Consider the following 72,089-nt stretch of genomic DNA (forward strand, 5'->3'; position numbering starts at 1 on the left):
ACATCTATGTTCATCCATATTCAGGTTGTACACCAGCAAAGGAGGGCAGTCCTCCGTGAAAGGCATTATGTGCCAAGTTAAATCTGGGAAATAGAGGAATTCACTCCAGGCAGTAGGGCAAGCGTTTTCCTTTTTGCAACAAAATAACACAGGCAAACTTTTCACAAGAAGCTTTCTCTCTCTGCTTATGTCAGTTTCAAAGAACCCTTGTGTTGAACAGATTCCTGTGTATTAGAAATTGACTAGGGCTATGGAAATGTTCAGAATAAAAATATGAGGAAGAACTGCATTTGTAAAGGGACATCCAAGAAAAATTAACCCACGTGTAAAATGGTGCTGTTGCCAAGCACGAAAATGTCATTTTAAAGTGAACTGTTAAAATGATGCCCTGTGCTTGCACAGAAACTTCAGCTGCATCTGCCACAATGAAAGGTTGCTATGTTAGCCCTACTGCCCAGACCCGTCACAGTGGGGGTAGGCTGACTGGGGAAATGTTAATAACCTAAAGAAACAGTAATGTGAAATTATGACAGTTTAAATGCCATTTTTGCACCATTAAAATAAGACATTGTAGTTTCTTCTGACATGTTGTGGACGCAAACGCCAGTAGAATGTCATTTCTGGGGAGAGCGTACATGGTACGGTTTTGAAAATTAATTATAATATGTATATCTGTAGACCATTGTAGAATTTTAGGTGAAATGTTTTCCATGGAAATGACGAAAGATTTCCAGAATGACTAAACAATATCGCACAAACTTGGCGTTTGGACAGAAATGTCCCTTGTGAAATATGGAATCTGCCCATCTAATTTTCTGATGATGATTATTTGTAAATATAAGTACTTTGTGCCATAACTGGTTTTGGCAAAAGTAACTTTGGTAGAACAAAGCACATTGTAAAAAACACACTAAAATTGGGTCACTCCCTTCGGTCCAATCTGCCGACAGGGCGGTGGCACCATCCACAGGTGGACCCATCCGATTCTTAGAGGTAGGTCTAGCTTAGTTCTGCCCACATCGTAAAAATCCTCTGATGTCATCTGGCCTTTATAAGGAGGAAGTTTAGGGGGAGTCAGGACATTCACAAATCCAAGATTCAAGAAAATCCAGCATTCATAAATCAACATTCAGTGATCCAGACATTCCACATTCACCCTGCCAGATTCCAGTGCCAGGCCAGGGGAGAGCAGCTCCAGGCAGAACCTCTTACCCAGGCAGAACCTCTAATCCAGGATTAACCCCTACAAAAATCCCAATAATTCAGGGAGAAAGGGGGGGAAAGGCGGTGGCACCCTTTTGGGATTATCCAGTGACCAGACTGGCTTTTGCCCCACTACAATGTTTTACCCAACTGTGCACTTCGCTGTCTACAGTGACCAGACTAGGCTCAGCTGTCCCCTCCAGGAGATCCCGCTGCTCTGCAGGACCAGATCTTGCCTCCCTGTCCAGAAACCCAGTTTGTTGCCCTAACTACCCCATTCAAGGCTCTTTGTAAGTATTTCCCTTCCCAGTAACCAAAAGATGCATCCCTTGCTCTGCTACCTTGCCATTTGTCAAACCCTATACAAAACCCTATAAGAAATCCCATAAATACTTAAATTGTCAGAATCCTCTGTGTTTCCTTCCAAAGTGTTTCCTGAGATGATAACATTCGACAATCCCTTTGACAAAAACGGATACTGGGCGAAATGGGTATGGTGCAACGCGTAAGGGGACTGCAGTTATATGACATGGAGTTTTGATGACCATGCAAATTACTATGGAAATCTTGGAAGAGTAACAAAGATATGGCTACCAAAAGCAACAGTGATGAGGTATGGTGGTTTGGTCAACAAGTTGAGCAGAGGGGGGACTGAAGAGAGGGTCCCTGGAATGCCCTTCTTCACCCCCATGAACATGACAACCAGAAAAGTTAAGAACGTACAAAGCAACTCACTATTTGGACAGCCCCCCAGGAGGTCCAGTGACATCCACATATGTGGACAGATACCCACTTAGGCAACCATTCAATCCTTATCCAGTGAATGCGTTTGTGGACACGGGTTTGTTTGTTTATTACATTTATAAGGTGCACCAGACCCAAAAGTAGCAGGGCGCAGAAGTATATGCGAGGCTTACAAATGTTACAATAAATGAAAAGTCACATGTCCCGGGAGGATAGGTCAGCGGCAGCGTGCGCGTCTTGGAAGCAAGACGACACGAAGCAACAACAGGTTCGATCCCCGGGTACGCGCTTAGAAACCTCTGGGTGTTTAAGCGCGTTATAAATACCTAACTAAGAAAAACAAACAATTCCTGTAACATCGCCTCGATGCCTGCAGGCTGTGTGAGCGCTTTATAAATGTAAAATAAATAAATTACACAAGAAATAGTACAATATACAGTTACGCAGACGGGCAAAGTTATTTACATCTTGGTGGCTAAGGATGTACACAATTTACAATCTAACAACAGGTCGAACTAACGTACCACAGTTTCGGAGCAGAGCTAATTCTCAGTCAAGTTGAGGTGAGTGATGAGGTTCTTTCTGAAGAAAGAGTAGGGGAGGTCGGTTCTCAACTGGTGTGGCAGGGAATTCCAAAGTTTGGCGGCCTTCACAGGGAAGCTGTTGCCACCAATCTTGGAGGATTTGAATCTGGGTACTACCAGATAGTTAGTGTTAATGGTTCTAGAGGGTCTGTTGGAAGTTCTCCTAGATATTCTGTCAATTATGTAGCTCGGTGCCCCATTGTGTAGTGCTTTATGTGTCAAGGAGGCAATTTTTAGTTGTATTTTGTTATGGGTAGATAACCATTTGTGATGACGTCTGATAGCAGAGATGTGCACTCTTTTGTTAATGCCTAATGCAGCTCCAATGGCATTGTTTCGTAGTATTTGGAGTTTTTGGATAATGGTTTTGTTAGCACTGCTGTAGAGGGAGTGCCTCAACACTGGTCATGGACCCAAATGCCTAGATGGATGACTGCCGGGAAACTATTGTGCCGACGTCATTAGTAACACCACAACATAGCCACGTTAGTCACAAAGTAAACTTGCAGTCATGCACAAGGTTACACAGACAGGCATGTACACACACATGAAGAACATGCTTACACAGTTCTGTAGATGGAGGACAGATATATATACATACTGTCAAAAGCTTTAATTACTTTACTCATTACCCAAGTGCAGAAATGCTGAATGCAAGGCAACAAAGAGATGCAGACGCTTATTACAACTAACCATATGGGACTACAGAATCATGTACGGAACCTGGAAAGGCCACATATTACTAACCTATAAGAACCATAGCACAATATAGATATTTAAGGAAACCATAGACTACCTGTAGTGAAGCCACGGGCCTCAAGGAGAAATGAGGGAAAGCAGAATGAGGCTGCACGAATCCAAGGCCCACAGCCAGGGTCAGAGACAGCAAAAAGAATTTTCAGGACCCAATTGGGTTGTAGCTATAACATTGCTTTAGTGGGGGTGCGGGACCACCTGCTGCCTATGCTAGCGGGTTTGAGGGAGCATCATGGTGTTCCAGCAGCAATACTTCTGCATGCAGGGGAGAACTATCTAGCTAAGGATACAGGGGTGTAATTGCTAAAAACAAAAATGAAAAGGGATGGTTGGAGAGAGAGAGAGATATGGCCCAGGGTGGGGCAGGTCTGGACCAGGTTATTGTCCAGAAGAGTATGGCGGAGGGCAGTGTACGAAGGTGCAGTAGAAAGAACAAGGACAAAGATTAACAGGGAGATGGTGAAGTTTTGTGTATCCTAGGGGTGCAAATGCTGGCACACCAGGAAATAATTTACAAGTATTTGTCATGGTTTTGAGAGAATGGGTGCATTTGTCGTTATTGGGGAACATGCATTACCTGGAGGATGTTAGATCGGCGGTGGAGGAGATCGTAAGGAGTTGGAGGTAGAGAAGTTGGGTAAGGAGGGGCTGGGGCAGAAAGAACAGCTCAGGGGAGGGTTTTTCTGGTGCCGGGGACATGGCCCTTTGGAGGAAGGGTGGGGGGGACGCACAATGGGATACTAGCACGGTAAAGGAGGGGGTGGTGCTGTTTGCACAAACAGACTACCCCAGGGGTACAAAGAGAGGGAAAGAGGTATTGAAGGAGGGGCGTGGCCTCGGTGAGAAGATGGGAGCAAGCAGGATGAAGCTCAAGAGGAATCTGAGGGGAGGGAGCAAGGGAGGAATTTAAATTATTTGTTTGGCAGTTGTTAAAAGGATGTTCGTCTGTAAGGTCAGGGAGCCAGGTTATTGGTTTTTGTGAGCTTTGACAGGTCATATTAAAGCAACCTTTTCCACTTAAAAGCGAGTCTGGGTAATTTTGTGAAGTAAGCCCAAAGGGGTGTTTTGGACACTGGCCTGCGCAAAGAGCGCCCTACAGTGGTATATAAGGGGGGGGGGCAGGGAAGGTTCGGGAGCGTCCCTACCCTTCCACCCCTTTTTGTTGATCATAAGGGCTTGGGTTATTTCTTTATGTTCCCCCAATTTTTGGTTTTAGAGGGTGATGGTGGTTGTGTGACAAGCTGGGGCAGTAAAAGGGGTGATATTATGCACGGTGTTCATTGTTGCTGAGGTGACAGGTCAGCCTGAGTGCAGGACATAGAATAGGTGAGGTGATAGTGTGGAGGGGAGTTTTGTGGCGGAAAATAGGCTTTACAGTAGTGCGGGGGACATGGCCAATTGGAGGAGGGGTAGGGGGGGGGGGGTTTCAGCACAGTGCGGTACTAGCACGGTAAAGGAGGGGCAGTGGGGGTGCCGTTTGCAAAAACCTGCTACCCCAGGGGTACAAAGCAGGGGAAGAGGTAGTGAAGGAGGGGCGTGGCCTCAGGGAGAAGATGGGAGAACGCAGGATGAAGGTTGAGAGGAATTTAATGGGAGGGGGAATGGAGCAAAGGACAAGAAGGGAGGAATTTAAATTGTTTAATCATTTGTTGGGGAATTGTTAAAATGGATATGTTAGTCTGTAAGGCCAAGGAGCCAGGTTAGCAATTTATGTGAGCTGTGGCCCGTCAAGTAATTTTGTGCATTAAGCCCAAAAGGCTTTCTTCAGTATATGCGTGTCTCATGTGGAAATGGTTATACCATGGACAGGGCAGTGTAACTCCTGATGCACGTTCCAGGATCCGAAGGCTAAAAGGCATGACGAAACATTACAGAATATTCCTAATGACCATCCATTGGTGGAAAGCACAACGGATCTGGTAGTAGCACTACAAAAGCTAGGCATTCATTTCAATACAAAAACCAGCACAATTCTTAAAAGATATCATTTTGCAATGAATACCCAGGAGAATGCAGACAGTCTGTACAACTATGTCAGTATTACAACATTTGGCCCTCACATGTAAATTCAGAAATAATTGTTATGAGCACATCCAAATGAGATCGTCCGAAGCGGTGAAGGCGCTAGGCTCTGTGTATTCAGGCAAATGTAGTACAGAAATTGTGGCATCAATAGTTGACCTCAGGGCCAAGGTCAAATTCACGCAGGCAGTGACTACAGAGGTCATCATGGAGGAGGTTGTTGGACATGAAGGCTATTACTGTGCTCACAGACCGCCCCTACCTGTTTGAATGGTGCAGGTCCTTACTATTGAATTTAAGGGGGAAGCGATGTTCTTCTGCCATCTCTCAGATCAACCATGAGAACTCAACACTGAAGGAACTTTGAAGTCCTACCCGCAATGAGACCTGAACCAAGTGCATTCTTTCCCCTAGACTGGTGGGCGCCTACAGTCTGAAATCCTGCTCGTGGTCCTTTCTGTCCCACAGCTCCGAAGAGTCACAGTGCTGCATTTGTGCATTTATTATTTTTTAACATGTATTACAACGCCCAAGGGTGTCACGGCTTTGTTACTCATGTTTGTCAGTCAGGTTTGGTATGTTTTTCACCCACAACCTCTTGGAGGACCAGTCTCGTTGCATGTGTGCCATCTAGACATGCGATTGGAAACTTTGTGGGCATTTTCTTCGCAATGCAAGGCCACCTCTCCTTGCTGCCATCATTCACCATCATGGATAAGGACCTGCCTGGGACAGAAATCCAACCGCCTTGCTGCCCTGCTCCAGTTCACCTGAGGCAAGCCTGCTGTTGCTCTAGTCTACTGCTTTGCAGGATTTGAAGTTGCATAGTTTTGTCCCCATTCACGGGTACCTGCTGCTCACTGAGCTGACCATTGGAAGGAACCTCAAACCCACAACCAGGTGGTCACTAATGCACGGTTTCCATCAGCTTGACCCTTCCAGGATGTTGGTTCTGCTGCAGACTACATGGTCCCCGAGTTCAAATGTGTTTAAGGCCCCAGCCCCAAAGAAAAAGCATTAGGCCCCAAATCTACATGTAGCTTTACTTGCCTACTATAGAGGTACCCGATTTTAGGGGTCCTGTCTGGGGTTCCCAGAGACACTAACCGTAGACATCAATTTTCCTTTACATTGCTTTTGAATTCTTACATTAGAACCTAAATTGTGCGGGACCGTGGCAGACAGACTACGAGCCGACTATTGGTATAGGTTTGAACTGCACTTCATACCCATCCAACTAGGACTACTTACCTGCAAGACCTGGCCACGGGATAGAGTACAATATTGCTGCACGGGCCTTTAAAGTTAGCAGACTTTTAGTTAGTGTGTAAAACTCTTTGCCCCACGTTTAGTTACTGTAACAGTGTTCATTTAACAGACTGAAGTGGTGTGCAATTTATTTTGCATTACCAAACTGTTGGCATAGATGTAGGTTTTGATTAGATTCTAGTGGTAATGCAACTGTGCTCTAAATAGTATATGTCTTACGATTGTGGGGGAAATTTCAAATGCTTGCCATTCTCGGTACATGCCAAATCCCACCCCATCTCCTAAAACCAGGCCTGACCGCTCAGCCCAGTTACCAAATGAGCTACTAAGGTGACCTTTCGTGCGCAGGTGCATTGGCTTGGCTGTGAAAAGCATTACTGGCTCTGAAACGCCTCCTAACAAAAGGTAAAGCTCAAACACTGCAGCCTGGTCTTGCACTCATCAACCGACTAGACCGCAGATACAAATTGCAAATTCTTCATCAGTAGAATGATACGATGGTAGATTCCTGTACTTCTCACCTTAGGTTTTCCAGTTTTTGGGAGAATTTTTGGCCTGTACCCCATCAAGTTTTATTGATGCCAGTTCAGCCACAACTTCATACATGCAAGGCTCATCTCAAGGCTATATTGAGGCATTAAAAGCATTTTTGAACCGGGAGGTTGATTTTGAAGTTGTGGATGGAAATATGGAATTATAATCCAGTAGATGTACATAAAATGTGCGTTTTAGGGGGGACTACAGCACAAAAGGCACTGCAATTGTATGTTCCAGATTATATGGGGCTATGCACTCTTCAAAATGTTGATGCATTCTTAAAAACATCTTAATCTCGAATAACTTCAGACCTTGCCCTCTAATATGGCCATTATGGACCTGTACCGTTTTCGAATGTAACTACTTGTTACAGTGCCAGCTAGTTTTTTTTTTTTGATGGAAGATTGCGATTGTAGAAAGTTTAGTAGCCAGTATGTCCATTGCTACTAAGGCTAATGTGAGACCAAACGTCTTTCAAATCCTGGTTAGGGTCAGCTCACATTTAAACCTGTCCACACATTGAATACAGCTAATGTGATGTTCATTGCAATCACTTGCGATGAGCCCATTCATACAGGAGGGAAATGCAAATCAGGCCTCCCTCCTGGTAAGGGAGGGCTACAAAAAGGTGCGAGCAACCCATCTTCCTCAACCTCGACAGGGAACCCACCTTCACCAAAAGAACCTTCTGGCTCCATGTTTGCTCAAGCACAGCAGTTGGCAAAGGCAGCAAGCCAACTGGAGACGAGAGCACCATCCTGTGGTGCAGCATGGCTGCAGAGGGCTCGCGGGACAGCCCAATTAACAGCCCTCAGGCAATTTAGATATGTTTGAGCACGAGACCCTCACAGTGTGGAAGCAACCGAAGGGAGAAGGACTGCGATAGGTGCGTGCCCACCTACTCCGTCTGGTCAAAGACGAGGCGACGCAGACAACATACTTGCATGCTCATGGCATGCAAGTAAGTAACCAACCAAGGAACCTGAATACAATGAAAGGTTGCATTGTGGGAACCTTTGCATGCTGGTTCATGGTGTTGGCAGCGTGGAAACTGAAGTCTTAAGCAGCAACGGAGACTGCTGAATTCAGGAAAGACCAAAACATCTCAAATACTGCAGGTTTGCAAAGGAAGTGCTGGCAAACTCAAGATCTACTTTCAGATGGTTGTCCACTTTATGAAAGGGCACTGTGGGCAACATAAATGTTAAGTGGGTTTGATTAATTCCAAACTTGCCATCAACCACATTTAGTGTTTTCATCTTTAAACCTTCACCTACACGCTCATGTTGTCCCAAAGCAGATGTAGGATGTCAGATTAATAAGGTGTTTTTTTTGTACCCCATCACCTGCCAATCTTGTGCTTTATTTATAAATAAAATTACCAAAAGGCCCAATGACAAGTCAAAAAGCAAAGAATCATCTTACTCAGGTTCGACATTATGTATAGTTCCTTCAAAACAGTCATGCCACTTTATGACCAGCGTACATGTGGCAAACACATGGACTCAAGTGCTTCCTAAACCACACCACGGATGTGTGTGTTTGACAAAGGGGGAGGGGGACAGCAGAAAGAAGAAAAAAAAATAATAAACCCACACACTTTACTATAAACTTTATTTTTTACAAAGTTGGCAACAAATGGACCTGTTCAGAGAAGTGTGTGCACAAGCTGATAACATGGTTCAGGAAAAGCATAGAAGTGGAAACACTGGAATGTGGTTCTGCTACTCTGGCAAAAGTCTAGCGGCAGGCCGGTCTGCTCTTTGACATCGCCTCATGGCAGGCAATCATCATACCCCCAATCAGGCTAAGAAACTCCTGGAAGTCAATCTGGCCATCTTTTTTTCCATCGATACCACCGTCCAGGGAAGCCATCATTTTCTTCAGTGTTTCTTGTGGATTTTTCTGGCTCTGTGAATCAGGAATAAAGTAATTAATATGCCTCAAATGTTAACAGGATCATATTTCAGTAGTTTCACCATCACCGTGCTGGCCCACTAGTAGCCATTTTCCAAAGCTCCAAGGTTTTTCTTATTTCACTCCGACTGTAGATGTTCTGTGCAGCTCCTGTTACGTATTTAGGGGGCTAGGGAAAATGGCTTATTCTACTGCAAAAATGTGTACATCACATCATTTCCAGGTGGTCCCACCCCCCCCCCCATACCACTAGATGGTCTAACACCCCCACCAACCACAAAGTCATTCACCCCCTTAGCCTCCTCACAACCTCCAGCAGATACCCACAACAACCCCCTCGACCCATCCTAGTCTCACCTTCTTGCCACAGCCTCCTCCCACAGAAATTACAGTGGGCAAGACCTCCGAAGAGGCCTACGCAGTAAAGGCTTCCAGAGCGGTGAAAGCCAATACTCAAACATGCACACAGGTGAACCGTCGTTGTTTAGGTCAGACATCACTATGAAGCAGGCGTTGCCGCACGGCTTTGAAATATATAATGTCTAGGGTGCGAAATAAGCAACACCACCATGGAAATACAGGGAAGGAATCCCATCTCTAGATTTCCACCAGCCTTCATGGTGGGGGCAGAGAGGTAAGAGATGGGATGGTCCGTCCGTTGCTCGGATTAGAGTTCAGAATGCGGGCCACAACCAATGGTTAATGCCAGCCTTCAGAAACCTCCAATACATTCAGTCACCAACAGAAATAAATATTTGATGATTTCAGGTGGCTGTGGGGGCTTTTCAGAGTAAACTAATGCATATCACGAATTGTTCTTCTCAAAACGGAACCAGCGACACTGCACACACTCAAAGCTAGTTGTTCACTTCTTACAAGCATCGCCTCATAAATGTGGCTGGTTATTTTGAAATATACAGGTGTCCACCATCTAAACATTGGGGTGACAGAGTATTCTCTGCATCTTAAATTGGGAGACCATGCCCCTGAGCCCTGGGGTTAAGCATTAGATCAAAATATGCAGTCAGTTATTTTAAAATGCCTAGAGAAGAAAGTTTAGCAGAGAAATGGGAGTTACTTTTGTCATTTGGTAGTGAAAATAATGTTCATGCCTATAACTTATTTAATTTTATCTTTACAATGTACTTGTAGCTCGGGGTAAAGGAAGGCACTCTGGCATATAGGCTAGCTTCCAGGCTCGGGGTAAAGGAAGGCATTCTGGCATATAGGCTAGCTTCCAGGCTCGGGGTAAAGGAAGGCATTCTGGCATATAGGCTAGCTTTCAGCCTCGGGGTAAAGGAAGGCATTCTGGCATATAGGCTAGCTTCCAGGCTCGGGGTAAAGGAAGGCATTCTGGCATATAGGCTAGCTTCCAGGCTCGGGGTAAAGGAAGGCATTCTGGCATATAGGCTAGCTTTCAGGCTCGGGGTAAAGGAAGGCATTCTGGCATATAGGCTAGCTTCCAGGCTCGGGGTAAAGGAAGGCATTCTGGCATATAGGCTAGCTTCCAGGCTCGGGGTAAAGGAAGGCATTCTGGCATATAGGCTAGCTTTCAGGCTCGGGGTAAAGGAAGGCATTCTGGCATATAGGCTAGCTTCCAGGCTCGGGGTAAAGGAAGGCATTCTAGCATGTAGGCTAGCTTCCAGGCTCAGGGTAAAGTAAGGCATTCTAGCATGTAGGCTAGCTTCCAGGCTCAGGGTAAAGTAAGGCATTCTAGCATGTAGGCTAGCTTCCAGGCTCAGAGTAAAGGAAGGCATTCTAACATGTAGGCTAGCTTCCAGGCTCAGGGTAAAGGAAGGCATTCTAGCATGTAGGCTAGCTTCCAGGCTCGGCCGCAGCTCGGGGTAAAGGAAGGCATTCTAGCATATAGACTAGCTTCCAGGCTCGGGGTAAAGAACGGGACGTTGCTCGGGGTATAAAGGACGGGACGTCGCTCGGGGTATAAAGGACGGGAGGACAGCATTTAGCATATAGGCAAGGAAGGGCCGGAGCTCGGGGGTAAAGGACGGCATTCTAGCATATAGGCTGGCTTCCAGGCAATCTGCTACAACGCTACAGCTCTGCGCAGCGGAGGACATTTGTCACACCAGCAGAGCTAAAGAAGGTTCCCAATTAGTTTGACAACTTCTTAAATACATGGAATGGAATAGCCATGAGAGTTACTGGTAGAAACAAGTGTGTAGCCGGGCTGTGCTGTGGCGTGCTTGCATCAGAGCTAGTCTACACACCTGCATCAAGCTACCAGCTAATGGGTAGAATGGAAAAGATCTATGAAAATGTTTTGCTTGCACTTTATGACAATTGGTCATTGTTAATTTGACGTTTAGGTCACGTTCGTCCTGGAACTTGCATTAACCAAAAAAGTGATGAGGTTTTAAATTGATCTGAACCACTGGCACTACTCTGGGCAACCTTGGACACCACAATTTTTTTGCCAGTCTGCATCATTGCAAAAGGGGGGGGGGTCCCAGTCATATCAGTCAGGTACTGCCACCAATGGGAGCAGCGAAGCCCGCTCTGCACAGAAACTCAAGCAAGACCTTGTTGGGCCTCATCAGTGATCTGCAGCTTGGTTCTCCCTATGGCACAGCAAGCAAGGTACCCATGTCTGCCCAAACTATAAACCAGACGTGGGTCCCTTGCTCACTATAGGGAACCAAGCTTCACCTCACTGATGAGGCCCAACAAGGTCGAAACATGCCTGGGGTTGCTTTGTTTCCGAGGGGACCTGGCCTAGCAGTTTGGGCTTGGCTGCTCCCGTTGGTGGCAGGATATGGCTGTTACCCTTTGGCAATGGCACAGACGGGCTAAAACGGTGGAGTGGAAGGTCCCAGAGCAGTGTTAGTGGTTCAGAGGTGTTGCCTTCCACCCATCACGTTACACAGGAACTTGCAGCCTGGGGGGTGCTCTGAGCAATCCAAGTAGAGGCGATCTGTCACCCGAGTGTTCTTTTTGGACACCAGTGCAGAGAAGCGTCACACACTTGCTATGCCACAGCCCGCAAGTTACCAAGTATGAATGTGGGGGACTTGGGCAGCTCGAGAAATGCAGGAAATGCAGATTGACCTTAACCGGGCATACAAACCTTGGTGAAGCTTTTAAGTTCGACATTCATGAAACTTTCAAACTCCTTGAATGACATTTTGCTGTTGTCCCCTTCTTTGCCCGCATAGCGCTGGAAAATGGTGATCAAGGATTCCATGCAGCGCTCCATGTCAGTGGGCGGGTCTTGGATTTTCTGGGCCTAGGCAAAAACAAACATGAATAAGGAAAATTAATATTGCATACAGTTGATCTTTCGCCAACAAGCAGTGAGACTGGGGAAAGATAGTCCTAGTGGACCTCACTTCTATTCCATCCCTCTGGTGTGTGCATCACTCGGGGGTGACGGAAAAGCTTCCTGTGCTCAGCTGGGTCCATTGGGAAAACGTGCACATTGCAGGGGGCAGAATCAGGTATGAAACAGAAGTACAATTACACAGTACACTTAATGGCCAGTGAGGTTTGTAGACTTGAATTCCCTATAGAATTATCAACAATACTCTAGAATGGTGAATCGAAAACATATGCTCAGACCCGAGAGGTCCTAAAGGTATGCAAGATAAATGCTGGACCACCCATGGCCAAATGAAATGGGGGTCCAAGATTCACCACCAATCCAAAATTCAAATGTGAGTGCAGCAGTGGTTCTCCAGCTGGCAGGTGGGGCAAGGATTGATGTTCACCTTGAGTAAACACCACAGAAATGCAGCCAACGCCTCAGCAGGGCTTCAGATGGTACAAGCGGTAACACTCAGAGCAACCTGGCAGACCTCTGGGTCACCAGAAGACAACCCGACTTCCAGGAAGTATGGTCCAATTATCAAATTACGCTATTGGCCAACAGTAAACGGGCGTAGCAAACTGGGATGCATCTGAAAATGTTGTCCAATTCCAGATATTGCACTCAAAAATCTTTACAAGGAGGTGTGGCGAGAAGACAGATACTTGGTGTGAACCATCGTCTGTCTTCAGAGGGAATATGGCGTGAAGGGGCTAAACTTCCCCATATGCCCTGGCTCTTGGGAGGTTATCAGATTTCTTGTGTTGGGTGAGGGTTAGTGGGAGAATGCACTTGCATGCTGGATGGCGGAGGGTTAGTGGGAGAATTCGCTTGCATGCTGGATGGCGGAGGGTTAGTGGGACAATGCACTTGCTTGCTGGATGGTGGAGGGTTATTGGGAGAATGCGCTTGCATGCTGGATGGTGGAGGGTTAGTGGGACAATGCACTTGCTTGCTGGATGGTGGAGGGTTATTGGGAGAATGCAGGGTGGAAACCTAAAGCAAGGCTTGGTGGCGATTATGCAGGCAGGCAAACAATGTTGAAGATTTACTAGTCATTGAACACACGGGGAAAGTGTTTTAAAAGGGTTTACTCCTCAGCTCATCTGAAACCAAGTAATCGCTCTAAAGAGGACACATTCTCTCCTAGTAGTCATGGAGCCAGAGCTCTCGAGTTAGAGGCTGAGGCCCTTTCTCTGCCACTACAGGTAGCTTGCGAGGGGACTTGGAACACATCGACCCTCCCTAACCTTGCCAGCTACCATTCTTCCCACCGGCTCCTCCCACAAAAGCACTCAAACAAAACCTTAGAACGACCAAGGCGGCAGAAGACAATATAGGAATACACCGTCAAGGCTTCCAAAGCAGTACAAGCGCCAACACTGCTCCAAATGCACACACGGGCGAACCATGTAACATCCTCACAATACTGGCAAGTTCTTTTATTTCTTCTATCAGAAAACAAGTCCTTCAATCCGGAACAACCCTACAAAGCAGAGTGCTTTAATGTGACAGGGAGGGGTAAGGGGGGCGGGGGGGTACTGATTCGAAATCCATACTGTGTAGGGTGCCAGAGGGGCGGGGGATTAGTTCAGAGTCCTAGATTACAAAACAAGTACGCCCAGCTAGAGGAGCTAATCTATTTACCACCGGCCCATTTTACTAACCACCAGGCACTAACAGGTGCAGGTACATGATGCTGCTTGGTTGCACATTAGAGCAGAGCCAGCATCAGAACAGAAACCGGACAACTTCATTATGCATTGTATAAGCCATAAAAGATGCCCTCCACGGTTTGCATCACACGGTGTGTTGGGAGATCCCACAGAACACCCTTCCACGTCTCGAGGGAACGCTTTTAAACACGAACCAGTACATCTTGGGAGCCTTATGCCCCTTTACGAGACAGGGCCATAGGCAACTGGCCGGGCTCACAAGAGGCCCTGTGCCCACCTAACATCCACAAAGCCAGAGCACAGCACCAAGGACTGGCCTATGCCTTCAAATCACTTCTACACCCATCCATATAATGTGGCACATTTCATATACTGCACCCTCTCCAATCCTGCCTGTGCAGCAACTCGCCCAACATCAGGATTGCGTGGACACCACCAACATCACGCACGAGAGAAGGATTTAGGTGCCATAATAAACCTCTCTCATGCAAGTGTCCTGTACTCATTGAGGCCACTACAACGGCCATTCTGCTTAACTGTCTGGAGCGGAAGGATGCAGGATTTGAGACCTTGACTGTAGTTCCTGTTGGTGATGGGCAAGGAGATGCCACAGATATTTACCAGGCGCTACTGCCCAATTTGGTCCCTGTATCAATATTATGAGAGACCTGTTTTTTCCTGCCCGCAACAACCTGGTGAGAAAGTAGGAGTGTTTGTTGCAGCTCTTTGCGGGTTGATAATAAAATGGCGAATTTGGTACCCTCGCTGACAGTCTTCTGTGTGACCAAATTGGCACAGGAAAGGCGATAGTACCTCTCCCTCGACCAGGCTGAAGAGAGGGTCCCTGGGATGCCCCTCTTGACCCCAATCAACATGACAGCCTGAAGAGCCTGCAATGCAAGATGCCAGTCACTGTTTGGACAGCCCCAAGGAGGGCAAGTGACAAATACATATGCAAACAGATATTCTCTCAGACAATGGTTCAAACCTTATCCAGCTATCATTATCATGGATACAGGGGCACAGTCACTGATCATGGATCCAGACACCTCAATGGACATGGTCGACTGATGACAAATATGATCTTTAGAGACACCGCGACATAGTAACATTACCCATGTAGCACACTTGCATCCATGCTCAAAGTTACATGGACACACACGAAGAACATGCTTACACAGTTCTGCGCATAGAGAACAGATACATATAAAGACTGTCGCACCTTTTTTTATTACTAGCCAAACGCAGAAACCGCAAGGCAACAAGAGATACAGAGCCAGCTTGCAGCAGCTTATCACAACCAGCCATATGGAGTTACAGGATCATAAGGAACCTGGAAGAGACTACATGCAACTAAGCTATAAGAATAGCACAGTATAAATATAGAAATTATAGCATAACCATAGTAGAATTACATGAAGCCACAGGCCTCAGGACAAGAGGCGAACAGAAGCAGAATTAGGCTGCACAAAGCACCAGGCCAGGGCTTGCAGCCAAAGAGATGAGCAACACATTCCTAACCTCAGAGACAAGGGGCCACCTGTAAAACAGCAGAAGGGTAAATGTTGCGGTCTTCACCCACGTGGTGCAGCCAAGCTGAACAATGGCTATTTACTAGTGTTAAGAGCAGTTCCCAGCAAAACAGACAAAGATACATATACTCTTCCACAACATTGCGACCCTGCAGGCACACTCAATGGCAGTGATAATACTGAAGGACACATTGGGAACATAATCTCATCACCTTGAGGAGGTGCACGGAGCGCCAACAGAGCTGGGTGGTCAGCTCCAGCTAATCAGGGAACACAAATCCAGGGGTGGATGGCAGAGGGCAAGGGCCAATGGTAATCCTGCGACCCTGCAACAATGTAATATATAGTTTCTCTCAGGCGAACCCACCCGACATTAGAGCCAGCTATAAGGGATACCACCTCAACCACCCAATCATTTGAGGAAGGGACCTAGTTTGTGATGTAACATAACACAAGCCTTCAACACAGGCTCAGGAGCTGCGATTGCTGGAGAATTATTTTCTGTATGATCCCGGTCTGTTATTGAAAATAAAGGACAGTTCTAACTTTGCCTTGGCTGAGTCCTCCATTTGTATGCCATGGTGATCAGAATGGTGAATATGTAGTGTGAACCCCAGTCCTTTCTGGCATACCTATACACGGCCATCACCATGGCCAAGCTAGCAGAGCAGTCCTCAACCTACTCAGCAGTCCTGAACACTTCCAAGGGTGACGTGAACTCTCAGCAACAGGCCATCAAGGTACAGCCTTCCCTCCCTGCAACGAGGGCTCAGAACGCGTCTGGTTCACCACAAGGACCTCGCATGCAGGGGCGAGGGTAAAAACTGTATGCCATGCGCGCGGAGAAGACGACCACTTCTCTACCAGCCCACGCTGTCCTGCTAGAAATAATGTGTGCAGGAATTGCAAGAAGAAAGGGCACGTGGCCAAAGTATGCAGGGCGGCGGTGATGGAGTGACTTACTGCTAGCATTAATGGGGTGACGCAGATACCCCATTATGTGAAGTGCAAGTCGATGTTCATGTACTGAGGATGATGGCAGATTCTGGCCCCAAATACACTGTTGTAGGTGTGGACACCCTAGAAAACTCAGGCAGTGGAGGATTTAGATGCCCACGACATATGCGCCAGGGGATATGGAGGTGCCCTGATCCAAAATTGTTGGTTCAAAACATGGCATTCAAAAAGAGGGCAATCAGGTGTGTTGTACGTGACAGATAAGGGAGTGTCATTGCTTAGCTGGAGGCACCTGAAAGATATCCAGATCATTTTTAACCCAAATGATCCAGAATCAGCGATATTCTTAAGGCAGGATGTGTGCCAACAGTTTCCAAATGTGTTCAGGGTGCTTAAAATGTATTTGCCACATAATTATTTTGAAGAGGGGAGCTAAACCTGTAGTGCATAAGGCTTGGGCTATACTCTCGCTGCTAAGAAAGAAGGTCAAAGTTGAACTTGACAAGCTCTGCAAGAATGATGTGATTGAGCCCATAGAAGCGGCATGGCACGAAAGAGGGACAGCAACATAAGAATGTGTTTAGATGGGTTGACAGACGCCGCCTTCCCAAGGTGCAAGAAATTATCTCAATGTTTCATGGTGCCAAATAATTGTCAATTGATCTTTCCAGTGCTCACCATCAAATTGTTCGCACCCGGATGCGAGGGCTCTAGCTTCTTTTGTCACACCTTTTGGCACGTACCGAGAAGATGCCCTTTGGGGCTTGCCTCAGCGGCCGCTGTGTTTCAGCTTGTAATGGAGAAGCTCTTTAATGGATTATAATTTGTTAAAATGCTTTCGATATCCTTGTGTTTGCACCCGATTCTGGGCGTCATATAAGGTTTGTGAAGTGCTGAGCATTTTACATTGGGTTGGATTACCTGCAAAAAAAAAAAAAGAAAAGAAAAGGTGCAAATTTGGATTAACAGAGATGTCTTATTTAGGGCATGTCGTGGACAAGAGGGATCAGCCTCAAAATGAGCGTAGTGGGTGCTGTGTTGTGGGCCCCAGAGGAAGGATGAGTTGCTGGCATGCCTGGGGCTGGCGGAGTACTGCTGCAAGTCCAAGGATTCACTTCGGTGTGTGCTCCTTTAAGGCTGTTGCTTAAAAAAAAAAAAAAAAAAAAAAAAAAAAAAAAAGGTGTCCAATGTGCCTGGGGTGAGGAGTGTCAGAGGGCATTCACCTCAAAAAAAGGAGAGTATTGTGGGCGCTCCCATACGTTGCATGTTTAACCCATGTTGCAAGCCATTTCTCATGACTGGTGCTAGCATTGTAGGGTTGGGGCTGCCTTGATTTGGCTACAGGAGGGCAAGCAATGTGTGCCGATACCGTCAAGAGAAGTGTTAACTTGTTTCTGGGCCATCAAAAATGTTGGGTGTGCCTTTCACTGTCAGGACGGACCACAAACCACTGGTCCATGCTTTTGAGTGGGAAAAGTATGGGAGGTTCTTCCAGGGTCAATAAATGGGTTCTAGCCCTGCCAATTATACCCTGGTTGAGTGTCCAGGAGAGGAGGCAGAGTTATGATTGCACAAGTGGGCCACGAGGGAATTTTGGACATGGCAAGATGGTCTGAAGAATGTGTGGCAGAGGCTGAGTTGGCTAGGGTTCGTCAGCTATTGGAGCATGGCTGGCCCAGAGGAGTGTCAGGGCCCAATATGATCAAGGAAGAATTGTGGATGGATGGGGATATCCTGTGCAGGGGAGAGCATTTTACCCCTGAAGGGGGTGAGGGCTAGCATTTTGGAAAGTGCTCATAGGGGCAGGTAGGGAGGAACGCCAGCAAAATGAGGGAAGAGAATTGGTGGCCAGGTATAGATAATTAGGGGGAGCACTTGGTGAGAAATTGCTTACCGTGTGTTTCCAGTGATAAGTCTCATGTGTCGACCAAGCCTCCCTCCCAGCCCTCCCATCTCGAGTAAAGTTTCCCACAAGAGCTTGGGAGAAGGTTGCTTTGGACATTATTGGCCCATTATCAAAATGTTACCAAGGAAGAAGGTAGGTGTTTGTCATGATGGACTACTACTCCAAATGGCCGTCTATTGGATGGCCGGAGGAGACGACCGCCAGGTCTGTAATAGATTTTCTGACAGAATCTTTAGGGTGGAAGATTTCCCACTGTTCACTGACAAAGGAGTATTGTTCGGGTCTAACTTGGTGGTCGAAGTTCAAGGGAGCAGCTGTGCAGCATGAGACGACAGCTTTGTATTGTCCTCGCCAAAATGGCAAGGTGGAAAGGTTTAACAGTGGTGAAGGGAATGCTGCAACTGGCAAAAATGTCCAACCTGAACATTGAAGGGATGATTAGGGACATGCTTTGGGCATTTAGGACCACCCCCACCCGACTATGGAAGGAATCCCTTTTGTGGCACTCAAGAGTGGAAGACAGTTGAGGAGCTAACTCCAGAAGGGCTTGGAAACTTGATCCAGTTAAAGTGGATAGAGAGCCAGGCAGAGAAGTGCCAAGAGAAATCCAAGAAGTGGTTGACAGTATGAAGTGTGTACAGGGGTGTTGCTAGGTCTAGGAAAGATCTGGGGCTACACTAATGTTGGGACTCCGGGCTAGCTAGCCTTTTGGTTGTAGGCCCTGATATTCTAGCCGGGGCTACAACCAAAAGACCCGGGGCTATAGTCCCCTAAGCCCCCACCTAGCAATGCCTCGAGTGTGTAGATAGGAATCGATGTGTGGACACATTCAGGATAAAAAAACCGAGAGTGAGGGGTGGAGGTGATGCATGTTGCTCTCCTCCAAAGAAGGTGCTGAAAGTCATGGGCACTGTTGTGTTGTTGGACGATGGCGCCAAAGGAAGCATGAAACAACTGGCAAGGGTCATGATGTAGGGTACAAGGGAAGAAAAGAGAAAGAAGTGGGGCGATGCTCCAAGAATGGCCTTTTGATTGTGTTCCAGTTTGCGCTTGGAGTGGGACAAAGAATCTGGGGTGTGCGAGGACGGAAACATGTGGTAGTGCAGCGGTGAAGGAGCACGTGGCCTGGTAGGGGTACCACAAGGAAATGTCAGCAGTGATTTGCGTGTGAATGAGGTTGTTACGTTTGACGAACAAATTCAAGGACTTTGTGCTACGGATATTTGGTTAAGGGAGGCTGCACATGTAGAGACGTCTCTTGGTTGCTGTCCTCCATGCCGTGAGGGATTAGGAGCATCCTTTGAATGCTTGTGTGACACGCTGCGTGCAAGATGGCATCCAGCAGTTGTCCAGGGACAGGAGCAGCAGATGGTGCAGCACCCTTGCAGGGAGCTTCTTTCTTGAAAATAAAACTACCCTGGAACCTCTTCTCATCCCAACGGTCGCCTGTTCTCTGCAGGGAGGGTGGGCGGGCATCACATCACAGGATCATCTTAAACCAATTTTGTGACCCTATTGTCGAGAAGAGAATTGGTTATTGCCAAAAAGGTATAGTTGTGTTAAATTTCTTCTAGGCACCCAGTTCTTCCATTAGCAAGTCCTGTTCACATTGTACTTGGTTGGGGTTTAACGGGACACAAGTTATTGTAAATGGCTGAACCTTTCATTTCAGAGCTAAAGTTTTTCAACTTTGAAGTTGGTCTTAGACAGAAAGAAAAGTCCCATCAAACGATTAAAAAAGCATTGCAAGTCCAGCCATACTGCTGGCGTCCAAGCAAAACCCACATTCCGTTTTACTAGTCGAGAAAAAAAAAAGAAACGAAGAAAAAAAAAAAAAAGTTGGAATGCTGTTCAAAGCAAAGTAGACTTTTGAAGGCTAGCCAGGCATGAAGAGGCTTGATAACAGAATTCCACACTGGGGTGGATCTCCAGCAAATAGGAAGTTTCAAAAGGGGTTTCGCGCACTACCATTCGGAAGAGGTCTCAAGATCTCTGCTCCACCCAACTGGCAACTAGGGCCATACAAGTTAATAGGCTATCCCAGTTCTCACTCCAAAATTTACAACAAAGACTTGCCCCATGCCTTCAACCATTCTTGTGTATTTTAGCCAACATTGCATGCTGGGAATTGCAGACACAAACTAATAAAGAATGACAAGTTCTCGAATACACAGTAGGATTGACCGAACGAATAAAACTAGTTTCACGATGATCTACCCAGCAAGCAAATGTGGCAGCCAGTGTAATGTGCACTGGTAAAGTCACTGCCCTCACAGTCCATAAAGCAAAGAGCCCCTTCTGCTTGAACGTTAGGAACCCTACCCTTGTCTGCAGCAGGTTGCAGGGGAAGGGTGTGCCATGACTGCCCAGTTTCTAGCCTTAGCGATTCTAAGCAGAAGCTTGGCACAACTCCAGATAGTGCCACTACCTCCATCGCAAATTCTGCCAAAGATAGACCACTCTGAAAGGATCTTGGACAACCCGTATTAACGGGCGACAGTGGCATAGAGGCCAGCTGCCCAATGACAAGTCGGGGGAGGATGTAATCAAGCCATTCTTGTACATGCTGCCCAACACGCGCAGTAAAGTGGAACTACACATCCCAGCATGCACGGTACTAGTAACTGCACAGCCACATAGATGCCAACATTCAGACGCACCTGGCCACAGGGAAATCGGGAGACATGCAAATCACCATAGGGATACATTGGAGCTACAGTTATTTTAGGCGAGAGACCGTGAAACAGCTATATTTTTCACCATAAAATCGGGAGGGTTGGCATGTATGCAGCCAGGAGTGGAAAACCGTAAAACTCGCACTATGTCCGTCAGATGGGATATCCATAGGCACATTATAGGCAAGCGGCGCAATACAATGGGTTTCCTCCTGGTCTTTGTAGGGGGTTTAAAAATGTTCTCTCGGGAAATGTTAAGGTCTTCCGATGGCAGGCTGTACTACCCTGGGATCGGTTAAGCCAGACAGGAAGCAGGAACAACGCAGGACCCAGGTAAGTACTAAAAAGAAACTCTTTAATAAATTGCAGGTTAAGTGGGTAAGCAGGAGTGTGAGTTTTAGCTTCCACCAGGTGGCAGCTCCCATCCTGCAGCGCCTGGGCCCGTGCCCGCTTCCATGTCTTAACTTGCCTTTGAGTGCACAGCCGCCACGCCCTTTTCGAGACCTGCCAAATCTGAGTCACTGAAATGCCGCTCCCCGGCCGGCTCTTCCAGAAGGTTCCACGATGCAGATTCTCTTTTGTGGTGGTTTACGAAGTCTACGTGCAGTGCCAAACCGGTCACATGCCGGCTACTTTCAAAGCAGATGCGTTATCGGGTACACGGTTCTCAGTTTTGCGGTCAAAATTGGTTATCCGTTGCCCATGGGGTGGGCACGGGTGAATAGCAGCTTTGACAAGATGGACCTTGCCGTTTACACATGGGCCCACAAGTCCCCATACAATTAGGCGCATATGTTATGGCTTGCTCCATGCCCATGTTATAATTTGTTAATTTCTTTCTCTTTTACATTGTGAAGAACTAAATGGAACATTTAATAGACCGCGTAAAGGATGAAAGACGGGAGGTTCACAAAAAAATCCGCAAAATACCATTTTTTTTCTGGGTGATAAAATCACTGTACTGGGTAAATAATTTAACTGATCTATATAGAACATTTTTAATCTTCTGAAGCTCGATTTGACGACCTTAAGTAAAAATAGGCTGAAAAGGAGCCATGGTATTGTTTGTCATTTTGCTTTCCGTTACCTATTCTAATAGAACTACAAGTACCACAATGCAGTATAAAGGACTGGTAGGATTTAGTCCCAAAATGGACAACTTCAGATCATGCCCTATTGGTTGGACTACTTAAAACCGTAGCCGAATCCCAGAAACCGTTCCTATAGGCCACCCGCTTATGGTAATAGTTTGACAGGCATGCAGCTTGTGAATGAGTTGCTACTTGCTTTTTAATCTTTTTCCTTGACCTCACTGCTGAAAACACTCAAAACCACGCGCATACACTCAAAAGGCGCGTTAAATATGCGTTGAAGGCACCCTCCTCAGCAGTCAGGAAATCTGAACACACATGAAGCTGTAGCCAAAATGGCAGGTTGGGGAATGGGAGTGGGTCGTGCCCCTCCCTCTACACCAGTGTACACCAATTGGGGGGGGGGTATACCCGAGCACAACAAAATAAACACCTGCCCATACGTCAACAGTACCGCGCTACTATTAAAAAACGCCATTCCCAACTCTGGCTTCCACAGTCTGTAAAGCGCTACGCTACTCTGAAACAAAGTTTACGCTATACTAGAATCAAAAGACAGTAAGGAACACATAGCCATAGCACCTGAATCACTTTCTTCAATATTAACAATATATACGGTTCCATCATTTTCTTCATTCCATTAAGAGGTACCATGAGTTACAGTAAACTAGCTTTTTTTTCCTATATGGTGAGCGGTCTCCGTTCTAATACGGGCCATAATTCACCCCCCCTCCCCCCACTCGCTTCGAAAATGGGGAGTGTACTGTTGGCCGAGCATGTAGTCGTGGGGCTCCTCCCTGCATGGTCTGTTACCCTAACCGCTGCCACGCCCACTAAATCGTATGGTCTTCACAAACAAAACCTACCTAGGATGACGCTGGACGCTTACAACATTCTCTTGTCTGTTACACCTTTATTCATCAAATTCTGTAGCTCTTTTTCCAGCTTGTTGTGTTGCCAGGCAGGAAGTAAATAAGCAACAACCCGTACATTTTCCACAGAGCGGGGTTGAATAAGAGACCCCCCCCCAGGGCGATGTGGGCCTTGATGCAGTGGAAATGGGGGGTTGGGAAGGAGAGTCCGCCATCCATATACCAGTTCCCCATGTCCCTCCCCTGTTCACGACTGGCAGTGCCACGTCTCAAACGGCTGCTTCCTAACGCCGGAAAGCAGCACAGCGCTGCGAATCAACACCGAGCGGTTGCAACACACCTGGCTCAACGCTTAGTGTAGCATTAAAAGCACAAACCCGTAATGCAGTGCTACGATAGTTCTTAGTATGACAACCTTGGAGTGGGGGAGGTGGCAAAACAGGTATAGCCAGCAAAACACGTTGTATTCTCTCCGGCCAGCCCCCTTCTAGCCACCCACACCAACATTATTGCCCACTTGATGGAACCACGTCTCCCCATCTCAAAGCGCACTGACGCGTCAGACGTTGGCACTACACCACAACCCATCCGGATATTTGTAGTCGGACACCTGAAACATATTTTAAGAAAGATGAACAATGCTGCGTTGACAATAGTGGCGGTCAGCCAAACGCCACTGCCCACTTTACTTTCTCTCCACTTCCGGCCCGAAACATCGCAGGTTTAGTGTTCATACAAAACTACCCGCCCCCAGCCCCTTTTACAGGCTGAATTTGGGCAGGCGTAGGGTTTCATCGACTTAGGGTAGAATGCAACATCATTAATTGCGTTGCACAATACGTTCCCGCTGACAGCCCATTAACTCAAACCGTAGGCATACCACCCATAGAAGGACACGCCCTAAAATAAACCCAATGAAAAAAAAATCTTTTTAAACATTACATTTTGATGCACTTCAATGTAATGAGCCGAGATTCAAACGGGTATACTTTGCATTTCGTGTGAAAATTGTCACATGGTTCACTGAAAATGTAGCAAAATTTCCATATCGCTTTTGATTCAAGTCCATCAAATCTCGCTCACTGCGCTCGCGGAAACTCCGACCGGTTGCCTCCCAGCAAGTGAGCACTGGGTAAAGTTAGTTTTCAGTCTCTGCTTTCGGCCGCTGCGCGGTGTGTCGCAGTGGGGAAAACAATGGCAGACTTACCATGGTGACAGTTCTGGTAACCAAACGGTCGCTGCTTGCGTCGAAGAGGGGTCTGGAGCAATAGGCGGAAAAGAAGCTGCAGGCAGCAGATTTTATAGAGCCAACGCCCCAAACAGTTTTTTTTTTTACATTCTTCACTTCTCGGAACGGCCCACTAATGACTTCCTGACTCTGCCTTCAAACATGGCGGTGTGCTGAAGCACAGCTCGGGTTTCTCCACAATGCAGTACGCTCAAAACGGCTCATTCTAGTCTCTAGATAAAGCCCAAAATTGTCATTTGTGTGACATTTTGCTACTTTGTCTCTCATAACTTAACAAAAATGTTACTCCATGATCCATAAAATGAAATGTTTTTTAATATCGTTTTTATTATTACCTTTTATCAATTCCCTAGTCAAAAAGGAAGATCATCCTGGAATCATTCTGGAGTCATCCGATGACTCCATTCTAGAGTCATCCATGGAGAGTTTAGGAAGATCATCCCAAGTCTGCGTACAAGCCAAAATATTTAATGAGATGATGACTCTAGAGTTATCACAGAAACTACTCCAGGATGAGTTCGGATTACTTCCAGTGATGATCTTGGATTACTCCAGGATGACTCCATGACAACTTCAGGATGAGTGGGGGATTACTCCAGGATGACTCCATGACAACTTCAGGATGAGTGGGGGATTACTCTAGGATGACTCTGACAACTTCAGGATGACTCCATGACAACTTCAGGATGAGTGGGGGATTACTCTAGGATGACTCTGACAACTTCAGGATGACTCCACGACAACTTCGGGATGAGTTGGGAGAACTCCAGGATGACTTCAGGATGAGTTGGGATTACTCGAGGATGACTTCGGAATACTCCAAGACAACTCCAGGATGACTTCATGACAACTTCAGGATGACTCCACGACAATTTAAGGATGAGTTTGTATTACTCCCGGATGACTTCGTATTACGCTAGGATGGCTCCATGACAACTCTAGGATGGGTGGGGATTACTACAGGATGGTTCCATGATAACTTTAGGATGGGTTCTGAATTGTAAATGATTAATGCAGACTACTCCAGGATGAGTTTTAATGATTTCAAGATGCTTCCAAAAGATTTAGGAAAAGTGGTTGGATTACCCCAGGATGTATCCCTTTTGAGTAACGTTGGTGGCATTACTTTACAATGACTCTAGTTAGACTTCTAGATAGTTTACAGGGAAAAAAAAATTATATGGAATTTTGCAGGTGTCACTTCATCTTTGCTAGAGCACCCGTTAACTAAGTTCCCTCGATTTAGTGCACACAACTACAAACACCCCCACTTCCCAGGTCACAAACCAACCTGTAAGCTCCCTCATTTCAATTCTCACCTCTAGCCAGCATGGCCTCACCCCCAATAAACTCCCACAATTGCAAAGCACTGCACTAAAATACACTCTTCCAGCAGCCTACGCAGAATCTGTTATAGGTCTACCCGCATGACAGACTGCCGCCAGTCACTTCACCCAATATCAATAAGAGCAGCTAACAATTACCCAGTTCATATTATGATTGTAGCAGCTATAAATTGTTGATATTTTAATATAGTATTGCTCTTGTTATAAGATATCTTCAATCAAACATAGGCTCAGAAAGTGTTCAGCATTTTTTTATTCAACAAATTCGGTTTAACAGCATAGCTGTATTCCATAAGAATGAAAAGGTTTGAAAAAATACCAACAAATATCATCGATCCTGCATTTCAAAATGCAGAGTCTTCCTTAGGCCTCTTCTGGCATTGCAAATTTTGGTGGCGAGCTTCCTTATCACCCAGCCGTCCATAGTAGGCCAACTGTTAGCCTTGCAGACAGATCTCAAAGATTCTACAAAAAAAGAAAGGATATATGAACCTAAATGGACATCTGAATAGGCATTGTTAAATTCCTTATTGCAGAATACATACCAGATTAATGTTAAAATGTCAATTTACAAATGCATCACTACATTTAAATGCATTTGTACACAAAGGATGGAACTGAAAATGAATTATGGTTTTCTGTGGCTGCATTCAGAATTTTATGGTCTTTAGTGTAGCTATATTGATTTATATCAGTTAGAAATAGAAGGCATAAGTGAAAATGGGGAAATAGTCTTTCAAACCCTTTGCTAATTAACTACCTCCCCTTTTGCCCATACCATTCTTACACCCCGATACATATCTACCAACAACGCGCACATATCTTGTACCCACACTCACACTCCCATCTGCACAACCTCTGCCACCCACCCGGCTACTCGATAACTTCCTCTATGCAGTTGAAGGGGCCAAAAAGTATTAAAAAAAACCAAGAAAAAAAAACATGTTAAAAGAAATACAAATTTGAGATACTCTTCTTAAAAAAGGTAGCATATTTGCATTGGAGTAACAGACTACTTCCTCCCAAGAGTTCACTCTTGTTTTCTTTATCCATCCTACTTTCTTTGCAAATGATATATGGCATTTATAACGCGTCTATACACAAGTGTTCGAAATGCGACGAGGCAGGGGAGGGGGAACAGAGGGAAGACAGACAACGATCTTACTAGGCCAGGTGTCATTCAGATCGCACAAGTGCATGGGAAGGGGAAAAGTGCGAGGGGAAGGGAGAGGGGAAAAGTGCAGTACATGGGAGAGGGGGAAAAAGTGCAGTACATGGGATAATAGAATAAATAAGAAAAATAAAGGCGGGATGATGGCAAGTGCAGGGTAAGAGCAGACATAAGTGCTGGTGGGGGACTGTAGGGATACAGAATACAGTTCCCAGGTGCGGGGGTTGCCAGTGCAGGTGTGTAAATGGCAGGGCCTAGGCCCAAGGTCACAAAGGGTGGCCAGGTAGCCAGTGCAGTTTCAGCCAGGAATTCAGCAGGGGATGGGGGGGGGAGGTTTTGAGGTGCTTCCGGAACTGGAGATGGTTCTCCTCAAGTTTCAGGGAAGCAGGAAGGCTGTTTCAGAAGGAGGCCCCTGCCGAGGAGAGAGATCTACCACCAACTCGTTGCTTGGAGAAGCGACAGACCCTGAGGGAGTTGGAGGCGGATGATCGAAGAGCTCGAGAAGGAAGATTTTTGGGAAGAGAAAGTTGAAGGTATTGCGGCCCCAGGCCCAAGAAGGCCTTGTGGACAATGCAGAGGGTGTTCAACTTAATCCTTGCACCTCGAGCCAGTGCAGAGATTTCAGTCCTGGAGAGATACGATCCCTGGGCTTGAGGCCAAGGACAAGTCTCACAGTCCTTCTGGATAAATTGCAGAGGGCGGAGAGTAGAGGCAGGCAGATGTGACTCTCAACCTGTTTGACGGATACCTGCAGCAGGTGCATTAACCCACTACACCATGAAAGGAACCCTAAACTGCGGAAAGGAAAAGACGTCTAGCTGTTTGTGAGCCATTTTTCTTGTTTGGCTCATTTATCTCATACAGAATCACAGCTGCTGATACAGTGGCAGGGCTTTTAATGGGATGAGTTTGGGGGCTGCGTCGCCCCTGAAGTTCCCTTCAGGTCAAGCCGAGCACTATGTCAAGAATTGATGTGTTCACGGGCGCCGCATGAGGTTGCTTGCTCCACTCTGGAACAAAGCCCTGACTCGGCTAATGCGTATTATTGGCCAGCAGACTCCATGATTTGACAGACACAGTGAATAGCTCAGTTGGTTGAGCACCTGTGAAAAGAGATTTACGTTCAAACAACTGGCTTGAGCTCCGTTTTAGGATTTCCTTATTCTGAGGTTGATGGTGTGAATGTTATTGAGTTTAGAGACGCCCTCAGCGACACCAATCACTTAAGCGCCGAGAAGCAGGCTAGTTTCTGGTTTGCAAATGTATACACTGGCATGACACGAACATGTGTGTGTTTGTTCAAAAGGGAAGTAACCACGTCCCCCATCTCTGAAACTCCCACCCCTTGCCCCTGGGTGCGTTATTCCTGTCCCCTGGGGGAGGGGGCGCATAGTAGGTATGCTTGCCCTGGTGGAGAATTAAAATAGAAAGCGCTCTCACCACCCAGTAGCAGCTTCATGGCTCCTCTCCCTCCTCGGTGGGTGGTCCAGTCCTTCTGTAACACAGGAGGGGGTGTGGGAGGGAAGGAAAAACAGGTCAAGTGGGCGCACATATCAGCAGACCCAGCCTCGCCCCCTCTGCCAATCCAATTCAACCTCACGCCATTATTTTGATCGGCTTTACCTGTTTTGTACATCACAAGGCAAACCTGAGCAAACATGCATAGCGCACAGAAACGGTCTTTTCGAAACAAGGCACTAGTTCCAATGTTGGCAGAAAAAGGATCTGAAAGTGATTTGACAAGGATCACACCGAGTTGAAGTGCAGAAGCTAGGACTAGACTCGGTCTGCTTGCAAGCAAGTTCGGTGGGGTCCAGCCCAGGGATCAAGGTTGAGAGGGGACAAAGAACCAGTCCAGGGAGTCACCAGTATCCAGGCCCAGCCCAGTGAGCAAGCGAGTCCGGTGGGGTCGAGCAAGGGTGAGAGGTGACCCAGAACCAGTCCAGGGAGTCACACTAGTATCCAGGCCCAGCCAAAGGAGCAAGCGAGTCCAGACCAGAGAGCAACGGTGAGAGGGGACCCAGAACCAGTCCAGGGAGTCACACCAGTATCCAGGCCCAGCCCAGGGAGCAAGCGAGTCCGGTGGGGTCGAGCAAGGGTGAGAGGGGACCCAGAACCAGTCCAGGGAGTCACACGAGTATCCAGGCCCAGCCGAAGGAGCAAGCGAGACCTGTGGGGTCCAGCCCAGGGAGCAAGGGTGAGAGGGGACCCAGAACCACTCCAAAGAGTCACATGAGTATCAGTGCCTAGCCCAGGGAGCAAGGTTGAGAGGGGACACAGAACCAATCGAGGGAGTCACACAAGTATTCAGGCCCAGCCCAGGGAGCAAGCAAGTCCGGTGGGGTCCAGCCCAGGGAGCAAGGGAATGCCCAACTACACTGGTGTAGAAAAGACCAGGTCTGGCTCCTTCTTCATCCGGTAGTCCCCAATTTTATTTTGAAGGGCTTTTCTGTACTCGGATACAGAGAATACTGGAAAGCCCATTTCCCTGGCTTTACATGGATACATTCTGAAATGCAAAAAAAGATATTGTGTAAAAAGTTTGAAAAGAGCAAGCAAAGTACAACTAGTCGCCGATATAAACTTTATGAAAAATAGCAACTGGTAATGCAGGCTATGTGAGCAAAGCGGTTCATGATATGATTGTTTATTTATATAGCGTTGATACACAATATGTTTCAAAGCGCTGCAAGGCAAGGGAGGGAACAAGGGAAAATCCAATGACATTCTTACAGACCATGAACAGTAAGGATGTGAAATTAACTATCGTACTCGGCCTGACGACATTTCAGATAGTGCTAAAACATAGATATGATATGGCATTTATAACGCACCTATACACAAGTGTTTCAAGGCACGACGAGGCAAGGGAGGGGAAACGGAGGGAAGACAGACTACTAGGCCAGGTGACATTGAGATCACGCAGTGGCCGAGGGAAGGGGAAAAGTGCATGGAAAGGGGGGGTGGGAAGTGCGGAGCAGAGGAGAAATGGATAAATAGAAAATAAATAAATAAGGAAGGCAACAAACAGTGGTAGTGCAGCCAACAAGTGGCAAGTGCTGGGATAAGGCAGCAGACAGGGTGTGTCTGATAAGTGCATAAAGATAAAGGGCGGGGGGGGACTGTATGGGTACAGATATAGACCCCAGTGCAAGGGGTTGCCCTGAGGCCGGGTGGGTGGCACGGTGAACAGGTACCAGGAGTGGTCTATAGACCTCCTCAGGTGTGACAGGGGAGAGGGAGGAGAGAAGAGGGGGGCCCAAGAGATGAATTGTGAAGCAATGTGCACACCAGCAAGATCAATCTCTAGTGTTCCATGTGAGAAAACAGTCAGGAAATGGATTTCTATCTACACACATGACACATAAGCGCCCAGCTCACTTCCCACCTAAGTTACCTTTACTCTATAACACCTGATTATTATTATCATCAGATGTACATGTACATAATTTATTAACATTGGACTGATACAAGTCCGGGTTTGCTCTAAGCTCGAACCTGTGTTTGCAGATCATGCACAACTGTTTGAGAAAGTGCCTAACTCACTGAGCTATCTTACTTCACCCCACAACACGCATGGTACGCATCCATGCTTGCAGCATATGGCACACATTTCATGAGCACTATAACTCTGCTGCCCCCACAACTACAGGACCATTGGCTCCGTTATTAACTAGTTGCTCTCCATGAACACATGTTCAAACACACTTTCCCCCGCCAGGAGAACTAACTTGAAGATTATATACCATGCCACCTATAGCATAAAACGCTTCCCGGGAAAGCAATATGTCGTGTTGGAATCCTTCTGTTTTCAAGACCATAAATAATGACAAAGGTGTGAAAGAACTGCCCATAATTTTCACTTGTGCCTCCACCCTACAACACTGTCCATATGTGGGCACATCTCCACCTACATGCCCCCATTACAATAAAGCACGGCACTTACGTCATGCGAGAATGCTTGATAAAGAGACAGTAGCTTTAAGATGTTAAAAAATTACACCGTGTGCTTCTAGGCTTCTATATCCTTGGTAACATCCCAATCTCACTTGCAGGCTGCCATTGCAGACCTGCCCTCTTATCCACTAAATGAACAGTCATGCCCATTTAACTAATTCCTTAATCTAATCTAATCTTCTAATCCTAGTGCTAATACCGTGCAACATTGCACTTGTACCGGTGAAAGGTTTCTGCAATCTGACCCATGGTGGGAATGTATGGCCGTTCAGCACTCCTACTCAGGACTTTAGTTTCCCGTGCCATGTGTGAGAACAGTCCTTCACTCCTATTTTTTTGGGACTGGGTGGCCTCAGGTATGGCAGGGGGGACTTGAGATCCGCGTTTGTGACTCTGGTGTAATGTACACATGTAAAATATTACTTTTTCTGGAGTGACAACCCTGGTAAAAATGATGTGAATCTCACCCCCATTGAGTTTTCTGACTCCAATAGAGGGTTTAGGATTCCTGTGTTTAAGGGGCACTCTGCCTTTCCACATCCCCACGTTACAAGGAGAAGCCAAAAAGTGTTCTGATGGTACTAAAAATCTAGAAGGCCCAAACAATAAGACACAGAACAGCCTTGCACATATTTTCCTTTTGCAAAAAGCCTGGAAATGATTCCCCTGACCATGCGTGAGAAAGGCATCCATTCCCGATTTTGCTCAGAGTTCTAGGACTTGGAAGTTTTCCTAAATTAGAAAAAAAAAACTACAAGTACCAGAATTCAAGGGGAAAAACAGGATTGGTATGCCTTCTTACACGTGGCCAATGGCAACTTCCGAGCCCTGCTTTTAGCGTTGGTTGTCGGATATACATTATATACATTTGAAAAGCACATTTATATTGTGCGAGGTAGCTTTGCATCCACTGTGGAACACTCTTCAGATTTGTAGAAATAAGGTTACTTGGTGACTTTCTCTTCGAGTTACACCAGGAACTGAAGGAGAGGGATCACTGTGCTTTTGTGGAATAAGCCCAACGAGGGAGGTGTTAGTGGTTGTTTCTAACATTTAGGGGTCACCTACAAAGAGAACCGAGCACTGCACGCAGCAGAACTCCCTGCCCCAAGGCTCGCCCCTGTCCGAATTCCCAGCAGGAAGCCCCCCCACACCCCACCCCACACAAGGAGGACAGCAGAAAGAGCAAGAAGGAGAAAGAGAGACCGACAATTGCCAGAAAGAGAGCCAGCTGGAGGCAGAGAGAGCTAATATGGGAGAAAAGAGAGAGTGTGTGATACACGACTGGAAGAAAAAGCAAGAGGCCGGTGTGTCTGAAGAAGCAGTAACTCAACCAGCTGCTGACAGTGACACCCAGAGCAAGATGGATGGGCAGCGGGGCAATATACAGAAACAGAGCAAAGAGACAGGCGAGAGGGAGCGCAGGATACACAGGCAAGGCTAGCAGGAGGGAGGCTCGAGGCGCTCCAGAAGCAGGGACAGAGTGACAAGTTTAGAGGAAGTCTGAGGACAGGATACACTGCAAGAGGGATTATGAAACTGGATAAAAGGTGCGCGCAATAGCCAATGGGGCAGAGTGAGCAAGAAAGGGGGACACCAATAGGCGAGTGAGAGACTGCTGTGGAGGAACGGCAAGATAGAGAAACAAAGAATGGTTATGGTTAGGTTAATGGAAGCAAATAAGAGACACACAAAGACAAGTGTTGTTAGAAACACAGGATTCAAATTTCCAAAGGCACATGTGAACCACAATGCATACTGTGGCTGTACATTTGTTAGACACCTTTCAGACTTTGAATGAAAGAAAACGTAATGAAATTAATTAAGCGGGGGATCTGCGAAACTCAGTTTTTTCCCCTCCCCTCCCCCCCCATGTCTTTGTGGCTGCCGTTCACTGTATTGTTAGATTTGCGTGCGTATTCGGACCAGCCTTTTCAATGTGCAGCTGTAAGTTTAAATATCACGTTGTTAATCTTTAGATTGGAATATAGCATTCATAGTGTGCTGCAGTACGTGCTTTCACTGCTTTCTTTCTTCCCCGCCGCTTGTGCTGCAGTTACCGGTCTCCCAGGCAGATTGGACCTTTCCCCGCTTTCTTGTCCACCATCATGTCGCTTGCTTTAAGGGGTCAAGAGGCCAAAAGACAATTAAGCCAGAGGAACTACACCCATCAATCCGTCGCAGCTGTGTAAATAAGCTGAACGGAAATGTTGCCTAATGCGAGTGGCTTATTCTGAAGTGGCAGCTCTCGCGTTTGAAAGGGCTCGGGTGGCCGGCGGGGACGATACATTCCGTGGTGCGAGACACAGGCGAGCAGGACCCATGATGCCCAGCTTCCCCCAATAGCCCACGAGTTTAAAAAACAGACAAGTATGGTCCCTGCATGATGAGCCTCACTCACAAATAAATAAATAAATAACCCCCAAACAGTGTGCGCGCCGTAATTACCTTGCTTTGGCTTGTTTGCATCCCGCGCTTGCTCCATCCGCCATTGCTGCTGGTGTGCTTCCAGATCAGGAGGGGGGAAAAAAGCCGAATTCCCTCCAAAACAAGTCCAAAACAAGTTCACCCCCCCCCCAAAAAACACAATAACGCAAACACACATGTAACCCAGACATAGTCCAAAACAAGCTCACCCCCCCCAAAAAAACACAATAACGCAAACACACATGTAACCCAGACATAATATTTTAGAACTAAAAGCATTTCCTAAAAATGCATTTCATTTTTCTGGTAATTACTATTTTCATTTCTTGTATTTCCATTTCTGGGGCTTTAAATGTGTGTTTTTCAGCATTGCCTTACAAGCTGCGTTTAATGGAGCCCTATTCTGTCCTTGGGCTATATTCTCATACCTCACCACCCTTTAACACAGGTTTCTCCACATCAGCCACTTGCTGACAAAGAAAGATTTGTAGCTTTTCAGAGGGGATTTAGTGGTTCAGGTCCCACTGGCTGACCATCATCGCTTCAGCACCTGACTGCTGCTACCGTCCTGAGGGTTGCGCACAGCACTGCCCTGGGAACCTAGGCAGAGAGCCCCGCTGCCGCGGCTGCGCCTGCCATCACCACCACAACTACCATCAGGAGCTGCGCCTCCTTCCTACATCTTGCTGCCCCGGCCCACCGCCCCTGGGATCAGACACAGCCGAGCGACCCACTGCAGCAGCCGCCCCTGCCATCGCACCTGCTGCGCCTGCCATCACCACACCTGCAACTTCCATCTGGAGCTGCGCCCCCCTCCCACATCTTGCTGCCCCGGCCCGCCGCCCAGCCCAGCACCATAACAATCCATTGAGTGACCCGCTGCCACACTGAGGTAGGGCCATCACCACTGCTATGACCATCAGGAGCAGCGCCTTCCTCCTACATCTTGCTGCCCCGGCCCGCCGCCCAGCACCGTAGCAATCCACTGAGTGACCTGCCGCCACACAGAGGTAGGATCCATCACCACTGCCACATACACAAGTACTGCCTCATACACAATTACAGGGACGAGGAGGAATAGGGCTAGGAGTAATGCCAATTACCATTAAGTAATCAAGGCATTAAACACAAGTAGTGGCATAACACCATTGGGTTGACTGGGCTTCAGCACTACCCAAGCCCCCCTGGAATTTTGGGCTATGTTGACTCAACTTGGCTGACCTTCAGAGCAGCTGCCGGACAGAACAGGACACAGATGTTAAACGGCACCTGGTTTTCGCTGTTAACAAGGGCCCAGCAATTACTAACTTAAAGCATTTCACTGTTAGTATTCAAAAAGAAAATGTAAAAACAAAAAAAAAATCCTTTTTTTTAACAAAGTGGGGCCCAAGGGATGTACATGTAAGTGTGCAAAAACGCAGAAGGTCAGATCACAGAGTAAATCAGGACAGTTTGGGGCAGTCTGTATCACAAAAGAGCATTTTGACCAAGGGGCACAACACAACTGAAATGTGGTCTGTAGGCGACCAAGGGGCACAACACAACTGAAATGTGGTCTGTGGGCGACCATAGGGCACAATACAATTCTAGACTGGTCTATAGGCGACCAAGGGGCACAACACAGCTGAAATGTGGTCTGTGAGCGACCATAGGGCACAACACAACTGAAATGTGGTCTGTGGGCGACCATAGGGCACAATACAATTCTAGACTGGTCTGTAGGCGACCAAGGGGCACAACACAGCTGAAATGTGGTCTGTGGGCGACCATAGGGCACAGTACAATTCTAGACTGTTCTGTAGGCGACCAAGGGGCACAACACAACTGAAATGTGGTCTGTGGGCGACCATAGGGCACAATACAATTCTAGACTGGTCTGTAGGCGACCAAGGGGCACAACACAGCTGAAATGTGGTCTGTGGGCGACAATAGGGCACAATACAATTCTAGACTGGTCTGTAGGCGACCAAGGGGCAAAACACAGCTGAAATGTGGTCTGTGGGCGACCATAGGGCACAATACAATTCTAGACTGGTCTGTAGGCGACCAAGGGGAACAACACAGCTGAAATGTGGTCTGTGGGCGACAATAGGGCACAATACAATTCTAGACTGGTCTGTAGGCGACCAAGGGGCACAACACAACTGAGATGTGGTCTGTAGGCGACCAAGGGCCACAGTATATTTGTGGTTTACCGTGAGGCACAGCACCAGGCATAGCATGAATCATATAACAATCAAGACTGCTAACAGATTACATCCCTGCGGGTCTTCCGTTTTTTTTTTTTAATTTCCATTGTGTTTGTGAGCTTCGATCCTCTCAGCCAGTGCAGCGCCATCTTCTCCTCGCTGTGGAAGATCGAGGCCGGTCTGCCTCATCAATCAAGATAACATATATGCGTCCTGGCACAGAGATCAAAAAGATGCGCGAAAGCAGGGACTCTAAAAGAAACAAACCTAGAAATGCACGCATCATCTGCTTACCTAATTATTCTGGCGTTTGTTTTGCGATTCCCACGCTGGAATCTTGACCTCCGCCATTGCTGCTCGTGTGGTGTGGTGTCCAGTCTCGAGTGTTTCCGGTCAGAAGGAAAAAACAAGCTGCATCTCTTTCTGAAACAAGCCCTAAACAAGCTGACTCCCATCAAAATAATCCAAAAAAAGCAAGCACACATAAACGGTGTGGGTGCGTCTCAAAAGAGACAATATCATAAACATAGAGAACACACACACACACACTATGTTACAATAAAAAGAAGGAATTGTAGCTTTTCATTGGGGATTTAATGTTTCAGCTCCCTCTGGCTGACCATCTATTGTATTGTATTGTTTATTTATATAGCGCCTATACACCGGAAAGTGCTCAAGGAGGGTGGGAACATGGTGAAAAAACAAAAGTTGCTCAGTGCCCTTGAAATTCTGAGACAAGTAAGTGTGTAATATACATTTAACAGTTCAGACACAGCAAATAGGCCTGACGGCGATTCTGCAGTTTTACCAGTGCAATTAAGGGGAGAAGAAAAAAACACGCTTTGTTATGAGCAGCACAGTTAAATGAAATCCTCTTTATTAACCAGCTGCATGCCTCCATCAAACAATGACTAAAAGTAGGTGACCTTATTATCACAAAGGTGATCCCGGCGAGCATGCTTAAGGCAATCGGACCTGGCAAATAACAAGAAGATTAAGATTTATCAATTTGGCATAAAAGAAACCCACTTTTCAAGTTTTGAAATCAAAAAACGACTATTTTTCAGAAAAAAAGAAAGGAATCTCTCCTGAGGAACCACGGCTAAAAGCTGTGGTGAAACACGTGTTGGCAGAATAAAAGTGTTTTCATGTAAACTTAGATGACTGGAATGTATGAAAATAATACATGAAAAATAAAACCATTCATGATTTAAATAACTAAGAGTCTAATGTATCACATCTGGTGCAGGAGTCGCACAAATCACAAGTGACAACATATGAGGAAAAATATCACAAAGGTTATATTTGTCAGCTTGTTTTATCATGTGATTTGCATACTTTTTAAGTCATCTCCATCAAAACCCAAACATGTCCACAAACTGCAGATGGGTAGATATGTGGTTAAGTACTTCAATTGCAAGACTGGACTCCAGTCCTGATTTCGCCACTTGCCTAAAGTGTCTTATCATGGGAAAATCATTTAGATCTTGCTGTTTCTAGGCTGACAAAATTTGAGGTACCTGGGAGTGAATTATTTTGTAGGGAACACAATTCTAAAAAGGCCTCAATCATGGTATTGCTCAAATGTTTCCTTACCTCCCATATGGTCCTGATATCTCCCTTTCCAGTGCAGGGAACCACACAAGTGAAAATTCTGGGTTCAGACTACTCTCCTCCTGGGCTTCACCAGTGGCTCTCCTGATATACCACCCTTGGCATTTAACACGAGCAAATCGATCACCCAGACCCACCACACAACCTCATGGGCCGGGAGGATAGCTCAGAGGCAAAATGCTCTATATACATATATTATGCCACCACCACCAATCTCACCACAGCAGCTCACTTAGGCAACCCAAACACCCTACCTCACCACAGCAGCTGACCCCATTGCCCCAAGTAGCTACCCCAGTAAAATCAGATTTGCCTAACCTCCAGGATCTCCAGGTGCCCCCTGCCCCCCCATCCTCTGGTTTTTCAAGCACTTCTTGAGGTCTCAAATGTAGGCAGGTTTCAAATGTAGGCAGGTCTGCAGTAACTCACCGACCCGTACTTCCCAACATCACCTTGCATTGCTCTGAACGACCCACACCACCCACCTTGCCAACAGCAACTCCACCACCCAAGCCATATGCCTCTCAACCTTTCAGAGCCCCAAGGCAGGTGAAAGCAGATGATTTTGTTTTGGACGGGTGACAGTCCATTGAATTATATGACAGGGACAGGTGAGAGGCTTGGTCACAAGCTTTACCCCTGCCACAATGGGGATTTTGAGGGTGCTGGGTGCCTTTTTAAAACAATTTGGATGGCAAAGGATTCTCACCCGGGGGGTAGTGGGGCATGCTATGTTAAGGCCTGTGGCTTCCATTTTCGCCCAACATAGTCTCAAGCTTTATCTGTGACACATTGGGGATTTTGAGGGTGCTGGGTGCCTGGTTTTGACTGGGATGGCAAAGGATTCTTACCCAGGAGGTGCATGGTATGTCAAGGCCTGTGGCTTCCATTTTTGCCCAACATAGTCTCAAGCTTTACCCTTGCCACATTGGGGATTTTGAGGGTGCTGGAGGCCTGCTTTTGACTGGGATGGCAAAGGACTCTCACCCAGGGGGTGCATGCTATGTGTAGGCCTGTGGCTTCCATTTTCGCCCAACATAGTCAAATAGGTGTGCTTAGCAAAGCATTTGAAAATCATTCAGCACAAGGGCAACTAAGCAAAAGCTGACTGACAATCAGTATTAGTCCGCAAATCATCCTACAAACTCTGATGCTCTTAAGAAATCAGTTAGCCATCCCCAAATCATCAAGAACAAACATGTTTCATGGCGATGCTCTTGGAGTAATCAGTAGGCCATCCCAGGATCATCCCCAAATCAACAGGGACAAACATGTTTTTGCGCTTGAAGTAATCGGCAGGTCATCCCAGAATCATCCCCAAATCATCAGGGGCAAACAAGGTGATGCTCTTGAAGTAATCGGCAAGTCATCCCAGAATCATCCCCAAATCATCAGAGGCAAACAAGGTGATGCTTTTGAAGTAATCGGCAAGTCATCCTAAAATCATCAGGAACAAAGTTTTCTAAAATACGGATGATCTTGGCATCATCAGCAAGTCATCCTAAGCTCATCTCCAAATCATCACCCACCATTTGGAGACATTTGCTGATGACTTTAACAGCCTGATGACTTCTGATGATGTGGGAATGACTTCTAATGTAGTTCGATGATCATCGGATGACTCCAGGATTATCTCTAAAGTCATCCTTTTAGACCTGGGTTGGTACTCGTCAAAGTATGTTGAAAGGCCATGTCGGAATGCAGACATTTGATCTGCCCATTTAATACATCTCTGCGGGTAGGTGTGAATGCCTCTAAACCAGTACTATACACAATGGTGTGGCGACCCACCCCAGGCAACAGGGCGGGTCACACCGAATACCAGGATCACCCGGTGTGGCAATATCGATGCGATCACGCAGCCAGTGGACTGCATGGGGCTTCCTGTGGTGGCCGGATCACCGGACTTGGAGATAGGAGCTGGGGGCACCCAGCTGACAGCAGCATCAGCTCTGGGGGCACCCTGGCCAGGGCTGCGACAATGGCCGTGGTCACACGGCAGGACAAAGAAAAATAATACATGGAGACAGAGTTGCCACTTCCTGGGGCTCCGCTGCAGTGCCGCTCACATGCCAGCAGAGCCCTTTTTATTAAGACGAGTCACGTTTCCTTAAAGGGCAATATGCCCACAGTTAAATGGGCAATACACAACAAATGGGACGTGACGTCAGCACGAAAGGAACATATCTAAGAGGAATTCAACTATCTGCATTAATTAACTGGAATGATGGTAGACCGACCTCAGGAAAACGTGTGGGGCTAAACCACACATGTACTCTGCGCTGGACACCGCCTACAGGCACATTCCGCCCCTGTCACATTTAGTTGGAATGTGACAGCCTGAATGCTGGGGGTGCTGGAGTGGCGCTGATAGCGAAGGACTCCCTACTCGTCAGTGAATGTGATATCCTTTCAGTGAAACTGGCCATCTCTTACACAGACACCATCATTGTCCACGTTATCTATCACCCTCCAAGTCCAGCACTATCGTTTGAAGAGAACCTCTTACACACCCTGGGCGGCCATACTAAGCTGACATCCGTAATAATCCTTCTGGGGGATTTCACCCTGGGATATAACGACCCTGCAGACCTAATTGCCACCTCCATAGCCAACTTGTTCTGTACACTAGGTTTCATGTATCACTGCCCCTACCCATATCAAGGGTTGCATCCTTGACTGGATTACTGACCTAAACTGCAAGATAGCTGTCCATGGACCACCATATAGTGCACTTCACAATCGTCCCTACCAGGCACACCTCACTGGTCTCCCCGGCGCTGCCTCCTATACTGGCTCGTAGCGCAAGAAACCTCACTAAGGATCATATTGTGCCCTTACTCGGCACACTCCATTCTAATTTTAATTCTCCCCATTCCATGGACCCAAATGCGCTTGCTGAACTTTACTCTAAGACCATGATGGCAGCTGAACTTGTGTACTCAACACAAGCCCTTTAAGATGAGGTAGCAATACTTTGAGATGGATGGAGATGCAGACTATACTCAAACATCAATAATCAAAACGGACTCAGGAAGTTGGCAAAGTATGTCTGTTTCAATATCAGTTATCTAAAACAGGAAGTTACAACGAACATCAACGAACTCGCTCGATCTTCTCACTCAAAGCTTTTCATAAAAACAGTAGCGTATATACTAAAAACTCGTCATCACTGACGTTAACCTATGCTGCAAACTACAAAAACCTACTTGGAAAGGTGATAGGCTTACAGGGAACATCTAGGTGTACGTTCCATACAGGTCAGGGAAGGTGATTGGGTATCTATCAGGTGGGGCCACTAAGCCCTCCTTTAGTGCAGGTCACTACGAACATCATCAAATACACGACGTCCAATTGGTTATACAAACTATAGGGCTCCCTATTACGTGGCCCTCTTGCACCCCTCTGTAATATTCAGCATACGCAAGCAGCACAAAGGCTAACATCTAGGTGCTGGTGGGCTGGTCTTAACCATAGCTTCCCATCAATTAGCCTGTCACCTATCATCACTCTTGCAGTCTGCCGGTCAATTAAGGCTTTGAACTTGGCCTTGGAAATGTTCTCTGAACTCGAGAATATGAGGGAGTATAAGAATACTCTGTCTTCTTGTTTTCGATACAGCTCGTCCTAGTGTCCATTTTCACCCATCCACGTGACTGCAGACCATGTTTTAGAGTCTTTCTGTATTTAAAATACTATTAAATGATGAACCTCTGACATCTTCAATGTTCTCGCTCCTCACCTAAGACAGGAGTTGTGTTCTTTTCACACGTTTCTGTAACTACTGTAACATTCAGGCTCACAGTGGTCTTGACTTCTTGGTGTTGGGCCAACCAAGCCTTTCTTCAGTCCACCTCTATGGTTAAGTTTTTGATTTCTAACTGCGACATACTGAACACCTTTCTTTTTACTGGATCCAGCTCTGCTAAAGTGCGTTGTGGAATTATTCATTGTTCACACGTTTCCTATGCATATACGTTGGCGCATCACCGCAATCTATTCACTACATAGCCAGCCTTTAAGAATATTTTAGCGTTACTGCTTTTGTACAGTTGTAAAATGACTTGATATCTTCATTATTTCTGTAGCATGAGAATCTTCATCTCAAGCCTGAAATTTTGCTCATCTTTAGCAACTCCTCCTTTGCTTCTGTAGAATTCCTATACTCTTCAATCTCTTTTTATGTGTGTGTCCTCTCTGTATGTTATCACCAATCTGCTTTCTCGCTTGCTTTTCCCACTTCCTCCGGGATTTCATTCAAAGGACCATCATATTGTAGTCAATGTATATATGGATTTCTCAATGGGAACCTTACTTCCAAGATTCTTTTCGGTATAGGTATTCTCACTGGTACTGCACGTGTCTCAAACTTTGGCTCCAAACATATAGACAGCAGGGGGGAGGAGCTTTGGGTGGGGGTACTTGGCTCCACCTCTACAGAGCCATCAACTATTGTCCATTGCCCAGCGCAGATCTAAATCATCATCACACATAAATTTCTGGTTTACGCCTGACCTCCAAGAGATCCTGACCAATAAACGGCTAGCTGAAGTCAAATGGAAAAAAATCGCCCACAGATGCCCAGAAGCTGCTGTTCGATACTGCGGCTAAAAGTTATAAACAAGCAATTATCCTGGCCATATCTATCACATACAAGGCTAGAATCGCCAATGCTAAGTCCAACACCCGCAAGATATTCACCATCCTCAGCCCCTTCTAAACTCCCTACCACCGTCACGAAAGATGAGATTTTATGCGTTAACATTCAAAATGCTATGCTTGCCAAAATCGACACCCTTCACAAAAAATTGACCTCAAGCAATCCATTCTGAAATCCCAGCAGCAGCCGTCACCTACCTCCCCCTCCACACTGCCGCCCACAAAGTTCTTCTTAGGTTTCACTTCACCAATATCACTGAGAAGGAGGTCAATACCATATTAAAGGGCCTTAAACCATCGATATGCAAAGTGGATATTTGCCCATTATGGGGTACATTGACCTACTCAGCAGAATTCCCATCCACGATCAAGCTGCACTTCAGAAGTCAACAGCAAAATGGCTGTGCTGGCTCCATGGAGCTCCACTTCACCAAAACTGTGTTTTGCAGCTACAAAAGGATGGCTGCACCATCTTGCCAAACACCTATTGGGCGAGTTGGAACAGGGAGCACACTGAGAAAGGTGCCAGTGTGTGTTCTTGTGTGCACCAAAAGAATGTTAAATGTTAAAGGTATTTGTACCACGCACCGTCACCAACGGAATTGGTCCCCAGGCGCGCTCTGGCGGATCTGTGAATGATAAGGGGGGGGTTAGTAAGGTGAAGAGGGAGTAGGATAGTGAGAGGAGTGGTGTTCTGTTGGCAGCTTCAGCTCGGTATACACCAGATGCTGAGCTTTGGTGCAGGTATTGGATCGGTGTCAGTCTGCGTGTGCTGTTGCTCCGGCTTATGTGTTGTTGCAGTGTTGTGAAGTGCGTGCGGCTTGTGGTGCGAGAGATGGTTGTGTGAGTTTTTAAGTGAGATAAGTATGCATAGTTTGAGGTTATATTGGTTAGTGAGTTACCTGACCTTTAGCATGCTAACATTCACAGTATTGTTTAAGTGTGGCACCCGTTGGTCTTCACAACCCTATCTAGATGCGGCGCAGGCCAATTCAGAGTTCTATCTAGGTCTGGGCATGCCAACATTCACAGCCCCATCTAGATGCGGCTCAGGCTGGTGTTCACAGCTCTCAGTGTGGCACATGCCAACATTCAAGTTTCATCTAGGTGCGGGTATGCTATCCTTCAGTCAAAATCCTATCTAGATGCGACGCAGGCCAATGTTCACAATCCATCCAAGTGTGGACATGCTAATATTCACAATTCTATCTAAGTGTGGACATGCTAATATTCACAATTCTATCTAAGTGTGGACATGCTAATATTCACAATTCTGTCTAAGTGTGGACATGCCAACATTCACAATTCCATCTAAGTGTGGACATGCTAATATTCACAATTCTATCTAAGTGTGGACATGCTAATATTCACAATTCTATCTAGGTGTGGACATGCTAATATTCACAATTCTGTCTAAGTGTGGACATGCCAACATTCACAATTCCCTCTAAGTGTGGACATGCTAATATTCACAACTCTATCCAGGCGTGGACATGCCAACATTCACAATTCCATCTAAGTGTGGACATGCTAATATTCACAATTCTGTCTAAGTGTGGGCATGCCAACATTCACAATTCCATCTAAGTGTGGACGTGCTAATATTCACAATTCTATCTAGTTGTGGACAAGCTAATATTCACAATTCTATCTAAGTGTGGACATGCTAATATGGGAGGTGAGAGAGGCAGGGGTTTTCTGGAGTAGAGTGATTGCTCTACTCCCCACCCATGCCACACTCATGGTTTTTGTTGGTGTCTTTTAGCTGCTGGCTTCCTTGGCGTCCCCTGCGGACACCTGCAGACACATCTTGGGGCCATCCTTTGCCTCGGGGTCCTTCGACGCAGGGCTGCCGGGCAGAGGGCTGCCCTTGGATGTCCTTGAAGTGGGGTATGGGGACCAATCCGGATGGAGTGGGCGTGTTGGGAGGCGGGCACAGGGGAACCAGGAAGCGGGTGGGCCGGGGAGAGGGACCACGCGCCGAGTGCGCTATGGTGCTTTTAAGCACCTTTGCAATATTGAAATTGCAGGGCTTGGGAAGGTGGGGGTCAGAAGTGAAATTGAAAAGGGAATATTTTACATGAAAAAGAATGCTGCCCTGATGCAATTTTCATCTGTTCATCACACTACTTTTATCAGTGAGACCCTGCCATGCCCACCCATATCCAGATTGTGCTTCAGCAGAAGAGAGCCTTATCCCTGAATGACAGGCATGTCAGGCCAAATCTGAGAAATCAGCCGCAAAGGGAAAACGCTTGACTTTTGAGTTACAAAATGTCAAAAATCAATGCTGAAAAGAGACCCTGGCTCTCTGGTCCTTTCTCAATTTCAGTGGATCTGTGTCTTAAACAGATTGCTGCAAAAGAGAAACTGACTGGGGCTGCAGAACAATGTGGGAAATTCAGATGGAACCTTTTGAAAGGAACATGCCAGCAGGCTTCATTACACGTTTAAATGTACTTTTGCAAATAAGAAAAAGTACCTGTTTTAAAAGTGTATGTTGGATAAGGCCCTGTGCTGGCCTAGCAACGTAAAGGGGTTTGTGCTGGGAAACACATATGGGATGTTTTATTCATCTGGTTTGCTAATGGTGCAAAACAAAATAAAATAAATTCAAGAAATAATGGCATTGGCTACACTGGGGAAATCTGCCCAAACAGGTTTTTCTGCCATTGCTCAAGGGACATTTGACAGACAACAGGAGTAGCCTAACCCCCGAAAGAAGGAGCCAAATAGATTCTAGGACATACCCATGTTAATTGCTACCTTTGGAAAACTTTGAATGGGCCAGATGGCTGCATATCACAGTCTCATCAGACTTTTGTCTGTGCTCCAGGCTGTGACAATAGATTCTGGGACACTTACCTGTGAAGATGGGAAGTGGTAATAAACATTCAATCAAACTGCCACCCTGGACTGAATTGACAGTTGGTGGTAGCTGAGAAAGAAAAATGGGGCGAGTTGAAGAACAAAGGCCAGCCCCTTTTGGCTCAAGATACTATTTGATGAATACACTTTTAAGATTGTTAATTCTATAACTGGACAGCTCAAAAATGTAAAAGTCGTACAGTTTAAATGTGATTTCCGTGGCTTTCAAACAAGATATCGAGGCTGTCCATAGCATGTATGGGACACAAACACCAGAAGAATGTGAATAAAGGGGAAAGGACATATGATGGAACATTACAAATTAATGGAAAGATGCCTTATGATAATCTATACACATGTCTAAAGTTGTAGAATTTTAGTTTGAATATTTCTCACTAAAAATCGTGAACAATTATTAGACGGGCAAAACAAAGTCCTACCAATGTGAGAAATGGACTGCCATGCTCTGCGTAAAATATGTAATCTGCCTATGTAATTTGTTAAGATGCCACAACTGTAAAAATGTGCCATTTATGTCAAAACTGGGGTGGGGCAAAATTAACTGTGGGAGGTTCTGGACATAGTAAACCCACATCATAAAGCTGATGTCATGTCTCTAAAAGTCCAACCAGCTGGGAGGAAGGTGGTAACGATCACCCCTGTCCAATCCAGTTGTTAGAGGCGTGCCTAGAGTAAGTCTTCCCCACCATATAATTATATGATGTCACCATGCCTTATAAATAAGGGAGTACTAAAACCCCATAACAAAATCCCACTAAATTCAGGGAGAAAGGGGAAAGGTGGCTAAGCCTGCTTTGGGATTCTCCAGTGCTGCCTGCTTGCCCTGCTGACCCGTTCCACCCAGCTGAGGCATTGCTGTGCCATGACCAGACCTTTGCCCAGCTGTCTTTTTGCCAGGAGAGCCCGCTATCCGGTGACCAGAACATTTTGAGTAAAGAATTCGGTTGGCTGTCCCAAATTCCAAACTCCAGCACTGATTGTGAGTATTTCCCCATCCCATAACAACAAATAGCATACCCCATCTTGACCCCTTTGTCTTTGCACTATTTTCTAAGTAATCCTATCTATACCCTGATAACTGTCTAAACTGTTCTAATTCTCTGTGCACCCTGTCCTTGTTCTTCTAGTGTTAACACATTCTTTCATTCACCCCATCTTGTAACTCCTTAGCAATATTTAGATTAAATGCATTCATTTTCCCAAGGAAAAGGGGTACACTGCGTGAAGGGTTACAAGTGCAGCGTAACGTTTATATTCACGGGTGGCGTTCCTCTTCGCTAGTCATTAAATCTTGTGTAAGTAAAACGTTTCCTTTCCTTCCAAACCGATTATCGTTTTTAACCGCTTTATTTTCCTAAAATCGAACACCATTCCACCTTGAAAATCTCATTCAATTCTTCAGCTACAGTCATCCTTTCACTTCTATATTGTCCCGTGATGTGCCTCTATTCCCCAGCCCAGCCCAAAAACCGCATTCCAATTCAGAGTATTTCACCCGTTTTTCTGAAAAAACGTTTTCTCATTTAAAACTAGAAAAAATTAAACTTTTCCATGTGTGATTTGACTGTACTGTGTTTTCAATTTCAACCTGCTTTGTGAACTGTATGCCTTTGGTGATAGCTTAACTTATAGTTGCTAGTGATATGACATCCCTGAGACTGTGATAAAACATATGTACATCATTATTTAATTCACATATAATACAGCTTACCCTTGCATAAATAAATGAATAAAGAAAGAACACTTTCCAAAATGGCCACATTATAGATCAATATAGCTAGGGAGCACCTTCTGCACAAATTATTTTTCAGGGGGGAATGGCCAGAACAAGATGAAAAAGTCTGGCTAGAAGAAATGATGCAACAAGTCACCGCCATAGACATGACATGTGGCAGTACAGTGGCCTATTACATCGAGCTTTGAGCGAGTTATATATATGACTCCAAAAATTAAAGAGGCGCAGATTAAAATTGTCAGAATCACGGCCTACACGTATCTCCATATGGGGGTGATGCTGGAAAAGCATGAGGAAAATAGAACTCTTGCGCAAAATCAATCCAAACTTTTAGCTCAAATCCAGACTGAACTAAAATTAGCAGAACAAAAATTGCAAAAGAGCCAAGATTCTGAGGCAGAATCTGGAAATTACATTAAAAAGCTGAAAGAGGACTTGGTTCTCCAACAGCTAAATAATGTAGATCAAGAGGCCCAATTAAATGCCTTAAGAATGGAGTGTCAAGAAAAGGTTGACTCATTAGAAGAGGGTCAACTGAAATTAAAACAACAAATAAAATATAACAGAGCCTTTTCAGAGCAAGTAATTGCTTTACAAAAACAGGTTGACAAATTAGAAGAGGAGAGTAAGGAATTAATAAATGGAGAGCTTCACCTCCACACAAACTTTGATCAAGAACGCCAAAAACTAAATGCCATCAAGCAACAAAGGGATGACCTGGCTGAACAGAGGGGCACCTTAAATCAGGAGAAAGATGCCCTAGGTCAGGAAGTAAGCAATTCAAAAACAGGTTTACAGGAAAGTGAGTTGAGTCTCCAGAAACTAGATGAACTCAAAACAGAATATGGAAAGTGGATTGGAGGACACCCGACGGGTAGAAAGTGCTCTGGAAGAGAACACCCAAACTAAAAATTCACACACTCAGGAGGTGAGTCTCCTTCAACAAAAACTGGCGCAGTGTTCCCAAACTATACAGGCAGCACAAAGAGATAATGAGGCCCTCTGTGAGGAGAAAAATGGGCTCCACAAGCAAGTGGCAGCTCAAGAGCGGGTCATAGAGGCCAGTAAAGCTCCGATAGCCGAGCAAAAGGCTCAGATCTTTGCCTGTTATCAAGAGATAGGGGCTGAAAAGGAAAAACTAGCGATATTGGAGAAAGAGTATCCTAGATCTAATCCAAACTGGAGGGACCCCGAACAGGTAGAGAGGGACAGGGCAACCACTGATCATAGTATAATGACCTCTGTACTAAGGGACTCCAACCCATTTAATACTTTGTGCACTGCTGACTTAATGGCTACCGGTTCACATAAGCTAGAATCTATGAGGCCATCATAATTAAATAGGTCTAGCATGAGGGAGCTGACAGGTCAGCACCCCCCAGAAATTGATAGAAGGGCATCCCTGGATTGATACAAAAATATAATGGCTGATGTTTCTGACCCGGAAACCTCCTCTGAGGACAAAGTCAGGGAATTCGATCTGCATAATCACTACCTCCAAAGGGAGCAGTTGGTTCAATTTGCACAAGAACAACAGGAAAAGAAGCCCAAAAAGAGCATCCTGAAGACCTCCACCCCATCAGGGCAGTGGGGGGGATACTCTGCCAACCTTGGAAGCATGGAGGAGTCAGAAGACTACTCACCTGTGCGCCACAGGGGAGAAGAAACTAGGCCCCACCATTTTGCAAGACCCCCTCAAGCTCACAGAATCAGGGAGCACCTAGATGATCCTGAGGGGACCTAAAACATCAGTGCTTCTGAGTCTGAGGGCAAATTGACTCAGGTGACGCGACGAAAGCAGACAGATAAACCAAAAAGAGTTCTGGTGAAGGACCCTATTAGACAGATCAAGGCCATCAGGAATTTCATGACACTGTACAATAAAAACGCATAATGTTCTGTATGGTAGCATTTGGAACTCTATGAACAAATGGTGGACACATTTCACATAAAACATAGCCAGAACTGTATAGTTTATGCCAAATGGACATTCTCTCCAGAATACTCCAGCTTCTTTGCTGGATTGGAAGACCAAAAACATTCAAGATGGTCCACCTACAAGGCGGCCATCTTGAAGCACTTTTCCACCCGTGGAAACCCCCAAGAGGCTTGCAAAGCGGCCTAAAATCTACAGTGTAGAGAAGATCAGGCCCCAGGAGAATTTGTGCGGGAGCTAAAGTGCGCCTTTGCACAAACCACTACGAGGGTTTGCACGTATATTAGATAAGTTGTCACTACCTACTTTCATGCATTCCCAAAATATATCATGACCTAGCTGGTGAGGGATTTCCATGATACAAGATCTCTGGATTGGGTAATAGAGCAGGCTACCCGCATTGATGAAGTCCAAAAACCTGCAGAAAATAAAAAGCAGACCAAAAACCCAAACCAGCAAACACCCCTGCTGCTGCTAAGGTGGTGGAGGTGAAGGCTGCCCCCATTTTAAACCTAGAAATGGGGGAGCCTAAAAATGCACCAATCCCAAACCAGCAAAACCAGAGGCCAAGAAGGCCTTCAGGCCAATCACAAACAGGTGGCGGTCAGGGACTCAATCCCACCAATGGGACCCCTAATTCTCCTGATTATATAAGTCCCAGACAAAAGGGCAACCAACCGATCCTGAGGTACGCATGGACTCCCCCAGCCCAAGGGGGGGCGGTCCAATCAGGTAAGTACTGCGCCAGGAAACTTCCCTCCAAGCTTCCCCCAGGAGGGCAGTAATCCCCAAATGCTGGGTTAAATTTCTTTCCCCGGTATCCACAAAAACCCAACCTGCAGGAAACCCTCCTTTCTTTCCCCGCTTTCAGGAGCCCAGACAACCCAATCCAGAAGAGGGGAGGTCAAGGGTGGAGGGTTACCAAAATCCACAATATCCAGGGTACTCTGGAAGAAGGGATAGTTACCCTTCCCGCGAACCACCTAGACATGAACATAGACCCCTGTACCAGCCCGAACTGGTGTCCCAACTGGAGTGTCAGGTCTAGAACCTCATACATGATCTGGTTGCATGTTGAGAACCCTCAGATGAACATGGCAGCTCAGAATCCCACCAACCAAGGGTCTGGAACCACAGAACAATGACGGGGTGAGAACCCCGACAACTCACCGGTTCCAGAGTAGGAGGCACAGTGTAAGGGGGTGTAAAGCAATAGAGGAAGTGTCCTTCCTCACCCGTGAAAAGCCCCTGGACACCCAGGAACCGGAACAAAAATCTCTTGCCCCCAAAAATCTGCAACCCAGGAAACAGAGGGCGGTTAGGAGAAATGAAGACAGTAAAAAGGCCCATTTTGTGGAGGAAGTTAGTGTCCTCCAGTTTGAAGGGGAAGAATCCTTAGAGGATTCTGGGAAAACAATCTTCTCCTTCAGGGATGGGGGAATTCCTCCCAAGGAAAAATGTGTTCCAAGAGATCTACATGAAGACTGGAAGGGTGTGGGGACTGATTCAGGGTCACCCATCCCTGAACCCCAGAATGGTCATCCTGAGAAAAAAATTGTAATGGAGGGATCCTCCCCACAAATTGGTTGTAGTGACTGCCACCCGGTAAGCAGAGGCAGCACAGAGCTAAGGAAAACAGAGGATTCCCAAATCTCCACTATTTCAGGATGCCAAATTTTCCTTACAGATTCCCAGACTCCGGCACAGAAAATAGTCCAAAATGCCACTGTGTCACAGTCCACAATAAAGAAATTGATCACCCAGCTTGCCCGAAATGCTCATTACGTTTGGATAAGGAGGGGAGAATTTATGCCCCCGTTCAAGTGCAAGGTCAATGTGCAATTTCAACACAGATGGACATTGGATCCCAAGCCACTATTCTGTCAAAAAGGGCCTTTGAGCAGCTAAATTCAGGAATGGGGGAGAGATATCAGATCCCTCTCACCCTGAGATGATTTACAAATGTTCCGTACAAGCTAAGGCAGGTGTGCCACAGATTAGACAACTTCACTCACTGCACTGTGTGTGCGGTGAATACGAAGTACACGGTTGCACATACGGCAAAGGCTAGTGTCAAAAGACAAAGTTAAGACATCTGCTGTAGAAGATATATTGCTATTGGTGAATAACGCCTGTGGTTCAGCTAAAAGCATGCGCATAGTTTGTTCTGTGGCTTTAGCAAAAGTGATCAACAAGAAATTATAGATTCCTCTTCCTAACCACAGAATAGCAGCCTCTTGTCTTCAACGGACTAATGCCTTGAAAATAAGCTATGAATGTTCTTTGGGCAAAAAACATGCATTCACACCCAATGCGAGCGTGGCTTTCAAAAGACAGAATCAGACAGTAGCTGTAAACTGACAGGTCCTTGCCGTTAGGGTCTGCTAAAGGTGAACAGTTTTTCCCCTTTCAAACAGAAGAAAGCCAACCACAAGTGACAGCTTCCTGTTTTAAGATGAGCTCGTAGGAGTTAAGAGATGCTTCTACGCTGATAAGAAGCCAAAGGCAGGAAACACAATACCAAAATAGGAATACACAGTTAGAGTGGCTAAAGACAATTGTAGCTGGTTCCCTCTGAAGAAAGGCATTCACTAGAATGAGGTTTTAAAGGGGTCAACGAGCCAATGACATGCTTTTCCCTTGTCCCTACAGGAAGCACATTCATTGGAAGGTAAATATCCAAGAGGCGAAGACGGTGGTACCTGTCGATTGAGTTTTCACATAGGTAAATCATGTGTGCAATGCAAACCGTAGCACAAGAGCAGTTTCAGACTCTAGACTTTCTCTCTAGACCGAGGAAGTGATGCACATAGTACATGTAGGCTAAGTCACGCATGTTAATATAAAAAGCACAACAGACTGAGGCTGAAGGGATTCGGCAGCAGGCGGCTACGAGCAGCCCACGAGATCGTGGGGGGTTGGGAAGAGCAGTCGATAGCAGGTCAGAGCAGCAAGCCCAGGAAACCGTGAGTTTCAAGTATGTTGGTTGAACCTTTTTTGCATATGTTAGACTGCCAGCGTGCTTTATTATGTCACTCCACTCCTGATCATACCATAGTATAGCTAAGACACACATAACATGAACGCCATGATTGCTCAAGTTGGTGTTTCAAAATGATAAAATGTACTTTATCTTTGTTAAATGCAAATGATATTTATAGCTTATGCAATAATGCTGTCCCTATATCTGACAGTATGCTACATTGTTACTGCTATAATCATAGCAGGTATAATGATGATCAAATCTGGTAGAGATTAGAAATAATATTACATATATTGACTTACTACCTTCCAGTTTCAGCTTCATATTTGTAAGTAATGCTTCAAAATAATGTCTCTCTGAGTCAAAACGAACTACACAATATTCTCTGGCTGAATTTTGGTGATTTATGACAAGAGGTGAAAAAACTCAAGGACATGTGAAAGCACTAGGCCAGAACCCAAGAGGCGCCTCTAAACATAACTTAAGAGTTTTGATTCTGTGCCCACGCCACACAGCCCTACCTAGGGTCGAGGGGGGGCGGGCAGGGAATCACGCCCTAAGGGGAAATTAAGTCAGATGGCACCCCAGATGCGACGTCTTAAAGATGACCAGAGTATTACTGTCCCAGTCACTGGAGAAGGACAGGGCAGAATTTTTTTTTCTTTCTAAAAAGCTTTTTTTAAAAATTAGAGTGCACACAGGAGATGGCGCACAATGAAATCAACATTCCCATCCATTGCAGAATGGCTGTATATGATTGGCTGAGAGCTGCGCAGTGTCATGCAGTAAACACAAATTTTACAGTAGTAGTGGCACAACTTGGTGGACAACCAGCAGAATCACTCTTTACTTAATTAAAGACCCTAGGTAACGGGACAAATAATGCATATGCAACTCTCCTGGTGAGAGGAGACTTAGAAACCATTCAGTATCGCCCATACCAGTATCCTGAATTGGCTCTTACACATACAAATCATGTCAACTGGTTTGGAAGTAATCTAGTTTACCCACAGACATGCGCAAGGCATGGCCTACTAGTTACACCTAATCTGTACCTGAATTCTTAGCTCGGTGTCATCCAAACCGTGGAGGTCCATTCTTGCAGGCTGACTACCAGTTGTTAGCCACCCACTGTGACACAGTCCGAAACATCATGCCTGCAATATGCAGCTCAGCAGGGTATAACATCTGTGCAGCAACCTCAAGGACAGATGGATGCAGGTGGGGTACAACTACAGACATTGAGAATAATATTGGGATCCTGTCCATCCAAAAATGAATACATTCCCAAGTGGATTAAAAAAAGTAGGACAATTGCAAGCTGCGTATCCACAAGTAACTCCCCAGCAGAGACACAGGGCCCTAGCTATGTTTCTTCCATCTACCTGCACACCGCTGTGAGCTGTGACAGCTGGATCTCAATCTATAGCTGGCTTTATTTACAGCTGATAGGCACGCCGTCCATCACATCACTAGCACTGACACTAGCTGACATCATGGTAAAACAATCCGCAGACGCAGCCATGAATCTAGGCCTGGCTATAGCATCTAACAATTATCAAATGGTTGAGAGCATAATCCTACCTTTATTAAAAGGAGAGCCTGCAAGGTTAGAAGTACATAGAAAATTGGCCCAATTAAATGAGCAAGAAAAAGGGAGCAATTTGGAGATATAGTGACATCCACCTATCAATCATTGGGCAGGGATCACCTGGGCAGAAGACCAGCAGAGACACATAAAAAGGGTAACAAGGATCTTAAGCCAGATAAGGACACACACAATGAAGGGAGATCCTCAAAAGGATGGGGCTCATTCCAGGGTAAAAAAGGGCAATAAACCACAGAGGCGGCAATTGTCACCTATAGAGGAAGAAAGATATCCAGAGCATGGGCATAAACATTAGAAATCTGTAGGAGATAGGCAGAGCCCGCAGTGGCAAGGTAACCACAGGGGTAGACTGTCCTGGTGTAAGACCGGGGCCAGTCCCATTTTAGACCTACTGACTATGATTGTAGAGACAGGAAACACATGAAAAGTCCCCAGAAGTATGGCACTGATGAGACATCTCCTTCCCAGCAGGCACGAACACCAGATCGTTCTAATCCTGAGGGTAAGGAAGTGAAGGTCGAAAAGAAACACACGGCAGCAATACAGGTTTCACAGAATGCAGAGTCCACACACTCATCGCATCGTTCCCAAGACTAAGCGACACACACATTGGATTGAATTCCTATTAGACTCTGGGTCTGACATTTCCATATTTGAATGTAGCCACAAGACACCATTGGAGCACATAAGGGCACACAGGAATGCACAGATCACTACTCCCACTGGGCAGACATTGGCACATAATGAAGTGTATTTTGTGACAATTCAGCTAGAAGGCGAACACCCCAAAAAGAGTGAAGCACTATTTTGGCTACAGCTACACATTCAATGTAAAGGGCAACATATGCAAGAAAATGGTCAGTGCTCGCAGCAGTGCAACTGTTTAAAATTCATGTAGGGTACGATAAAGAATGTTGAGCACATGTGATTCCAGTGCTGAAACCACCCCGCCACAAAGGCAATATCCAGTTAAACCACAGGCAGTTGCCCACATGCAAACCATAGTAGACCAGCCAATGGACCAGGGAGTAATCATAAAGCAAGCTAGCGCACACAACAGTCCGGTACTCCCAGTTTTAAAACCTGATGGTACCTACCGTTTTATTGTAGATTTTAGAATTTCGAATGCACATTGTAAGACAGAGGCCGTCCAGAACCAAAATAGTCCTGGATTGCTAGCCAACTTACACAGATGCCAATATAAAACAAACCTTGATTAGATAACCTTTAAGTGTAGAAAGCCAGAAATACACTGCATTCATGTTTAAGGGAACTAATTTCCAGTTCACTAGAATAATGCGGGGGTATAAAAATTCACCCAGCACATTCTCAAGCAGAATACAGAGATTACTTGAAGACATTCCTAATTATTGGCAGTATGTAGATGATATTTATATCACCAATGAGAATCTCAGTGAACACTTGCAAGAAGTGGACAGAGTCATTCACACTTTGGCTGCAAAATGATACCTGATTAATTTTAAAAAATCAAGAATAGTTCATCGTGAGGTTACCTTTCTGGGATTCACTCTTTCAGATGAGGGCAGAGGGTTATCAGCAGATTTCCTTGAGAAGTGTGCCAATATAAGACCGCCAACTATGCTTAGGCAGTTACAAGCCATTCTAGGGCTGTTAAATTTTGGCAGATCGTATGTTTCTAATTTTGCTGAACTAGTAAAACCATTGTATGCTTTGATACAACCAAATTTCATGTCAGCTCACTGGCTGCCAGAACACACTTGTATTCTCCCAAGGTATATTTATTAATGACTCACATTGGTCCTTTGCAGGACAGGAATACAGTAAAGACGTAGACATAAACCTTGTGGTGGGAGACAATGCTTTCACATACACAATGTGCAATCTAAGGGAGACTAAACCAATTGCATAAAAGTCACATGCGTATTCCATGCCTGAGTTAAAATTTACACCTGAGGAGAAAATTCTGGGTTCTGTTCAGATGATTATTCAGAAAGAGCGGCCGCTGGCAGCAAATAGAACCATACACATAAACACACCTTTAGCTCAACTAGAAGCTGCCACAAAAGCTAGCGTCCCAAATGAAAAAGCATTACACACTAGATGAATTCAATGGTCAGCATCTCAACATGCTCCAGAATAAAAACCATTATAAGGCAGAATTGCAAAGACAGAGTGGATTGAGTTGGACAATGGACACAGAGCCAGACATCTCACAGCCTAACATACCATTGTTTGATTTTTTCCAGGTGATTTACTCAGATGGGTCAGCTATCCCAGCAGGGGACACACACTCTAAGTATGCTGCTTCATGCCCAGCAGTCGTAAGATGCTTCACACATGAAGAAGAATTTATACATACTGATATTGGAACCAAGCATCTGGGAGACATGTCTGCCCAGATTGCTGAATTGCATGGGTTACTACTTGCATTGTGCCAAGCAGATTCAGGGAAGCCCACTCTAGTAGACTCAGATTCAGATTACATTGTCAGGGTTTATAACACTGACTTGCATTGGTGGATTATATATTACCTCAAAGACATTTGGAATAAAACTATTGTTTCCAGGCAGCAGGTTTGGGATCTTAAACAGACGTGCCCTTTACTATGGGTAATGCACACAAGAGCACATACCAAAGGGCACATTCATAGCACTGGAAATGCATTGGCAGATAAATATGCAAAAGAGCACACACTGAGAAAAACAATAGCAGCCATAACTCGCTCAGCGACTGCAATGGATGAGGAAATAAAAGAGGCTTGTTTAGGTATGTACCTAGGCCAAAAGGTTTCCCCAATAATTATATGTATGACGTTGAAGGTAATAGAGCAATAGTCACAATTCCTATGAAAAAAGGGGATCCTATTCAAAGATCAATACCAAATAGAACAGACAGGGAAAAGCTGATTGCAGCCAGACACGCTGGACTTGCATCTGCCCATTTTGGGGTGAGTGCAACTGCACAGCTGCTCCTTGATCGCTTCTGGTGGACAGGGCTTTGACAACAGGTGAAAATATATATTGCAAACTGTGACACATGTTTCCAGACAACTGTGGACCACAGCAAAAAAACCTAAGGAGGTTCCTTTGAGAAAGGCAGCCTCGCCCTTTGAGATCCAATGTATGGACCATATAGGCCCACTACCAGCAGTTAACATGTATAAGTACATTCTAGTAATAGTAGATTCTTGCACTAGGTTTACCTGGATGATTCCTCAAAAGAAAGCAGACTGCAAATCAGTCATACAGGCACTTAGGACTGTAGTAGCCATGACAGCAACTCAAACGTTCCATGCTGACAATGGTTCAGCTTTTTCAGGGCGAGCCCTGAAGAACGCATTAGAGGCTTGGGGAACACAGATTCATTTCTCACACCCATTCTCGCCGAAATCGAACAGAATTTTGGATAGGGCAAACCTGTCTGTAAAAATGACCTTGACTAAAAGCATTCTGTCATTGGGAGGGAACTGGCTACACCATGTACCATTAGTGATCAGGAGTGTGAATAATTTACCACGCCAGTCTCTATGCAATGGTAAGACCCCATTTGAACTCTTGTTTGGGAGAAAGATGTGTATGCCTGACCTGCATGATCTTCTCAGCCCCATACCCAGGAACAAGCAACTGCTGGCGACAACGCTGCTGAGGGAATCCCTCCAGGTGGAAGCTGCTGAGGCCAGTCCTGAGAACACTCTCAAAGCAGGAGATTGGGTCCCGGAAAAGATCCATGACAAGACTCCATTTGGCCCGTTTTACAGACCGGCAGTGCAAGTAATCAGAGTGAAAGTTTCCAGAACTGCCATCCTACCCGTAATACCACCTAAGAGAGGTACTAGGCAAGTTTCTGTGGATCAACTAAAACCTGTGCCAGATGGTTTCCACGATGTTTCCACGGAATCTCCCTCTTCCAAGTGAGGAGCCCACAGAAGATGAAGAAATGGAGATCCGGCAAATGATGATGATAGGTGTGCAAGATGGGGAAGAATATGCCACTCTTGATTACATGTCCACAATTCAGGAAATTACTGCAAGTCTGCCAATTTGGAAACAGAAAGCCTTCCAAGTTGCTAAAGTTATGAAAGAATTATTTTGGACAGACTTCCTAAAACGGTGTTATAAATTACTGGCAGTGTATTTCCTCCTACTGTGGTTCAGCCTCATTTTATTCTTCATCTCACTGACTTCTGGTCATTTTCCGAGCAAGGTTTCCACTCCACCTGTAAGCAAAGAAGTTGTTCTAAAGCCTTAAAGTTCTTCACACATGTTAGAGAAAAGAGAGCTCCCAGAGCCAGGAATTCCCATCTCAATACACATGTTTCCTCTAACTATGGGTCACCTGTGGATGCCATCATTCAAGACCTATAATGGCCCAGCAACACAGCTACAAGTCCACACCTGTTTTGTCATTGATGAATCCAGGCTGTTTGCACCCAGTAATCTAGTGTCTAGAACATACAGAGAACTGTTAGAACTAGGCTTCAGACATTTGCACAAAATGCATTATTTGATGTGTTTGATGATGTGGCGGACCTCCATGAAATGGGGCCCCACGTGTGTTATGTGCAATATTACAATGCCTTTTTACTTGTCAAACGTGAACCAATTCTGTGGCCTAAATGCACATTCTGGGAACACTGTGCAGTGCCTTTACAAACTGATAGTCCTGAATTCAAAGCACGGTTCCCATACGTTTCACTAAGGCCATATCAAGCAGGGGATTACATGTTCGAAAATCAGTACAAATTCCCTCCTGAGCCACATGATGCACACCATATGTATGTTGCAGATTCAGTCATCTTTGACAGAGAATACTTTGCAAACATGACTGAACAAACATGGCAGGAAACTATCTATGGTCTACTTGTGGTCAACAGATATGGCAAATTAAAGGGGTTGACACATTAGATATGGCTTGTAGATTCCCACATTTAATGTATTTCTTAAATTATACGCAGTTCCAAACCACTTGCAGCAATAGGAACCCGAGTTTCTACTCTGAATGGGAGAAAACAGAAGGTGAGTTCTGGAGTGTGTCCTATAGAGAAGCAAAAGAACGCAATGGCACCAAGAATATTACTTATGCATCCGGGCGACCTGAGTTATGGGCGGTTCAAGCAAATGAATGCAATAAAAGAAAAGCAGGACTCAGTGTGGGCCCATATAGGGCTTGGAACTCCCATACCACCTCCCTGACACAAGCTATATCAATAGGTAAACTGTACCAAGGAATGCTTTCACATTATCACCTGAGTGAGGTGATACAATCTCTATATAACCTCATAAAAGAAGAGAATTGGACAGCTATCATGCAGTCAGCTGCTAGTCTGAGGCGCACCCAAAATAGCGGAGCCAGGCGAGCAGCTACCTGCACCCCCTCAGACCCTGGTGTACCTTGTGAGGTGGGACAAGCATCCATAACAGGAAAAACTTAAACTTGGTCACAAGCATTAATGCAAATCCTGCAAACTGAAAGTGAGGCAGTACAGCGAGGATTTCATGTTTCAGATGCTAATGATCAAGCGCTACAACAAGGGTTCTATGTGCTAAGAGATGTCATACCAGATGTTGTGGGTTTGATTCAAAATTACTTATCTATCATTAAAAATGACCAAGAGGCCTCAGTGAGTCTTTCTGTAGTAACTGATTTTATGGACACTCTTAGCAGATAGTCCCAGATTGGAATGTGATTTCATGGCCTAAACAAATACAGGCATTTAACTTGTCCAAAGTGGCAACACGCCAGGCACTGTCCGGCTCCACTTTCTTATTGCTTAGTGGATTAGCAAAAAGTTTAGCGGCAGCATCTGCATGGGCATCAGGCTCCACAAATTGGATAGTGCACGGGGTACTAGACATTCCCATTCAAACAGCACCCTCTATCATATGCCAATAATTACACTCTTGGGGTAATGTACATTAGGTGAATGATATGTGGATCAGAGAAGATTATGTGGTACCATATTCACATGCATGTGTGTCATCAGCTAGGCCTGAACTGACACTACTCATTACATGATTGCAAAGGTTCTACTAGAATAATGTGTGAACATGCTGAGCCAGTGAATTCCTGTGACAGTAACTCGAGATGCACACTGCAAATTGCACCGATTGACTCATTCTATTGTAAAGCACATATATTTCAAAATGGTTCATATTTGGTGCATTTCAACCAATCTTGCTGTCATGTCCCATTAGGAATACCAACTCTGATCACCGTAGGCACACAAGTTAAATGCTGTGGGTTCATTTTGGATCCTACTAGCTCATTTCAGGTGAAATCATTAGTCTGGCCTGGTGGCAATTTACAAAAACCTGAGTAATCAAAATTGAGTTTATACATAGCAAAGCTGTTAAAAATGCAGTTGGTGGTGAGAAGTACTGAAGATAAGTATCTGCATGCACACGCCACTGTGGTCAAACAGATTGCATCTCAGCTAGGCTCCGAGCATACAAGACAAGAAGCCTTGCACTCTCTGATTGACAGCTCACAGGTTAATGGGGCCAACACTGGCCTTTCTGCAATCACTAAAGTAGCTTCAAGTCTCCTACATAAAGGGCTTATTGCCTTAGACACAGTCATTAGAACATTGACTTCGTCGAGTTCTTGGTACAGTTTTGTGGTGATAATACCTGGACTTTTCCTCACGTTTTGCTGTAGACACTGAAAATTATGACAAGCCACAGAATTACCGCCCTGGAAACAACCCGTCTCCGGTACAGAACAGAGTTGTGCAGACGTATGGCATATGGGCAGTGTTCACTGTTTCAAAAGCATTTTATTTTTTCGTTAACCAGGAAGAAATCTACTGTATCAGCCAGCGCTAAGTGCCGAGTCTGTCACCAAGAGTCATTACTTGCAAAGAACGTGGGAATTGCAGCGTCGCCGTCTCGACTACCTCTGTGGTGCAATAGAATCTCCAGGACAATGCCTGTGCACAGAGGCATTTGTGGGATTCAGAGGCACTTCCCACAGTATTCTATTGTGTGTTCATTGAGAGTCCCTCTGACACCGCGCCTGATAATGGGGTCATGCCAGAGCAAGAGAAATTGTGCAGAGGACAAAACCGATTATTGCCCAATGCATCCAGCACTTCCTCTGCATCACAGCCGGACCCAAGTAAGCCACAGAATGATCGATGCATGCTCTCAAACCCAGACCACAAGGCAGCTGGGGAAGCAAACGATGCAAGTGACGGATTCCTCTGATTCCAAGAATACATGTCAGAAGGGAAAAATGCCTGGAAAAGTGTGCAGCGATGACATGAGCATTCTGTTCTCTTCTCCGCAATGCTTCTTAACCTACCTCAGAAAGAGACTTGCTTTTAATTCAGTGGTCAGAACACATGACATTCTACACAGGTCATCTAAGCAAGCTGCTCAGTCAGATAGCGCTGAACTGAAGATTTATCACATTCTACCTCAAGATGCAAGTATGAATGCAAAGCAAACATATGAACTGGATGACTTCCACGTGCTGATCGCTGTGAGTGACAAAGACACTCACATACTGGTTTATTTCCAAGGACACTGATTTAGACTATTAACTGTTTATGAATGTGACAATGTGCTCAAGATCACAAGTACGACAGCTCAATGGGTCAAAAAACCAGGACGCAAGCTATGTTTGGTGCTAATTAGTAATGGATTCTCAAAGGATCCTGCAGCGTATTTTGAAGCCATCTCCAGTAATGATTTTCCAATCAACCTAAATACCTCCTTGTGAATACAGGCATAGTTCCAGTAACAATATAATGGACTCATGCTGAATACCTCAATGCTGGATATATGTACTCATTCATGCTAATGTTAGCAAGTAGTGCTAAACCTTTCTAACTTTGTTGCAGCTGTTGATGTTTTATTTTTATTGTTTGTGTATAGCACATATTACATTCTCATATGGCCTTTGCAAATATATCAATCGGCTTAGTTTAATTCTTGCATGCAACAGCTCTGTGCTGAAATATGATGTATACATGATATTTCCTTGTGCCACTAATATAGGCAATCTTTATGTAACTATAGCTCCCAGTAAGCGTATTCATGACTTCACAGAGCTACAGGTCTTTGATCTATGGCAAACTGCCTTGAGGGGGGTATGTCATGATTTACAAATGTTACATACGAGCTAAGGCAGGTGTGCCACAGATTAGACAACTTCACTCACTGTGCGTGCGGTGAATACGAAGTACACGGTTGCACATATGGCAAAGGCTAATGTAAAAAGACAAAGTTAAGACATCTGCTGTAGACGATATATTGCCATTGATGAATAACACCTGTGGTTTCAGCTAAAAGCAAGCACATAGCTTGTTCCGTGGCTTTAGCAAAAGCGATTAACAAGACATGATAGATTCCTCTTATTAACCACAGAATAGCAGCCTCTTGTCTTCAACGCTTAATGCCTTGAAAATACACAATCATAGTAATAAGCTATGGATGTTCTTTGGGCAAACAACACGCATTCACACACAATGCGAGCGTGCCTTTCAAAAGACAGAATCAGATAATAGCTGTAAACTGACAGGCACTTGCCGTTAGGGTGAGTTAAAGGTGAACTGTTTTTTCCCTTTCAAACAGAAGAAAGCCAACCACAAGTGACAGCTTCCTGTTTTAAGATGAGCTCGTAGGAGTTAAGAGATGCTTCTGCGCTGATAAGAAGCCAAAGGCAGGAAACACATACCAAAATAGGAATACACGGTTAGACAAGTGTAGCTGGTTCCCTCTGAAGAAAGTCATTCACTAGAATGAGGTTTTAAAGGGGTCAATGAGCGAATGACTGTAACGCTCACCTGAATCCCTCGGAGGCGCAGGTCTGGGCTGGGGGTTCTCGGAATCTTCTAGGGTCACGCGCAGGCCTCGAATGCCACCCTGGAAAGGCCCTTTCCTCACTGAGATCTTGATCTGAAGGGTGAGGTGTCTGCAATTATGAGAGCAAGGGGTTAATATGGATATATAAGCCTGACTGGGTAAGCTGCCTCCCCTTCCTGGTACTCCCAAGTAGTTCGTAGGCTAAATGTGCTCACCTTATGTAGGTGAAAGCGGAGCTCTCCATCCTGCGTCTGTGCAGGGGCGCCGAAGCCAGTTACTTCACTGGTTAATTGTCCAGCCTCTTGGTTGCAGAGGATGAAGATTTGGAGCTAGGCCGTTGTTAGCAGCACGAACGGCGGTTGCTTGAATATGGAGATCCGAAGAGCGATGGAATGGCAAAGGTATTGCAGGCAAGTAAGTAGAAAATGTCAATTCGAAGTTAAAAGCACTTCTTAGTGTCTCTTTTCCTTTTTCAGGTCGCAGAAGCAGCTGGGTAGAAAAATGGATGTCGAGGAATGCACCGAGGAGTGAGAAAGATGAGCGCTGCCCAAAACACGTGCGTATAGATGGAGTTTTGTATTTCTTAATGATGTCCTTTTGTTTTGCAGATGCGAGTAGCAGCGTCGGCGGAGGCGAGAAGAATGCAGCGCAGGTAAGGAAAGTTTCACGGAGGTTTACTAACCAATGTCTTTGCTTCCACAGGGTGCCGGAACAATGGAAAGCTGCAGCCCGTGGCTTGAGATGCACCGATGGACTGGGTAAGTGCTGCGCTGGTTTTTATCTCGTGCTAACCTGGTGTTCTTTTCCCTTTTCAGATGCTGCTGGAGACGAAGATGGTATTTCGGAAGGTAAGATTGCGGATTTCTCTTCCCCAGATGCAGAAGTTGAAGATTCTCTGGAGCTGACACGGTGAGCGTCCTGCTGCTATTGCAGAATAACGCGAAGCACGTTGCTCTGATCGGGCCTGGTTTAAATAGCTTACTGGAGTGCTTAGGTGTCTCCTTCCACAGCAGCCTCGCCCAGGTAAGAAGTCCCAGCTTCCAGAATAGTTCCAGTATCCAGTCCCAGGGAGTGGTGCTGGCCACACCCAGAAGGTAAAGTAGTTCCAGCCATGGATGGATGAGGATTTCATCCTGCAGATGAGTGAGCAGCATGGTCTGCAGCAGGTAGGTCCACCCAAGCACCATTCTTTACATCATGAGCCCGGCACGTCCTGTGCCGGGACTGGGTCCCCTTATGAGCCTGGCGCCACTGGCGCCAGGACAAGGTCCATAAGGCCCCTATGGGGGCCGATGGGTGCCTGGAAATGAAGTTGTGACCCAGCTTCCGAGGCAGTTGGGCTAAACCTGACTCCTTGGAGGCTGCGGTCATGACAGCACCCCCCCTCAAGGCCCCTCCCAAGCTTGTCTTTTCTGGAGGTTTTGGCTTGTTGGGAAAAGCCCGATGAAATTTTCGGACTAGACGAGGTGCATGTACATATTCTGAGGGTTCCCAAGATCTCTCCTGGGGTCCATACCCCTTCCAATCAATCAAGTAGTATAGTTTTGATTTGGAAATTTTGGAGTCCAAGATGTCTCGAATTTCAAATTCGGATTCTCTGTCAACTTGGATTGGCTCAGGAGGTTTAGTCAAACGGGTTCCGGGTTGCACAGGTTTCAGGAGAGAAACATGGAAGACAGGATGTATCTTCATTCGAGTAGGTAATTCTAGTTTGACAGCCACTGGGTTAATCACGGCCGTGATCGAGTAGGGTCCTAAATATCTTGGGTTGAAGGTGCGTGGCCCTTTTAAAGATAAATGTTTAGTGGACAGCCAGACTTGATCTCCTTTTTGTTATTGAGGAGCCTCTTTTCGATGTTGGTCTGCTCCTTTTTTGTATGATTCTTTAGCTCGTTGAAGATGAGCTGTGGCTTCTTTAAATGATTGAGTTATCGTCGAATGCAGATGGTCAACAGCAGGTGTTCCGAGAGCTTGAGGTGGGTCCAGATTTGAGGTTCGAGGATGACTTCCATACAGCAGGAAAAAAGGGGTTTTTCCCGTCCCAGAATGGATTGAATTATTGTAAGCGTATTCAGCAATCCAAAGGACATCCTTCCAAGTACCCTCGGATTGATGCAACATGCAGCGCAGATATTGTTCTAAAGTTTGGTTAGTTCTCTCAGTCTGCCCGTCGGTTTGAGGGTGATGGCTGGTGGAAAGTCGTACATCAATTTGTGCTAAACGACAACAACTCCGCCAAAAATGGGAAATAAATTGGCTCCCTCGGTCAGAGATTAGTACTGAAGGGAAACCGTGCAACCGGACAATGTTTTCAAGAAATTCTCGGGCTAGAATGGAAGCTGTAGGTAAACCCTTCAGTGGGATAAAATGAGCCATTTTTGAAAAAAGGTCCACGATCACTAGAATTGTGTTGTATCCGGAGCAAGGGGGTAAATCCGTGATAAAATCCATCGAGAGCGTGTGCCAAGGGCCTGGTGGAATGTCTATTGGACGTAGAAATCCTGCTGGTTTTTCCTTCTGACTCTTGTTTTGTGCGCAGATACCACAAGAAGCCACAAACTTTTTAACATCTTTCCTCCAAGATGGCCACCAAAAATGCCTTTTAATTTTCTCTGAGGTTTTGGCAACTCCAGGATGTCCTTCCATTAGAGAATCATGGTAGCAGGTGATGACCTGTTTTTGTAAGTCAACGCAGGGTAAGAATAGTCTTCCTTGGAAATACAATAAGTTCTGATCTATTGTAAAATCCTTTCCTTTCAATTGGCAATTCGATGAATCTTCGGGAGTTATGAGTTGATTGACCCTTGCTTTAATCTCTTCGAGGGATAGTGTGTTGATTGCTCCTAGTATCTTTTGTTCAGGAATTATTGGCACCGGCTCCGGATTAGCTGTAAGTTCGTCTACCCCTATCCGGGAAAGGGCGTCTGCTTTTCCGTTCCTAACGCCTGGTCGATATGTGATTACAAAATCGTATTCTGCGAAGAATAAAGCCCAGCGTAGTTGCCTCGAAGATTGAGCTTTAGCTGACTTCAGGTACTGGAGGTTACGGTGATCCGTGATTACAGTTACTGTGTGCCGGGCTCCCAAAAGATAATGCCGCCAGGCCTTAAAGGCGGACTTAATTGCCATGAGTTCTTTGTCCGTAATTGTGTAGTTGATCTAAGGAGCCGAAAATTTGCGAGACCAAAAGGCTTCAGGGTGTAACTGGTGCGTTTCGGGGTCTCTTTGTGACAGCACCTCCCCCATTGCAAGACTGGAAGCGTCTGTCTCGACGATGTAGGGAAGTTCTGGACGGGGATGCCTTAAGACTGGAACAGAGATAAATTTGGCTTTTAATTCTTGGAAGGCTTGTTCGGCTTCTGGAGTCCACTCGAATTTTTTATTCTTTTTCAGAACAGCCGTGATAGGTTGGACTACCCGAGAGAATTGAGGAATGAACCTTCGGTAAAAATTAGCGAAGCCCAGCATGCTCTGTACACCTTTCACGGAAGTTGGGGAAGGCCATTTGGTGATAGCATCCACTTTTCTTGAGTCCATGTGAACTCCGTTGGGTGACAAGATGAACCCTAAAAATTCCACTTCCTTTGCGTGAAAGGTGCACTTCTCCAGTTTAGCAAACAAGCGGTGTTGGCGAAGTCTCTGTAAAACCGCTGTGACGTGTCTACGATGATCAGTTTCTGAGGCTGAGTATACCAGGATGTCGTCAATATAAACGACTACGCACACATCAATAAGTTCTCTGAGGACATCATTCATGAAAAACTGGAAAGCGGCCGGTGCGTTACATAGTCCGAAGGGCATTACTTGATACTCAAATAATCCATATTTAGTGCGAAAGGCCGTCTTCCATTCGTCGCCCTCCTTAATGCGTACCAAATGGTAAGCTCCTCTGAGGTCTAACTTTGTGCATATGCAGGCGCCTTTTACCTGCTCCAATAATTCAGGAATCAAGGGCAACGGGTATCGGCTTTTGACTGTAATCTGGTTCAGGGCGCGATAATCGATACAAGTTCTTAGGTCACCTTCCTTTTTCGGGACGAAGAACAAAGCTGAGGAAGCCGGGGATTTCGAGGGGCGGATGAATCTGTTAGCCAAGTACTGGTCCAAGTATTGCCTGAGATGGAGGTTTTCTGGTTCATTGAGGGCATATATTCTACTGCACGGAGGGGTGGACCCAGGTATTAGGTCTATCTGGCAGTCGTATGACCGATGCGGAGGCAGGGAGTTGGCTTGATCTTTCTGAAAGGCGTCGCTGAACTCTTGGAATTCCAGAGGTAATCGGTGGTCCTCGGAAGTGATGGCTGCTAGCTTGATTTCGGGCTGAGGATAACAGGTTGAAGCGCATTCTGGAAACCAAATTACCTTGGCTCGCCAGTCTATCTGAGGATTGTGCTTTTCCAACCAAGGCATTCCCAGAATCACCTGAAACTGCGGGGCCTTGATTACATCAAACACGATCTTCTCCCGATGTCCGTCTTGACATAACAACGTTACCTCCATGGTGGTATGAGAAACTGGTCCGCAAGCTATTTCAGTACCATCCAATGTAGTGATTACGTCCTTTACCATCTTTGGACGTAGGGGAAGATCCATCCTGATAGCCAAGTCTTGGTCCACATAATTACCAATTGCTCCGCTATCAATGTATACCTTGATAGCATGCATGCGATCTGGTCTATTGGGACTTATGAGGACCATAGGCATTACCAAATGCGAGGTCAAGGAACTGGTTTTAACGCTCAGCAAGCGGACCTCTACGCTTGTCGGGCGAGGTCGTTTCCCGATTCCAGTTTCTCAGCTTTTTTATCAGAAACTCCTACGGTCTTCTTGACCGGTTTCACTGAGCAATCACAAAGGAAATGTCCAGAATTCCCACAGTATAGGCACAGCTGTATTTGCCTTCTTCTTTCCCGTTCTTTCTGAGTTAATGGTCCTTTTACTACTCCTATTTGCATTGGTTCCACTGAGTCATTCCCTTTAGCGGAGCTCTGAGGTCTTGAAAGTACCCGGGTTTCAAATCTGGATCGATCGGTCTTCCTGTTCTGTAGCCGATGATCTAATTGGACTACTAGGTCGATATAATCTGAACAGTCTTGCGGCGGATTAACCACCTGTGCTAAAACGTCTTTAAGTTCCCCACGTAGACCTCTGTAGAAGAGCGTGATTCTCTTATCTTCAGGCCACCTGGCCTCAACCACCAGTCTATTAAAGGACGCTATGTAAGCCAGGAGATCCTGATTACCTTGTCTGAGTGACAGGAGTTCATTGTCCAAGGCCTGCCCCTGTGAATGTCTTGCGAACAACTTTTCCATACTGGTCTGAAAGTCTTGAAAGTTATAGAGGAGCGGGTCATCCTGTGTCACGAGAGGAATGGACCAATCTGCAGCACTACCGCGAAGATAGGAAAGTACCAACGCTACCTTGGCTTGGTCCGTTGGGAATGCAGCGGGTCTACACAGAAAGTGCAAGCGGCATTGATTGATGAATACTGCATATCGCTTTGGATCACCGGAAAAACGTTCGGACGGGGCCAAAGGCACATTCCCTGGCAGATTAATTTGCACCGGATTACTTGAGGTTGTAGGAGTGCCGCCCCCTCCATAGGGAGGCAGTGGCGTCTGTCCCGCTTGAGCCTGTAGCAACTGTCTGGCCAGATCATCCGTCCGTTCCTTGGCAATGATCAACTCCCTTCGTAAAGCGTTTGTTTCTTGGCGAGATGCGTGTACTTCTGCCCTTAGTTCCCCAAGCAATTGAGCCAGTTGATCTGTGTCCGAGGTTTCCATTGCGCCTGGGTGGGAAAATTGCGGTAGGCTTCGCGTTCTGTAATGCTCACCTGAATCCCTCGGAGGCGCAGGTCTGGGCTGGGGGTTCTCGGAGTCTTCTAGGGTCACGCGCAGGCCTCGAATGCCACCCTGGAAAGGCCCTTTCCTCACTGAGATCTTGATCTGAAGGGTGAGGTGTCTGCAATTATGAGAGCAAGGGGTTAATATGGATATATAAGCCTGACTGGGTAAGCTGCCTCCCCTTCCTGGTACTCCCAAGTAGTTCGTAGGCTCAATGTGCTCACCTTATGTAGGTGAAAGCGGAGCTCTCCATCCTGCGTCTGTGCAGGGGCGCCGAAGCCAGTTACTTCACTGGTTAATTGTCCAGCCTCTTCGTTGCAGAGGATGAAGATTTGGAGCTAGGCCGTTGTTAGCAGCACGAACGGCGGTTGCTTGAATATGGAGATCCGGAGAGCGATGGAATGGCGAAGGTATTGCAGGCAAGTAAGTAGAAAATGTCAATTCGAAGTTAAAAGCACTTCTTAATGTCTCTTTTCCTTTATCAGGTCGCAGAAGCAGCTGGGTAGAAAAATGGATGTCGAGGAATGCACCGAGGAGTGAGAAAGATGAGCGCTGCCCAAAACACGTGCGTATAGATGGAGTTTTGTATTTCTTAATGATGTCCTTTTGTTTTGCAGATGCGAGTAGCAGCGTCGGCGGAGGCGAGAAGAATGCAGCGCAGGTAAGGAAAGTTTCACGGAGGTTTACTAACCAATGTCTTTGCTTCCACAGGGTGCCGGAACAATGGAAAGCTGCAGCCCGTGGCTTGAGATGCACCGATGGACTGGGTAAGTGCTGCGCTGGTTTTTATCTCGTGCTAACCTGGTGTTCTTTTCCCTTTTCAGAGGCTGCTGGAGACGAAGATGGTATTTCGGAAGGTAAGATTGCGGATTTCTCTTCCCCAGATGCAGAAGTTGAAGATTCTCTGGAGCTGACACGGTGAGTGTCCTGCTGCTATTGCAGAATAACGCGAAGCACGTTGCTCTGATCGGGCGTGGTTTAAATAGCTTACTGGAGTGCTTAGGTGTCTCCTTCCACAGCAGCCTCGCCCAGGTAAGAAGTCCCAGCTTCCAGAATAGTTCCAGTATCCAGTCCCAGGGAGTGGTGCTGGCCACACCCAGAAGGTAAAGTAGTTCCAGCCATGGATGGATGAGGATTTCATCCTGCAGGTGAGTGAGCAGCATGGTCTGCAGCAGGTAGGTCCACCCAAGCACCATTCCTTACATCATGAGCCCGGCACGTCCTGTGCCGGGACTGGGTCCCCTTATGAGCCTGGCGCCACTGGCGCCAGGACAAGGTCCATAAGGCCCCTATGGGGGCCGATGGGTGCCTGGAAATGAAGTTGTGACCCAGCTTCCGAGGGAGTTGGGCTAAACCTGACTCCTTGGAGGCTGCGGTCATGACAATGACATGCTTTTCCCTTGTCCCTGCAGGAAGCACATTCATTGTAAGGTAAATATCCAAGAGGCGAAGACCGTACCTGTCGATTGAGTTTTCACATAGGTAAATCATGTGTGCAATGCAAACCGAAGAACAAGAGCAGGTTCAGACTCTAGACTTTCTCTCCAGACTGGGGAAATGACGCACATGGTACATGTAGGCTAAGTCACACGTGTTAATATAAAAAGCACAACAGACTAAGGCTGAAGGGATTCGGCAGCAGGCGGCTACGAGCAGACCACAAGATTGTGGGGGGTTGGGAAGAGCAGTCGATAGCAGGTCAGAGCAGCAAGCGCAGGAAACCGTGCGTTTCAAGTGTGTTGGTTGAACCTTTTTTTGCATATGTTAGACTGACGGCGTGCTTTATTATGTCACTCCACACCTGATCATACCATAGTATAGCTTAGACACACATAACAACAACTCCATGATTGCTCAAGCTGATGTTTCAAAATGATGAATTGTACTTTATCTTTATTAAATGCGAATCATGTTTATAGCTTATGCAAGAATGCTGTCCCTATATCTGACAGTATGCTACATTTTTACTGCTCTAATCATAGCAGGTGTAATGATGATCAAATTCGGTAGAGATCAGAAATAATATTAAATATATTGACTTGCTACCTTCCAGTGTCAGCTTCATATTTGTGAGTAATGCTTCAAAATAAGGTCTCTCTGAGTCAAAACGAACTACACAATATTCTCTGGCTGAATTTTGGTCAATTATGACAAGAGGTGCAAGCACTCAGGGAAACTGTCAAAGCGGTAGGCCAGAACCCATGAGGTGCCTCTCATCATAACTTACGACATTTGATTCTGTGCCCACGCCACATAGCCCTACCTAGGGTCGAGGGGGCGGACAGGGAATCATGCCCTAAGGGGCAATTAAGTCAACCCTCTTCCTGGACAACTCCAGAACTTCGACGGGAATGAAATTTCTGTCGAGGGGACTGCGGATTTGGAAATAAAAATTGGGTGACACAAGGTGAAACACCCGGTCATAGTCGTGACTCCTGAGGGAACACCCTGCCTACTGGGGAATGACATCCTGCGCAGGTTGCCCCCCCTAATAGACTGTGTGAACAAGGTCCTCTGGAATCAGACTAACAGGCCAATAAAATTAAACCAGAGTGTCAACCATGTTAGTTTAAATGGCACATGCCACATGGTTGAACAAAAATCTGATCATATTCAGTTTCATTTCCAGAATAATGAAATGCTTGACGTGACAGAAATTGCTGTAGGACAACAAACTGGTGATGGGAACTCCTCTCCATTCCTGAAAATCAACCTTACTTCCAGTTTTAAGTGGCATTCCACACTGGAAGGAAATATTTTGACATTTTATACTGATTCACAATCTGAAAACCCCAATTCTATAGTCAAAAGTGATGAGAAACCAGCTCAAAGTTTAGCTGACATTCAGAAAATTAGAAAACAGTTCTTCCTCCCTATTCAGTTAAATGAGGGGAATGAGTCTCTTCTCACCCGAGTGTGCATGAACAACGGAAAGAGCTTAATCAGCGAAGCCATGTTCAGAAAACTCCCAAAAGATCCAGCCATTCCCACATTTAAATTGATTGATAAGTGGGAAATGGGCATGGAAACTCCCAATTCCAAACATCTCCTGCCTAGCAGGTGTATGCTCAAAATTTCTATAGGTAACAAAGGCATAGAACATAATTGTTGGGTTGTGCGAGATGTCCGTACTGCATTCTATGTAGGCAGTGACATTCTCAATCGGTTTGCAATTAATTTGGACCTGATAAATTACAAAGCATGGTCCTGACTTGGGGGCAATCCCATGGGGTTTGATGATTCTGAAAAAGCATTTCGGTCAGCCCAATTGCTGCCATATGCAGTTGAAGTTCAAATTGGAGAGGAGGTCACCATCCCAGGACGGACCCGACTATTCCCCCTTGATTTTAAAATTAAAAGTGGACAGAAACTGCAAAATCCTGACGCATATGTACACCTCAATGCCCATCTCCAACAGCAAGGGTTGGGGTTAAATCCTACACCATTAGTCAATGTAGAACACAATACCATTCCAATAATGATGGATAACAGTGACCCTAGGAGTATCACTCTGGGCACATGGTGGTTGATGACCGACATTTTTCCATGGATCTAGGAAATTAACTGATAGGACCAATCCCCAATGACTGTTTTGACAATGACAATGATAATGACTTACCACCAGAAAGGATCTTAACCCGGCAACGGAGGAATTTCCTGGTGTACTCTTCCTGCCCTTACGGGGAGGAAGAGGTTACTAATGACATCAGGCAGGATTAGGTGATATTCCAGGTCCACAATGACTGCCTCTCCTACCTGAAACCCTCTGTCCAAGTCAACACCCTAACGAGAGACCTCTCCACCCAGCTGGAGGAGGCCGCTGAGATAGCAAAACCCAAAGTCTCTCCAGGCTTCAGGCAAATGGTTGAAGAGCGGGTCAACCTGGCTGATGCCTGTGAGACTCCGGAGCAAAAGTTGAGACAAGTGTTCTTAGATTTTCAAGATCTCTTTGCAGTGGATTCGTACGTTTGTGGTCACACCAAAATCTGTACTACAACAATTCCCATGGACCCTGGAATGACTCCAGTGTTTGTGAAGCAATATCGCTTGCCTCTCGCATCCATGGAGTTCCTGACGGAAATAATCAAAAACCTTGAGTCCCGTGGGATAATTCGTCCAGTCCACAGCACCTTTAACAATCCGGTGCTGGAGATTTTAAAACGAAATGGCCAATGGAGACTCTGCTCAGACCTTAGGAAGCTAAATAAACGGGTCCACATGTCCCGATGGCCTCTCCCCTACATCGACCAATGACTGGCCCAGATCCAGGGGTCAAAGGTATACACTGCCATTGATCTGACCAATGGGTACTAGACCGTGGCCGTCAGTAGGGAGGACCAATACAAGCTGGCCTTTATCTTCGGGGGCAGCAGTACACGCAGACCCAGACTCCCTTTGGATACATCAACTCCGGCAACAAATTCAACATCTTCCTACATAAGGCCATGCCCGACTTGGGTGAAAGGGGTAACCTGGCCCATGTGGATGATGTCCTGATAAAAAGCTCAACTTTGGAGGAACACATAGTGGAAATCCATTATGTTCTGACCCAGTTCATGGTTGCCGGAGCAAAAGTGTCCTTCCAATAGGCACAGTGGTGCAGCACCCGTGTCAACTTCTTTGGACATGA

The 72,089-nt window shown here is 45.9% G+C and overlaps 1 protein-coding gene and 1 long non-coding RNA gene across 2 annotated transcripts; both read right to left on the reverse strand.

The window, feature by feature from the left end:
- Window positions 1-8,712: 8,712 nt before the first annotated feature.
- Window positions 8,713-24,425, reverse strand: LOC138580400 (protein S100-A11-like). The gene is made up of 3 exons (XM_069650925.1): window positions 24,271-24,425; window positions 12,118-12,276; window positions 8,713-9,026 (listed from the first exon to the last, which is right to left on the reverse strand). The coding sequence occupies exons 1-3, from the start codon at window positions 24,271-24,273 to the stop codon at window positions 8,856-8,858; spliced, it is 333 nt and encodes a 110-aa protein (XP_069507026.1). The 5' UTR covers window positions 24,274-24,425; the 3' UTR covers window positions 8,713-8,855.
- A 1,468-nt stretch (window positions 24,426-25,893) lies between these two features.
- Window positions 25,894-35,793, reverse strand: LOC138580407 (uncharacterized). The gene is made up of 3 exons (XR_011304247.1): window positions 35,697-35,793; window positions 28,270-29,338; window positions 25,894-26,123 (listed from the first exon to the last, which is right to left on the reverse strand). It is a non-coding gene; the product is annotated as an uncharacterized lncRNA (long non-coding RNA).
- Between the last annotated feature and the right edge of the window lie 36,296 nt (window positions 35,794-72,089).

This window comes from Ambystoma mexicanum, chromosome 1p (genome assembly GCF_040938575.1).
Source record: "Ambystoma mexicanum isolate Mex_15411 chromosome 1p, UKY_AmexF1_1, whole genome shotgun sequence".
Lineage (NCBI taxonomy): Eukaryota > Metazoa > Chordata > Amphibia > Caudata > Ambystomatidae > Ambystoma > Ambystoma mexicanum.

Coding starts and splice junctions, on each gene's coding strand:
- LOC138580400 (XM_069650925.1), bottom strand. Junction 9,027..12,117: donor AACTTAAAAGCTTCACCAAG/GTTTGTATGCCC, acceptor CCTGATTCACAG/AGCCAGAAAAATCCACAAGA.